This window comes from Vigna angularis, chromosome 11, assembly GCF_016808095.1.
Source record: "Vigna angularis cultivar LongXiaoDou No.4 chromosome 11, ASM1680809v1, whole genome shotgun sequence".
NCBI lineage: Eukaryota > Viridiplantae > Streptophyta > Magnoliopsida > Fabales > Fabaceae > Vigna > Vigna angularis.
In genome coordinates this window covers 17,423,245-17,495,333 of record NC_068980.1, presented here as the reverse complement: position 1 = coordinate 17,495,333, position 72,089 = coordinate 17,423,245, and the positions used below count along the sequence as shown (strand labels likewise).

Sequence of the window (72,089 nt, the reverse complement as noted above, 5' to 3'; positions counted from 1 at the left end):
AAAGATAAAGTTACCTATACAATGAGAAGAAAACCTACAAAAATGAAATACCCCACCCCTCAATGACTCATCAAACATATAAATAAAGTAAAAAGAAAAGGACAACATTGTATGTACAAAATAATGGCAAATAATATTGTATGTACAAAATAAAGCCAAAAATGAACATTGTGTACAAAATGAAACCACAAAATGCACAGCGACAATAATTGAGGAAACAAAATGTGGATCAACTGTTTCTTTCTCTCTCACACAAATGATGTCACAAATGTATCAAGAACAAATAAAAGAAACAGATAAGAACAGACGTAATCGTATCTTAATAAAATAGTAGTAATAAGATGTTTTCTTAAATATAAGTGTCAAATTCCAAACAGAGTTGTGGAGTCTGATACACCTTCAAGTGGAGCACCAAAATACATAAATGACCATCTAATCATCTTCAATCATTATTCATCATATGGTCCCAACCAAAAAAAAGTCCAACCCTACATACACAGTCATTGTCATGTGAAGAGAAATTACTTATTAATTATATTAAATTTCTTTTCACAAGAACAGATAAGAACCAGATCAAAACATCATACTGCCATCTCACAATTTTCCGCAACCCACTTTGTCATATATATATATATATATATATATATATATATATATATATATATATATATATATATATATATATATATATATATATATATATATATATATATATATATATATATATATATATATATATATAGACACACACACACTAATTCTGTTCACAGTATTATAATTGCAATTACAATTGGGGTAATGAGTTTTTGTACATGGTAAGTTTTATAAATAATTATGGAAAAATTTAAGACAGTGAACACAGTATAATACCTCTTGCATGGCTTGCTAAACACTGTGAATTAGGGAAATAGTGTTTATATACATGCAACAACTAATAAAAATTCTTAATAGCATTTTTGTTCCTCTATTTATAATAATAAATATGATTAAGTATTTTTAATTCAATATAGTTTCATATTTTTAAAAAGACTGGTTTCTTTTTTTTTTAGATAATGTTATTTCTCCTATTTCTCTCTAAGGTTTAGATAATAAATGTGTAAAAAAATGGATGATTGTATTAAAAATATGTTATTTTGTCGATCATTATATTAATAAATATCAGCTCATAATTTTCTAAATGACGCTATCGCTGATTAATAAAATAACTAAATTTTGAATCATTACTTCAAAGAGATTAAAAAAATGAATTTTGAACCTAATGAAAAACATATAGAAGATTTAGAGATTTGATTTACATATAATTAATATATTATTTTAGCATGTAATACAAGAAAAAAAATTGGAAGAGTGCTTGAAATTTTAAAGGGTCTATGCCTTTTTTTTTTTTTTTAAATGTTGATGGTTTACTTTCTCATTTTACATCCTGCAAGCTGAAGCATTAATGGTCATGGAAATTATATAACTTTGTGGAACATCTTTTATCTATTGAATTACCAGGCTTTAATTTTTATCCTTCATGTTACCAACAATAGGGTCCTATAAAAAAAGTGTATTTTGATTCTAATTATTAATTATATATAGAAAATAATAATCTGTTCTTAGTATATTTATGTACTATTAAACAAAATTGTACAAAAATAATCGATAACAAGTAAAATTATTTCATTTTCTATTTATTTTGACTTTCTTTAATCTCATATACCATTCTAATTTTCTTCTTTTCTTTCACAAACAAATATATGATTATTAGTTTAAGAACTTATTCATTTGCAATATATCATAGCATGAAGACTAACAATCCTCAATTTCTAAAAGAGTTTCTAAATTTGTCTATAACAAATGTTTTTTTTAAACTTTAAATAAACTTTTATATAATAAAACTTTTGTAGTCATTCCTTCAATTACAATAGCCAGACATAGTCATAAAAAAAGGAGAGAAAATTGATGTTGTTGGTGTGGTCGGCCACCGAAATGAATGGAAGTAGAAAAATGACCACAATTTCTGAGTATGTGTTGGAAGCCATGGTGACACCACAAAGAACAAACACAAGGTTGTGATTTACACTATTTTCTTTCTAAGTGTACATGTTCTACTTATCTTTCTAGTGTCCACAATATTATGAAAATGTATATATATATATATATATATATATATATATATATATATATATATATATATATATATATATATATATATAGCATCACTACCACTTATGTGTCAGCCTATCTAGGGACAATATATATTAATAATTGGTGCCAAGTTTTTATACTTGCATTATCAATGGTCTTTGTTTTTAATCAGATTTTTCTTTCAAAGGGGAAAAGGAAAATAAAAAATGAAATGTTTTTTTTCTTTTAAGTTAAAATTAGTTTACTTTAGTAAAGTTTTGAGTGTAGTGAAAAAAAGTATCAAATTTGAAAAAAAAAACTATCATTTTGACAAAATAGAACAAATTGATTTATATTTTGAAAAATATATATTATATCCATTTTTATTTATATGAATGAGCATTAAATGAGTTTAGATTAATATGAAACATTTTTTTTTGTATAATTTACGTGAAAGAAATGTTTAATTGAATGATTTTTAAAAAATATACAGTTTAATTAAGAATTAAACTAAAATATATTAAGTTCAATGAATAATATTTTGATCAGAATCGACCCCGACGACATTTCAATAACGAATAGTACTTAACTAAGTTGAACATTGAGAATTCGTTAAGAAAAAGAAAAGTACAAAGAGACGAAATAAAAATATGAAAAATGAGAAATTATAATTTAAAAATCAAATTATTCATAAATTTACATATTTTTAATTTTATAAAATATTTTAAATTTTTATGATAACATATATTATTATATATGTTTCATTTTATTTAATTAGGAGTTCAATAATTTCATTAAAATTTCATCTTTAAAAGAGGTTGTGTGGGTTGTTAAAAGATAATCATATATAAATTATACATTGACTCTTAAGTTATTGAATTTTTTAGATTTACTAGAAAAAAGTTTTTTAGTTGAGAGCACTCAAAAATAACATTATCAAAGTCAATTACAAAATCCAAAATATTTTTGGTTTTGAGTTTAATATTTCTTTCATAATTTTATCTGTATTTATGTTGATCCAGTGCTAAATAATGTAGTCTAATAAAATTTATTAAGTTTATAGTCTTGAAATAGTCCAAAATATGTTTATTACGACAAATATTCTCATATTAACTATAGTCATAACAAATTTTGTTAGTTTGATTATATTACTATTTATTATAAAATACAACATTATTATTATTATTACATATTTGAAATAAATTATTATTTTATTGAAATTATTTAATATTATATTATCAATTTTATAATATGAAAAATATGGTCCTAATATTCAAATATCCTATAAATACATTTCATAATTTATGGGAAATATTCAGTCTCACACTCTCATATTTATTTATTTTTTACTATTAAGATCTAAACATTTTTACTGGCTTAAACGTCAAAAAAAAGTTTTTACAAATAAATCTTTCATGTGTTCCTATCCTTAAAGAATATATTTCAAGTTCATTCACTTAAATCTTATCACTTGTCACAAAATTCACATTTAGATTTCGATAAGATTTATCTTTATAAGATATTTTACTTACTAAAGGAGAAGAATGTTTACATAAATTATTATTTTCTAAATTCTCAAATGATATAATATTTTTAGATGTATTAAAACAAGTTCATAGTTAAAAGCCAAGAAATAGAAACCACTTTAAATCTTTCACTTGGTTTACCATAAAAGATGATAATATTTCAATGTCAAATCTACGAGATAACAGTATTAAGGTCCACTAGTCTTAATTAAATCCACTCCATAAATATCATTATACTATGAGCACTTTTAGAACTTTCATAAACTGTCTCATAATGTTAAAATACTTGAGACAAATAAAGTCCTCGACAATTCATCATCTGAATAATTAACAATACCTATTAAAATAGTGTTTTTCTAGACTAAAATGGCCGGGTGACACAAGTTTGGCATATTTTTAAACACAGAACAACCAAATTTAACATTGAACTCCGCTTTAAAAGGGATATTTTTCTTCTAAAACTTCATTTAAGCGTTCCTAGATTGGATAGTGCAGAAAAATGCCTTTAACGTCACCTTTTAGACATCTGACCACTGAATATCTAACGTAAAAAATGATAGGTGACATTGTTGTAATTAAAATCACTATATAAACGTCGGCTAGGGGGTCCCCGACGTCTAAGCAAGAATACACGTTGGCCCCTGTAATTGGACGTCAAAAATAGACGAATGAATTAAAAATATTAACATTTTAATTGACTTTAGACGTCTGGTTCAGGGTGCCCAATGTCTAAGACCTATTTCAACGTTGGGGCCAACCATTGGACGCCAATGAGGTAGTCAGAATTCTAAAAGTCATCATATAGACGTCCGATCCCACCACACTAACATTTAAAGTCTTATTTAGACGTCGGTCCCCCATTCCCGGATGCCAAATTGCCTGAAAAGGTGACTGTTCCATTGCCCTTAAACGTCCGTCAGTCAACCCCGACGTCTAAATAGGTCTTAGACGTCAGCTCCTCCTAACTCGGATGCCAAATGTCTCCGCTAAAATTATATTTTAAACCCTTTAAATGTTGGCTCGTGAGGGGCACAAACGTCTATAGTCATTTAGACATCGGCTAGGAGGGGGCCCGACGTCTAAACGTCTACTATTACCAAAACCGTGAACACGAGGCAACAGTTACACATACTCACTATTCATCATCTTCCTCACGTTTTCTCTCCACGGCCAAAGCTTTTGAGGTTGGTTTTCTCTCTTTTTGCACCGTTTAAAATTAGTTTTACTCCGATTACATTACTCTTTGATGAATTATCTTCCATTTAAACTGATTATAATGTGTTATCGTTGTGTTTTGGTGCAATTTTGCGCGTGTCCTTGGGCGGCGATTTTGAGCATTTTTGGCCGGCGATTCTTGTGTTTTTGAACGGTGCACTCCTCCATTTCCCTCCACTGTGTTTTTAATCTGTTAAAAATGTTAGTTTTCTTGTTCAAAATTTTGTCTATGCATGTTATTGGCTTTTGGTTATGCATGTAATTGGCTTTTGGTTATGCATGTTATTGGCTTTTGGTTATGCATGTTATTGGCTTTTGGTTATGCATGTTATTGGCTTTTGGGTATGTATGTTATTGGCTTTTGAATATGCATGTGATTGGGTTGTTAGTTAAAACATGTGATAAAGTTTGTTGTGTTATTATGATTGGCATGTTAATTAGATTATAAGTATGAAATCATTGAGTGAAACTTAGTTCTCGTTTGAAATTTAACACAAATGATTAAAAAATTAATCGTTTGTGTTAAATTTTGAATTGTCCAATTGGACAGTTTGGGAAAATTATTTTTCATAATTTGTTATAACATGTACATTAGAGTTTATGGATAAGATTGATAAAATTTTGGTTAAGATTATTTGTGTTGTTCTCCATATGCATATTTGATTGTGGTCATCCCTGACCACTCTCTTTTCGTGTATTTCGAAAACTAATGCGAAATGCTGCCGAAATCTTATCAAATTTATCATGTTAGACTTCTTTGCACGTGTCTTAGAAAAATTATGAAAAATAATTTTTCTGAATGGGTAGGGCCTAACCTTGTGAGAATTCAAAAATTGAAACTGATGAAGTATGTTACGAACATAGTATGGATCGAAGCTGGATGAATGAATATCACATCAGTGAAAAATATGAAAAGGGTGTTTCAGAGTTCTTGCAATATGTTGAACAAAATGCAAAGTTTGTGAACGAGACGTATTTTTGTCCTTGTGTTTGTTGTCTTAATCAAATACTCCAAGACTTAGGCAGTATGCATGACCATCTATTCATGTTTGGCATAATGAGAACTTATACCGTTTGGACTTGGCATGGAGAAGTACTGGACCAACCTACCACGTCACGAGAGACGGATTATGTGAAAAAAATGGTTGAACGATCATTTAAAGGACATGATACGTGATGTTGGTGAAGATAATTTTGGAAGAGCTAATTTGTATGATTCTCTTATAAATGATTTGTTAAGACCTCCGTAAGTGTACTGAATCGTATCAAGTAATAATAATTGGTAAGACCAAGTATCGTTTCCCAAGAGACTCATGGCACTAAACAGTCATGTAATTACTTAACTAATTAAGATTTTGAAGAACAATTTTAGGGTTTTGAATGCAAAAACAAGAAAGTAAATATGAATGCACCTTTGATCAATTGAAGAAAAACACAAAGGAAGGTGAATGGATGATATTGAAAATATGAGATGACTATGTTGTTGGAGTTTAGATTTCACCTAGTTTACTCTCATGCATTATATGAATTCATCTTCTTCATTAATGTTAATATCACTTTCTAAATTACTTAAAACCCAATGTCTCGGCGAAGAAAGTTTATCCTTAATTACTAGATCACAATGTCTTGTATCCCTAATAATTAATTATGCACTACGATTAGAAGCTTAAGATAACCAAGCGTTCTATCCCTATGTCTAGGCAATAGTTCCCTTGAGAGAAATTCCCCATATCTAGATTTTCCCGTATGTGTCCATATCACGAAAACCAATAATCATGTCATGAATGAAGCAAATATCAATTAAAACCAATTCAAATACTTGAGAGTTCACAAGGTTACATCATCCCCTAACAACAAATTGAATTTATTTCCCCTTTGTCATGGAGAAACTAGATGAACAATGGAATGAGAATGAAAGATAAACCCTAAAAACCAAAGAGGAGAGCTTCCGCATCGACTTCTGCCTCTAAAAAGTTGGAAAAATCTGAATTTGTGTTAATTCTGTCAAAAGATACTCCCTCTAGGACGTCCAAGTCCTTATATACACCTGAATTGGATCATGGGCCAACGTTGACACCGCTCAGCGCCCCAACTTAGGGCGCCCAAGCGAGCTTGCGAGAGGAGTGGCGCTCAACGCCCCAGAAAGGGCGCCCAGGCATGAAACGTTACATGAAGATTGGCGCTCAGCGCCCCAAAAAGGGCGCTCAGGCGTGGGTGCGAGACCTCCAACACTGAGGGTCCAGAAAAGGGTGCCCAGGCGTGGTTGCGACCTTCTGCAACCTTCCCTTCTGGTGCTCTTTCTGTCCTTCATGAGTTCCAACTTCTTGACAATTCAACTCATCTTCCAATTCATGCCAGTTTCCTACAAAATCAAGGGAATTTAGTGATAAAATCCTCAATTATAAACTCAACTCTCTTATTCATCAAAATAAGCTAAAAACAAGAAAACAAGCAAGTTTCTAAGTCAAAAAGAGTTCATTTATTATCAAAATTTAATCCCAAATAACAGTGAAATCAACTGTTATCATGATTCTGAGCAATCGTTGTACCCAGGATACTCAAACTTTACATGTTTGTCTGTAACTTTGAAGTTGTTTAGTTTAAAAGCAAGGAATGGATGGATCGACAAAATTTCACATGGTTGTTGGAGTTGTTGAAGGAAATGCTTCCAGAAAATAATACTCTACCTATTCGTAATTATGAGACAAAGAAAATTTTATGTCCAATGGGTCTCGAATATCAAAAGATACATGCTTGTCCTAATGATTGTATTTTGTATATAAAGGAGTTTGCTTCGCTAAAGTATTGTCCAACATGTGGTTTATCACGGTTTAAAAAGAAAAATGACAGAAACACCAATGATGAAGGTAATGATGGTGCACCTGCTAAGGTGATGTGGTTTTTACCTATAATACCTAGGTTGAAACGTATGTTTTCTATTAAAGAAGATGTAAAAAACCTTAAATGGCACGTTGCCGGAGGAAAGTGCAATAATCTTCGACACTCAGCTGATTCACCACAATGGAAGAAGATCGATGAAACATTTCCATAATTTGGTGTAGATCCAAGAAACTTATGACTTGCACTTGCAACTGATGGTATGAATCCTTATGGGAACTTAAGTAGCAAACACAGTTCATGGCCAGTTATGTTGATGATATACAATCTTTCTCCTTTGTTGTGCATAAAGAGAAAATATGTCATGTTGTCCATGATGATATCGGGTCCTAGACAACCTAGAAATGACATTGATGTTTACTTGAAACCTTTAATTGATGATTTGAAAATGTTGTGGGAAGAAGGGGTCAAAGTGTTCGATTCAAATGTTCAAGAAACTTTTTGTTTGCGTGCAATGTTGTTTTGCACTATAAATGATTTCACAGCATATGGAAACTTGAGCGATTATAGTGTTAAAGGTCATTTTGCATGTCCGATTTTTGAAAAAAACACTAGTTACCTTCAATTGAAGCATGGTCAAAAGATGGTATATACAAGACATCGAAAATTCCTTCCTCGTAATCACCCTTACCGTAAATTGAAAAAAGCATTTAATGGAACTGTTGAGGATGAGGTTGTGCCAGACCCCGCAATGGTGAAGAAGTGTACAACGAAGTCAAAAACATTGACATTGTCTTCGGAAAACATCAAAAAAAGATCTTTGCAAAAAACATTTGGAAGAAACAATCAATATTTTTTAATCTTTCATACTGGTGTAAACTTGATGTACGACATTGTATAGATATGATGCACGTTGAAAAAAATGTTTGTGACAATGTCATTGGAACTTTATTAAACGTGAAAGGGAAGAACAAAGACGGAATAAAAGCACGATAGGATTTGGCTGACATGGGAATCCGTTCTGAGTTACATCCACAATCAATTGGAAGACGCACCTATCTGGCCCCAGCCTGTCACACTCTTTCTAAAAAAGAAAAACAAAGTTTTTGTAAGTCTTTAAGAAGTGTGAAGGTTCCACAAGGTTATTCTTCAAATATTAGTAACCTTGTTTATATGCAAGAGTTAAATTTAGTTGGTTTAAAGTCTCACGATTGTCATGTATTGATGCAACAATTGTTACCAGTTGTTATTCGAGGCATATTACCTACTTCTATTAGAGGTATTCTGACACGTCCGAGTTTGTTCTTTAATGACATTTGCAAGAAAGTTGTTGACCCTGGAGTTCTAGATCAATTGGAAAATGAAGGAATAAGACTACTGTGTGAATTAGAGATGTATTTTCCACCTTCTTTTGTTGATATCATGGTTCATTTGATTGTCATCTAGTGAGAGAAATTCAAATATATGAGCCGATTTTCTTAAGGTGGATGTACCCTGTTGAGAGATACATGAAGATCTTAAAGGGATATGTCAAGAATCAGTATCGATCAAAAGCTTCAATCATAGAGCGGTACGTTGCAGAAGAAGCCTTTGAATTTTGTTCAAGTTATATGCCAAGTTGTGAATCAGTGTGACTTCCTAAGAGCAGACATGAAGGAAAATGTGAAGGTAAGGGTGGTTGAGGTGTGAAAAGGGAAAGTATTAGTAGAAAATAAGTTGATCAAGCTCATTTGTACATCTTAAACAACATTGTTGATGTGATTCCTTACATTACTGAACACGTTAATGAAATAAAGGCAGCACACCCAAGAATGAGTGAAAAATGAACTCTTAATGAACATGTCAAAACCTTCTTACAATGGTTTAATAAAAAGATTTATGTGACTCCAAATGTTTCTGAAAGTCTATTGAGGCTTTCTCATGGGCCGAACACAAATGTGATTTCATATGGTGGGTACTATATAAATAATATTTCTTCAGACAAAGCTAGAAGATGACAAAAGTAGAGTTCAAAATAGTGGGGTTATACTACAAGCTGAGGCTTTGCACTTTGCTAGTTCTAAAGACAAAAATTCAATCATAGCATCCGTGAGTTATTTTGGAACAATACAAGAAATACAAGAAGTTGATTATGTTATTTTTAGAGTTCCAGTTTTCAAGTGTAAATGGGTTGATATAAATTTCGGTGTCATGATAGATGACTTTGGTTTGACATTGATGGACCTTAACAAGATGAATTACACTGATGAACCATTCATTATGGTTAGTCAAACAAGACAAATATTCTACGTAAATGACCCAGCAAATAAAAAATGGTTAATGGTATTGGAAGGAAAAAACATGCACGAATATGATGATGAAGATTCTCTTGAAATACTTGAGACAACTTTTGCATCAAGACCCATTGAAGACACGATTGATGACGTACCCGATGACATCCACGCAATTCGGAGTGATCACAACGAAGGGATCTGGGAGAAAACAACATCTTAATAGGTTTTGTGATATTTTTTTAGTTACTTTAAATGTTGTTTTATTTATCATATTTGATGTAGTACTAACTATAAACAATATTTTTTAGGTATGTCGACCTTAGGATCAGGAAAGACCCGACGTGGTCGATCTGTCACATGATTGCCTGATTGTGACATCCCGACGCGTTGCGGAGGAGAGGATACATGTTGACATTGACTCGAGATCAGGTCTGCCTTCAGGGCCAAATGTTGATAGGTTTTACAATTATCTGGGTGTGTTAGGAAAAACCCACGTTTCTATCGTTCTTGCATCATGGGATGACGTCCCAAAGGTCGACAAGAACTTTTTATGGCAGGACATTCAGGTATGTTTACTTAAAAGAAATTTGATATACTTTTGTCTTTGTTCTTATTATGGCATTAACATGTTTTTTGTTTTAAACAGCAACATTATGATATTCCAAACACTGGTCAAATTAGAAGGAAAGTCTTATCCCATGTAGCGATCAAATGGATGGATTTCAAGACAAGATTGACACGTCTATATGTGTGTTTGGAGACAGACAACATGAGTCTCCATGTTACAAGTATAGAATAACAAAGGAGAAGTGGATGTAGTTTCATGCATCTAGAGAGTCTGAGAACTGACAAGTTTGTTTCTTAACATATTTCTTTAGTTAATTAATGCATTTTATTATGATTTTACACTTAAGAATATACATGGTTTCATAAGGTAAAAGGCTAGCCGCCCAAGAAAGAAAAATGCTAAATAATGCACCACACATGTTATCACGAGGTGATTATGCATTACTTGAGAAGAAGATGAGAAAGAGTCGAGCAGAGGCCTTAGGACTTGAGTCCCCCGACCTAGCACCTGCACTTGCTAGGTACGATATGTGGAAGGCTGCTCGGACTAAGTTTGATAGGAACATGACATCTTCCTCAGCTGCCTTGATCACACAAAGAATTGTAAGTTCAAATTCTAAACATTTGATTGTATATTTATTGTCGCATGTATTTTATGTAACAAAGTTTTTTTTTTATATGCAGGATGAGTTGGATGAGCAGCAGACTCAGGGAACATTTTGTTAGCAAAATGATGAAGATGAAGTTTTGATTATGCCCAAATCAAGTAAAGAGAAATCAAGATTCAAGAAGATTTTTTGTAGACTTCTATTGTTATAAAAAGCTTTTGTAATAATTGTAATTTAATGTCTAGAACTTAGGTTCTTAGTTATTTTGATTCCATGTAATTTCGTATTTCAAAATTGTTGCTTAGAGTAAAAAACGCACTGTATTAATCGATTAAACCTAGGGTTAATCGATTAATCCTTATAAGAGCTGAAAACTCAAACTGCCTTTGTAATAATCGATTAAAATATCTTTTAATCGATTAACTAATCGATTAACAAGTGGATTAATCGATTAAAGGTGACCATTGGAGTTTTGTAGCCATTAAACTAGTCGTTGTACTCATTTTAATCGATTAACAAGTACATTAATCGATTAAAAGCGTTAAATGGCTGGAAACGAAGAACGAAATAGTCTTTGCTTGAGTCTATAAATAGGCTCTCATTTTCCTTCAACAATAACTCTTCCCTTGTGCTCTAGTACTCATAAACCTTTGAGAGTTGTGTGTTTTTGTTCGGCTTGAGAAACTTGCGTCTATGGAGCTGGTGAAGTGCTGCTACGGTGACAGAGGAATAATCGGTTCATCCTTGGTGCATCTAAGGAGGTGTTTGGAAGAGGAAGTCATCCTTCGTGAAGTATTCTAAGGAAGTGTTCATCCTTCGTGAAGTATACGGAGGAGGTGTTCATGCTTCGTGAAGTATTCGGAGGAGGTGTTCATCCCTTGGTGTGTTTAAGGGAACTGTGTCTCATCTCTTGTGGCTTCAAGATAGGTTTTTCTAAACTATTACAAATTGTATCTGTGTGATTGTAGTTTGTAATTGTTTTGTGATTAGTTAACTGTTTATCTTGTTTGGAGATAGGCGACTAAACATAGGATTTCTAAGATCCGAACTAGGATAAAATCATCTATGCAAATTTCTCTCAACCTTACTCTCTTTAAAAGGCACACGCTTTTATTAAGCACCAATTCACCCCGTTCTTGGTTTGTTATCCGATGCTAACTGTAACATCCCAATTTAGTAATATAAAACTACTAAAATGAACCTTACATTAATAATGATAAAATAGAACTAGAGATTTTTGCGAAGAATAAAATTCTTCACCTGAAGAATAAAAGTGCAACCTATACTGCAAGCTTCACTCTCAACCTCTCGTTGAGTCAACTAAAAGATTGTATCCCCTAAGCTCACACCATTAAGGTGATCATTGCAATAGAGAAACCACAAACAAAGACAGACCACAGAAAATACAAGGGTAAACTAGTTTACAATTGAGAAACGATATATATATATATATATATATATATATATATATATATATATATATATATATATATATATATATATATATATATATATATATATATAAACTCATTTAAAACATGTGATATACAACCAACATATCACTACACAATCATCAAACCCTTTATGCAGAACACTTATTATGAATGCACTGTCCGGACTTAGAATGATTGTCGAACTATGGCGGGTTGTGCACTCGTGGTGGCTTCTATTGCTTAGCAAAGTCATTGCCAATGCGTTTCACCCTACCACACTCATGAGGTTAGTCTGTACCACGCCTTGAAGCATACTGGTAGCCTCCAAGACTAAGACCTCCTACTACTCCTCACGACATGGTTCAATCCTCTTTATTTGAGAATGAAAGGCCATTGGAGTTTCATGATAACCCCCAAGACTAAGCTCCTGCATTCATTCTAAACATACTTAAATCTCAACAAGAGATTTCACTTTGGATCACAATATAGGGCACCACCATGTAACCTCTCCGTGAGGATCATAGAATTACGTCCATCAACCATACTTTGAAATCACATACTTTCACTTTATATAACATAACTCGTGACAATAACCAATTCTGTAATGTAAGACAAACTTAAACATACTTCATATTGCACTCAACAATTCATTTAAATCAACTTAAGACTAAAAGAAAAGATTGAACTAAACCTGGACCATTCGCACAGCGCACGTATTCACAAAGCGAATCCAGAGATTTCTCGCACAGCGACCCAACTCGCTATGCGAATCCTCAAACAGAGACCCACACCTCATAACTATTCACACAACGATTAAAATCGCTATGCGAATAAACTCCTAATTGTATTAGACTTTTAATCCCTCGCATAGCGCCCCAAATCGCTATGCGAGAGCCCCAAGCAGTGGCTCAAACTTCCCAAACATTCGCAGAGCGCACCTATTCGTCATTCAAATAAAAATGGCAGTAGTCTCAAACCCCAACCAGGCGCATAACGCCTTGATTCGCCATGCGGATCATCAAACTGAGAGTAACCCTTTCAAACCATTCACACAGTGCGCCAACTCGTTGTGCGAACATCCAGGCAGAGAGCCAACAAGTTCGCTATGTGAATGCCCTGACAAAGAGAAAATCTGCAGAGTTATGCAACTCAAACCCCAAATAACAATTCTATCTATTTTTCCCAACTTCTAACACTCCTAGATTATGTTTTATATACCTAATTAGACTTCACTAAGTGATTCTAAACCTTCATAACACCAATCTAAATTGTTTATGGATTAATTCCTATGCTAGAACATCAAATTCATCAACTTAAGGACTCAAATCACAATCTACCACTTTGAACATGTTTTAGACCATTTTGATGACTCAAACAAGTCACATTTGACTTACCCAAACTGTCCCAACAGACAAATTGAGCATCTAACCTCTACTTCTTATTTTCACTACCCCACTTCCTCACCAATGACCCACAACAATTATAGATCGCTTCAATTTCAACTAAACACCTTCCTAACATATTTTAAACCTTTCATATCCTCACTTAAAGATCATACAACATCCAAACATGCTTAATTACACAGATCATAAATTTGCAAATTATCACATTCAAGTTACACTTCACATATATCTTAAAATCAATTTCAGTTCAACCAACTCAATATTCACAAATTCATCATGCATATACTATCAATTTCTAATTTAAAACAAATCTAGCTTCCCTTACCTCAAAGATATACAACCCAGCTCTAGAAAACTCTAATCGATGCTTGCACTGCAAGGTAACTCTAGGAAACCCTACAAATCACCAATTGGTGATAGAAAATCCATCTTAGTACCTAATTGAGCTAGAAATTGAAGAGGAGAATAACCAAATACATGCAACATAAATCGTTGCATGATCATAGTCCAAGAACGTACGGAAGAAAAAAGGGAGACGACTTACTGGCTCAAATAAGAAATTGATCGATAGAGATTGTTGCCCTTGACGCAAGGATCGTCTAGGCACTTCCTAATCGTCGAACAGATGATCCAAGAGTGAGAAAGGTTAGAGAGATGGTAGAGAACTCTAGAAAAGTAGTTTCTAGAGAAATGGTACATTTTAAAATAATGAAACTCGTTTATAACAAAATTATTTATAATAAAACTGTTTAATATTAAAATAATCGAGTCTCACTATTTTTAGACTACCACCACTTCTAAAATAGGGACGACATTCTAACAACGGTCATTAGAAAACCCGAGCACCCAGGATGTGTACGTGGAGTTGGTGGGGCGATTGGTCTTCGTGACTACTTTGGCCCTACACAAAAAAGCACTTAATCCATGAGTCAGGAGGCACTGAGGAAGATGGATCTTCAGTGGGAGGAAAAGCTCAACCAAAGCATAAGATCTATGGAGCAATGATTCATGGAGGAGTTACAAGAACAAAAAGAAATCTAAAGAGCCCTTGAAGAGAAGTTGCATTCCATGATACGAGGCACCATGGGGTTGCCCACTGAAGCTCCCACAGCACCTCGGGCCAACACTAGAGGATCATGCTCTGTTGTAGACCTTACTGGGTATAGTGGTCAGTATGAGTAATTGGTTGATGGGGATCCTCCACGCATTGTGGCTGTCGGACGAGTACTTGAGGGAGGTCAGACTATTCATGGTGTTCCCTTATTACCCCACCATGTGCGTGTGACCATTGACGAGGTTCGGGATCCCTAAGCTCAGGTGCCTATACTCACTTCATAAATTCAGTTTGTGGGGGAGGCCATAGGAACATTTATAGTCTGACCTAGAGCATTCATCATGTCACATATTGCTACACCACATGTATAATATTTTTATTATTAGTATTTCTATGTTAAATTTATAAACATTGGTTGATAACTTTGAAAATTTTATCTTCAGTTCATACGTCCTCAGAAGCAGCTGATGCATGAGCCAATCATAAATGAAGATGATGAGATAGCTGAAGCGGGGGATGGACACAGTCATTATGGACCAAGGTCGGTCTTCCATGTACGGATTTGTTGAACCTCAAACCATTCAACCTTTTGGTAACATAATTGAAACCAAGCAAAATTATTTGCAAACATGGATGATTGAGTCAAATAGAGACGTATACCTTGTGCCATACATTGATGGGTATTGGTTGTTTTATGTAAAAGTTTATTAAGGTTTACTTAATTAGTTTATTAACTATTTATGATTCATGATAGGTCTCACTAGCAGCTGATGGTCATCATTTCCAAACAATGCAAAATTATATGGTTTTGTTCGCTACACAGGAAGATGAAAACTGACTTGAAAAACATGCTTCAAGGGTAAGTGTTTCTCTTTTTATGTTTCAAATTCATGTTGACCTTCAATTTTTGTGATAAATATAGTTATATTAATATTACCTTGTGTTTTTAATGTAAATAGAGTTGTGGGTAAAGCCCGGGGTCAACTAGTTCAAACTGTATCCAAAGGTTGTAAGTCATTTATAGTTCTAATTCATTTTCTACATTATTGAATGATCTAAATGCTTGACTATTTAGTTTGTCATTTAAGTGTAACAAGCAGCTAAATTCATGGGAATGTGGCTATTATGTCATGTCTTGGATTAAGACCATCATTCGAGCTGTCATTACAAATGACTGGATTGAGGTAATGATGCTTACCTTCAATTCATTACAAATCAAATCCATCTTTCAACATATGCAAACATAACCTTTCTTCATTTTGCAGGGCTTCAAGAGTACATCTCCTATACCAGAGGACACAATTAAGAAGATAAGACAAGAGTGGGCAGCTTATCTTCTCAAGATGGACCTAGGAAGATTTGTTATTGTTGTTGAACATTTACATTTAGTTTAACTTTAACTTTTGATAGTTTAGGTTTTGGATTGTTTTTTAGTACTTTGTTAATTTGAAACGCATAACATATATTATATTATGCTGTTCTGGAACAATTTTCTGTTTTTCATGTGTGATTTTATTGTAAAAATAAAATAATTTAAAAAAAACACTGATGTTATGGCACTATCCGACTTCTATTGACGTCTGTCAGTGCACATGCAGATGTCTAATGAATTACAGAGGCAAGATTCGTTCCAGGACATTAAACGTTGGTCGCCCCACAATCATACGTCTATATAGACATCTGACCTGTATTGTCCGACGTTTATATAGACGTTTGACCTGTACTGTCTGATGTCTATATAGACGTCTGACCTGTATTATCCCACGTCTACATTGACGTCTCCTAATAAGACGTCGGTGCGGGATCAGACGTTAAAAGCCCTAAATAACATACGTTAAAAGTCTTTTCTGCACTAGTAGATATGTAAATTGGTAGTGAAATTTTGTGTATTAGAGATAAATTTCTGAAAGTGTAATCAATCAATCAATCACGTTATCTAATCTTTAAAAATGTGTAATTTTTATGATAAAAATAACTTATAAGTAGGAAGTAAAATATATAATAATAAATAATTAAGGGTATATATATATATATATATATATATATATATATATATATATATATATATATATATATATATATATATATATATATATATATATATATATATATATATATATATATATATATATATATATATATATATATATATATATATATATATATATATATATATATATATATATATATAGCAATACAAAAAATGTCTTAGTTTTCTTATTTTTCAAATAATGCACAATTTATATTTTCAGGAACTAACTCTGATTTATCTTTAGTATAATTACAGATTATGCTCAACCAACATTTTGTTGCCACGTAGAATCTTTACTAATATGATAGTTATTGTACTAAGTTGATAAGAAGAGAAAATAAAAAGCAACATGAATAATGAAAACATATGAATGATGATAATAATAATATACATTTTTATCTCTTTATCTTTTCCAAATTTGACTAAGCATATTTTTTAGTAGAAAGAAAGCAATAAGTTTTGAAATAGAGATGCATGTATAAATTATTCCTAACTCCAAAGGAAATAAAGTTCCTTTATGATCCACGTTTCGAAAATTTGTGCATGTTGTGATGGTGATTCAAGTAGTAGTTTCAGAAGAAAATGCCAATTTCAAAAAATTCAAAAGTTATATGGTCAAAGATTCTTGTCTAAAGGGGTCAATTATAAAAACAAAATTTTAGCCTATTTTATGGGTCATATTCATTTATTGTTAAAATGGAATATTATCACTTTTAGTGAAGAAACTGATGAATAAAACATTATATTCTCTCTCTTTTTTGTTCCCCCTTCTTTGGAAGTGTACCATTACTTTCATAATGTCTACCTTCATCTCGTCCAAAGTTTCTTTAATAAATGAACTTTTACTATCTTCACAATTCCACACAATTCTTCTCGCTTCCAATTCTAATCAGCATGTGAAAATGCCTAGAAGTAAAAAAAATATATAAAATAAATAAATTAATTAATCAAAATATTATAAGGAAGATTCAAATTCAAGACCTTGTTGTTAACCAAAAAACTATCTCAACCTTTTAACATGATAATAATAATAATAATTTAAAAATACATTACTATCTATTATCTATTTTATATTTTTGTTTTAGGTCTTACATTAACCTAAATGGACTATTTAGATTTGACCTAAATGTCCGACATAAATATAAACAATCTTTTTTATATTTGACCTTTTGTGTTCAGATATAGAAAATCTCATTATATTACATTGAGAAGCCTAGAGTTCCAACATAAATAAGTCTTGTTACATGTGACTACAAAAAGTTCCACGTAAATGAGTTCTTAAAATGTTATGTACAATTTTTCTTGTTACCTAAAAACTTATGCGTACAACTTCTCTTTTATTTGACAATGATCTTGGGTATAGTGGAAGTTTCATTGGTGATAAAAAATACTCATTTATTCATCTTTTATGGTGGTTTTTTTTGGAGAGCGGTTATGTCTACTTGCATTTATGTTTTGTACGAAGATTAATTGTATAAACTACTCTCTTTTTTTCACATTTAAAATGTAATTGTTTTGAGAGAACTCAATAATGTATTTCTTTGTTGTTGATGAATTTTTTGTGGTGGTTGTGGATGTTTGGTGGTGATTGTTTCAATTGCATTGAGATGAAATACATCAGTGAAGTATGGGTTGTATATCTTCTTGATTGGTTTTAAAGATCTTAATCATGGAATAAATGAATATTTTTATTGTAATTCTCTCTCATTTTACATATTATTGTCATTGTGTTTCATATATATAAAATAAAGTCACTACAATATTGATATTATTTTATATTTTAATTTATGCTTTTAAGTAAAAATCAATTATTATTTAAAAAAACCAAAAACTTACATTGAATATTTTAAAATTAAACGTAAATTGACATCAAATATTATAATGTTCTTGACATAAATTTACATCAAGAATTTTGTTGGGCGTAAATTCATGTGACTTGCATAAATGTTAGATTATTAACAGACATAAAAAAACAAAAATATCAAATATAAAATGCCACTTTTATGGTAGTGAATGTTGTTTAAGGTAAAGTTTTATAAGTTTAGTTAGTAACTCCTTCTCACAGACATTTCGTCTTCATCTAAGTTTTCATCCAATTTATACTTGTATGTCTCAATCTTGTTTGAGATGTTCCGAAAGACTCCTTGTTCAAGTTTTTAGATATTTTTTATAAGTTTTAGCTTCTCTTTGATCATCGTCCCTTAATTGTTTCCCTGAAATATACATCTACGCATCTATCACCCTAAATTGATTTGGACCCTAATCAATATAAGTACATTTTTTTGTTTTGTACGCTATATGCACCTATTCCACGCATCTGTATGTGTCTGTCTGTGTGATAAACATAAATTTATGTATGTGATAGATCAAACCTAATTAGGAAAAGACATAAATTTATGTCTATCAACAAATTTAAACTTTTTAATCTTTTCTTTTCTCTAATCTATACCAAATTTATTCTTCTTCTTGTTTTCTTATCTTTTTTTTTTTCTTCTTCTCCTTATTCACTAGTACAGCAGAAGCAAATGGTCTCAGTTGTTTTTTGTCATAGGCCTTGGTTTAGAAACCGAGGCATATATGAACGAGGTAAAAATTCTTCTTCTTATGCCTCGGTTTACAACCGAGTTAGTATCTTGTCTTATACTGTCTCAGTTGAAACCTGAACCAAGGCAGTAAAGTGTTTTTTTTTTGCCACATTGTGGAGCACAGGGAAGCATTTTTTTTTATGCCACATTGTGGAGCACAGGAAAGCAGAAGTGGGAAGCAGCGATGGGATGCAGAAGTGGAGCACAGGGAAGCAGAAGTGGGAAGCTGGAGACGGTTCCGTCCGAAACCGACGAGATCACGGTGCTCTCCACCGGCGGGGACTACGGCAACGATGGGAGGATGGTGTTCAAGGCCTCGCTGTGCTGCGAGGACCGCTCCGACCTCATTCCTGACCTCATAGAAATCCTGAACTCGCTTCACCTGAAAACCCTCAAAGCAGAAATGGCCACGCTCGGAGGAAGAACGCGCAACATGTGTTCAATCCCTTCATCCCTTCATCACCTGAAACCACCAGAAAACAGCCCAAGCTTTACCGTGTGTTCAATCCCTTCATCACCGAAAATCACCCAAGACCAACCAAGAGTTGCAGCAAAAAACAAAAGTTCAAGATCAAACAAAAAAACCTAACACCAAAAATACTTCCCCTCTCCAAAGCTTCAAACTTTTATCGATTCAGAGTCCAGCCAAACTCCACCACATGCATCAATCAGAAACAAAGGAGGGGGGGCGATGGAGGAGGAGTGGAGGAGGGGATGGCGGTGGTCGATGAGAAGAACAGGCGGCGGTGGTTGATGAGAAGAACAGGCGGCAGTGGCGGACAATGAAGACAAGGACCAGTGGTGACGGCGGCAGTGGTGGACTTGGTAGTGGCGACGGCGGGGAGGCAAGGACCAGTGGCGACGATGAAGAACAGGCGAAACCACGACGCCCAGAGGTTGAGCCAGCGACGGTAGTGGGGCACCTAGCAGGGGGAACTGAGACGACGGGGGCGGTGGTGCGGTGGCGTGGCGACCGAAGCAAAAAGCAGTGGTGAACAGCGAGGGACAGAGAGGTTTTGCGGGAAGAGAGGTTTTGCGGGAAGAAGAATAGTGAAAGTGAAAAAAGTTTTGAACTTTAACCCTCAAACCCAGCTATCGAGGCAAATATAAGCCTCGGTTAAAATAAAACCGCAGCATAAATGTGTTACAACTTCGTTTAATTTCCAACCGGTACAGTATACATTTTTCAAAAGCGGATTTAAAAGAACCGAGGCATATAGTGTCTCCAAAATTACATTTTTGCCACCGCGTTTTTATATGTCTCGGGTCTTCAAAAACCGAGGCATAATACGCGATTTAAAAACCCTATTTTTTACTAGTGATTCTACTAGTTTCTTCTTCTTCTCCTTCTTTTTTCTCTCCTCATATTCATTCTTCTTTATATGATAAATCTAAAATTATATAAACATAAAGCATAAATTAAAATTAATCAAACATCTAATATAAACAAAAACTCATACAACTCAAGACAAACAAAAAGAATATATATATATATATATACATATATATATATATATATATATATATATATATATATATATATATATATATATATATATATATATATATATATATATATATATATATATATATATATATATATATATATATATATATATATATATATATATATATATATATATATAGCAATGACCGAGTTTCCCTAAAATTAGTCATAACGAGAAAAGTGAGAAACTAACCTCAATGCACTAAAATATTCAGAAGGATAAATGTTTTCCAATAAACCACACATGAGAATTTGTAAGTTTTGATCATCAATGAATACCTAACTCTACACCAAATGGTCACTGTTGTTGAGAGGAACTTTGCACATGGGAATGAGCATTGTAGGTTTTTTTAAACTTATTTACGTCTCACCTAAAAGTACTAGAGTTAAAAAATGATTTTTAGTTTGATGCTTATAAGTCGGATATAAATTTACTTTTGACCTATAAGCTCTAAACATAAAATTTTCTTAAGTTATACTTAGTTAGACATAAATATTAACCATTTAATTACAAAAATATAACGGTTCATTTTGTTAAATATGTTATCTACAAGTTATTTTTATGTTAGTGCCTGAATTAAGAAAAAGATAATAGAAAGTAAATAAAATTTAAAGTTTCTGAGTGATTTAATAAATATGATATATAAATAAATATTTTAATTAATAAAATTGTAAGATTACAATTTTACTAGTGATTAAAATTAACTTAAAATAAAATATACTTAATTCAAATTAATTTAAAATAAAATAATGGAGAATTGATTCTATATATAAAAGAAACGAGGATCGATTCTCTTTATTTTTAACTCTGATTGTTCTTCAATCATGGTTACTTTGTAAATTAAACGATGATTTCATATTTTTTTATGATTGTTCAGCTAACTTTTCCTCCTCTTTTTCAAACAATAGTGAGGATATTAGAGGTTACTGTCTTTATATTTCTCTTTCTCTGCTACTAGGGAATTTGAACTTAGCTTTTTGGACTAATTATGTAGGTACAATATAATAACACACGATCACATAGTCTATTCATAATGGGTTAAGACACTCTAAATATCAAGTTATATTTATTTAAGTTTTTGTTGTAGATAAAAAAAAAAGCATGTTAAATATTGTGGTTAACTAGAAATTACTTTTGTTAATATTAAAAATAAAGTTAAATCATATAAAAGAAGTACAAACCTCTCATTTTATAAGTTGATATATTTGTAAAATTGGGTTAAATATATAAAAAAAAATATTAATTTATTGAATTATACACCAATATGTGAAACACAAGTGTTAGAAATGTTAGACCTATATGGAAATTTCCAAAATATGGAAAGTAATTATTGCCCTAGGTTTCCTAAAGAGGTATTATGAGTCATCCATCACTATAACCCTATTTGAAAGGCAAGGCTTATCATCACGGAATTTTCTTTCTTAAATTTTATTGTCAAATAAACTTTATGGGATTCCAATGAGAAATAAAAAAGGTTGGATTGAATTAATCTAATTTAGAGTATATGTCAACTTGTTTATGTAATTAATGAAATTAGTGGTTGTAGTGGCATTATAGCTAATTTTGTTCCAAGTGTGTCTTTGTTATTGCTTCTTAATCAACTGTGTAGTTCTTCCCTTATCCACATACACACACTGCTTTATTAAAATATATGGAATTAACTTTCATTAAAATAATAAACATGGATAGTCACCTTATTCGAAACAAAAGTTCAGGTTCAAATATAATAAGTAACTACTTTTTTTTCTTTTTAAAGTTATATTGCACAATGGCGTCACATGATTAATTTACTCATTTTTTAAACAAATAATATATGTGTTTCGGGATGGATACGAGTCTTCACGTGAATTGATTGATTTTCAACTAAGTCCTTTTTAAATTTAAATGCTGTTTCGTTCTAAATTTTTTTCATCTGTATAAATTATTTAGATGATGATTATAGAAGATATTTAATATCAATAGAAGACTAAATGAAAAAAGTATTAAGTGATTAAGAAAAAAGTATTAGATACGATGATATATGTGTGTGTGTGTAAAAATTATACTTATAAATTTTTATTTATAGTAGTTTTTGTTAGTTTTTATCTTTATATAAACTTAATTATAGCTTAAACATATCTTAATCAATATTGTTAGGTTGATTTGTGATAATATTTTTTTTTTCTAAAAAAAATCGACACGGAGCATCAAACGTTATTAAGAAAAGTACTAAAAGTTAAATCAGAAACAGAAAATATTTCAGAATTCAGTGAATTCGTACATATCCAAATATATAGTCAGTAATGGTTGTAATATAGTTTGCAGGAAAGTTGTTCGGGAGCATATTTTTAGAGTTAAAAATTAAGATAAAAATAAAATAAGTTTTCTTTTTCATAAGTTAAAATTAATTTGTACATAAACTAAAATTAACAAAATTTGAAACTTTCATAATTAACTTATTTATAAACTATAATGCTCTTGCAGTTTAAAGAATAAATTTATCAAACATACTCTCTCTATCACTAGTCAAAAAAAGTCTTTTTTAACGCGCTATATATACCTCGGTTTTACTGAAACCGAAGCATATAAAAACACGGTGGTATTTTTGTAAATATTGAGTAGTTATATACCTCGATTATATATTAACCGATGCCTATAAATGTTACCGTTTCGAGTAGAAGACGAACCGAAGCATATAATATAAAGTTTAAATGATTTAGGCACCGGTTCTGTGACTGAAAGGGTTTAGGCACCGGTTTAAATTTGACTGAGGTAATACCTTAGGTTAAAATCAAGACCGAATTTCTCTCTCGCACTCTCGCACTCTCATTTGCCTCCCTCGCCTCAAATTTCTCTTCTCCACCAAACCCCAACATCAGGGCACGCCGCAAGCCGCCGTTCAACCCTTGCCGCAAGCCGTCGTTCATCCCTTGCCGCAAGCCGCCGTTCCACGGTGCTCGAGAGAGGGATCTCCTCATCACAAGCCTTTCATCGTCACGGTAAGCCTTCTTCACTCACAGAATCATCTCCATTTCTTCTATCCTTCATTTTCCACCGAAACATTCATAGATCTAAACCCTCCGTTAGGGTTTCTTCTCCTTTTCACCATTTCCCTTCGATTCCACCGATTAAAACCTTGTTTTCACCGTTAGAAACTTTTCCCACCGATTAAACTTTGATTTACACCGATCAATCGGTCCAGAATAAGTTTCCTTTTTCTTCTAGGGTTTCTAGGGCGGAAGAGGGCTTTAAGGGCGACGACGGCGGCAGTGGATGGAGGTTTGCGAGCAGTGGTGAGGCTGTTGTTGTTGTTGGGGTCGAGGAGGACGAGGCGTTTGCAGAGGCATGCGGGACAGAAGCCGGTGAAGGCTTCGTCGGGGTGGCGGGGCAGGAGGTGGAGGGACGGCGGGCCTGCGGCGGTTGGGGTTTGGAGGAGCAAAAGCTCACACGGTAAATCTCAGGCTTTTGTATTTTACAAACCTTTGGACCTCTGACCACGCCGTTGGGGGAAGAATAGAGAAACTTGGCTTTCTGTTTCACCATGTGCGAAGAGGAAGAAATTTGGGTATGCCCTTTGCTGTGTGACACGTATTTTGCTTCTTTGGCTTTCTGTTTCATCTCTGAGTTTCTTCTGTTGTTGTAATATTGCTTCTGAGTATGTAATTTTGCTGCTTCTGTAGAGAGAATTTTGACATTGGATGTTGTAATATTGTGTCTTGTTTGATTCCTGTTATGAAATCCTTGTTTGTATTAGATTTTTGAGCTGAAATTGGGAGAAATCTTGGGTTTGTTTGGCGTGACAGAATGAATGAACCGAGTTTTGTTATCTGAGTTCTTGTTCATTTTTAACGTTTTTCAGTTTGGGGTTTGAAATTAGAATAATTTCAGAACTGAAGCACGCTAAAGAAAAAAAAAAGATCCTACTACCTCAGTTTAGGTTCTAACCGAGGCCGTAGAGACAGACAAAATAACTCGGTTTGGAACCGAGGCAAAAAGGCTACCACTTTTTGCCTCGCCTAAATATGCCTTGGTTCAAAAACCGATGCCTATGAGTGAAATTAACCGGTGTCGTATCCTCTTCCTGCACTAGTGTATGTGTATGGGATATAAAATTATAATTATTATATGTATTTATTATTTTGAAATTAAATTTCTAATTGAATAAAACGTTGATGATAGAATATTATTTTATAGATTTTTTAATATTTTAAACCTAAGCTTTATATTTTCATTAACGTAGAAAGTACATATGGAATTAAAAAAATAAAAATAATATAAAATTAAAAGAAGTAAGATAAAAAAAAGACTATAAATTAACATAAACTACCATTACATGTTACATAAAAAAAAATGAATAATGATTTGTAAAATATGGGTGGATTGAATGGAATGCATTATGAAAATAATAAATAATAAGAAATTTTGAATTATATAGTGATGAGAGCATAATTTTGTTAGAGTGTTGGAGACAGAGACATATGAATGTGTGAGGATAACCCACTTTTGTAAAGTGCAATTGAACAACAGAAGCAGCATTTGGATAAATTGAGACAAACCTTAGGCAATATCTTTCTCAATTTCTTAGCCCAACAAAATTGTCACTGTCATATCTTTAAATCTGTGTTTTGTCATCAATCACGTAATTAACCAAAAAATAATGTTGTGGTTTTGGGTAGTGGAATGCTCACAATTACCACCTCTTGCAGTAAATTAACATGGAATTACTTTCACAAAATGACAATGTTTCCATAGTGCTTGAATGATTAACCCCTTTTTAATACCATATATACATGCACCAATAACAAAGTAAATATAACATCTAGTGTTAGTGACTTCCGACACATTCGAATTCACTTAGCCTAATCATGCATTTGATGTGATGCCAATATTCTTTATGATTATGTTGAGAAAATCCAGAAATTAATAAGATTTATCAATCACATTTTTTCTTACCAAATTGATTGAAATCTTTAGTGGTAGTTTAGGGTAATATTTGTATCTATCTTCGATTTAGGAAGGTTTGGATTATCAAGTGCAAATGTCAAGGTTCACTAAAATAAAAATATAAAGTGATGACATTCTGTTACATGTAACATTCTATTTAATAGTATAAACTATTAAATATTTTGATGATTCATAGAAATTATATAGAGATATATATATAGTTATCCAAAATAATAATTATAATAATATAATATTAATCATTCAAGCGGATCATATATTAAATTTTATTTTTCTTAAAATATATTAGACTCAATTTATTTAGATACATGCATTGATAAAGATTTTCAATGAAGGTGTGCACCTGTAGTAATATTTATATTCTACAGTGTTATAAGAATGGGTTTATCACCTTACTACTTAAAAGAAGAAGAATGAAAGACTCAACAACAGCTCAATCAAACCAACAAATTGAATAGAAATACATAAGTCCATATTGTACAAATTTTGTCTTTTCTTCTCATATAGTTGTATATTCTGTTAGGTAGTACATATAGAGGTGTTGCACACACCTCACCTGCAGTTGTACCCTCTGCTATAATTTTCTATTATTCTTTTGTGTCCTTTCATAGACAATAAGTTGTATATAAATATATTGTTTTGCTTTCATCAAAGACAGTAGAAATTATTATTTCAATAATTGGTTCTCAATCTTTGTCTGTCATTTAATATGTTCTCTTATATGGTATCAAGATCCAACTCTTGGAGCATTGCTAATACCTTCCTTTCTTCATCATGTCTGAAGATCACTCTGAATCTGAAACCACCTCCAATGGTGGTAATGTAGATCCTAATCTTAACCCTTCCTGCCCATTTCATATTCATCCTAGTGAAGGGCCCCGTTCTGTTACCATTACCCGTGTTCTCACCGGCTCAAACTACCATTCTTGATTTTGTACCATTTATATGGCCTTAATATCTAAAAACAAGATGGTGTTATTACTAAACCTGCTACTACTGACCCCTTGCGGACTCCATGTGAATGTTGTAGTACTTTAATCATGTTGTGGCTCCTTAACTCTTTGTCCCCATCTATTGGTCAAAGTGACATCTATTTTGAAAGTGTTGTTGCTATATGGAATTATCTTAGAGATCGCTTTTCTCATAGTGATCTTCTCTGTATTGTAGAGCTCTAAGAAGAAATATATGGCATAAAGCAACGCTCTTGTCCTACATCTGAATACTACACATCCCTTAAATCACTTTGGGAAGAACTTGATAATTACCGCCCATTTCTAGAATGTCAGTGTTCTGCCAAGACATATCAATAGCAAGACTTTATAATCCATTTTCTCAAAGGATTGGATGACCAATTTTCTGTTGTTCGTTCCCAAATCCTTCTTATGGACCCTTTGCCGCCAATATCTCGTGTTTTCTCTATGGTTGTGCAACAGGAGTGTCAATACTTGCTTTCCATGGAGAAGAAGAACCAAATGCATTCATTAACTTCAAATTCACCTCTTTTGGCAAGGACGCAACGGTCAAGTTCCTCCAAGAGGTCCTATAGATAACAACACACGCAATGCTTCCAACAAGAAGTATGTGTACTACCACCGGACCGACCATATTGTTGAAACTTGCTATGGCAAGCATGAGTACGCACTGGGTCATTCATGATATCCGGGTTGTCCTCGCTTTAATCCATATGACGACACTACCTTTACCAATAGTGCGACTCAAGAAACCAATAACAATGGCCACAACAACCCTTCTGTTGAGGGATCCTCCTCTAATGGATTTGGATTTCACTTGACCTAAGCCCAATATCAAACCTTAATCATCCTCCTCCAGCCACAACCTTCTAACACTGATGGTACAAGTTCTTTCCAACCCTCTCGGGCCAACATTACTCAAGTGTCTTTATCAATTGGTCCTATACATGTTTCTAACTTTAAGCTTGGTATTTCATTTTTTTTTTGCACCACATCTTTTATATAGCCACATAATCATCATTGTTTGTCCAATACACACATTATCATTGTCACACATTCACAAAATAACATTCCTTGGATCATTGATTCTAGGGCAACTCATCATATTACCTCCTCTTTAGATTCTTTTTTTAATTATTCAAAAATCAAACCTATCCAAATCAATTTACCTAATGATACTATTGTCTTTGCATATTTTTCAAGCTCTGTTCAATTCTCCCCAAATTTTATAATTCATCATGTTATTTTTTGTTCCCAATTTTAAATTTAATTTGTTCTCTATTTCTAAACTTATTCTTTCTCAAAAATATTTTCTCACATTTTCTCATGTCCATTGTTATATACAGGAAATGGGGTCATTGACGACAACTGGTTTGGGTAAATTGAAACAAGGCCTTTATCACTTGGACATTAACCAGCATGCGAGTTTGACATCACCTAAAGCCTCCTTCCTCAGTAATTTCACCACTTGTCCTATCAATAATGCCAATCTTTGGCCTTTTAGGCTAGGATACCTTTTCGGGAAACATCTCAATGTTTTACACATGAATTTTCCTTTCATTTCTAAGCATGTTGATGATAATTGTGACATTTTCCATTTAGCTAAACAAAAACTTTTTTCATATTCCCAAAGTATTAATAGATTTTGCAATTTATTTGATTTAATTCATATGGATATTTGAAGACCTTTTTTCTAAACCCTATTTTCACGGTCATAAATATTTTCTAACTATTGTTGATCATTTTAGTCGTTTTACATGGGTTGTCTTATTAAAATTCAAAGGCGAAGTCCATAAACATATTCAAAATTTTAATGCCTTAATTGAAAATTAATTTCATATCGCCATTAAGTGTATCCATTTTGAATCCAGGCCTGGATTTTTTCAAAGAGATTAATCCATTCTTAATGTGGCTAGGGCCCTCATGTTTCAATCTAACCTTTCCACACCTTTTTGATCTTATGTTATTAAACATGCAATTTTCCTAATAAATCGTGTTCCCTCACCGGTTATTAAAAATAAAACTCCTTTTGAATTATTGTATAAAGAACCTCCTAATTTTCTATGATTAAAATTTTTGGTTGTCTTTGATATGCGTCAATAAATCCTTTTCGCCAAAAATTTGATGCCCGCTCTAGACGTGGGATTTTTTTAGGCTTCTAAACAGGAACCAAAGGCTATGTCATTTTTTACATCAACAACAAAGAAATTTTTTTATCACGTAATGTCACATTCAATGAGACATTTTTTCTTTTTTCACCACCCTCTCCAGCTTCATAATCCACTACCAATACACCACCTGACCACCGCCCAATTCATATTCACACCCTTATAAAACCTGAAATAGACTATTCCAACCATCCTTCCTTTAAATTACCCACTCACCATGAGCCCATAGACTTCTCAGACCCCACTCTTTGTCCTAGTTTACCTTCTCCATCACAAATCAACGACTCTCCCTCATCGCACCATCAACGCTCTCCCTCATCACCACCACCAAATTTCCTTCCACCTTCGCAACATTCAACCTGAGTCATTATTTTCTCAAGCTATCTTGATTATTATTATTGCAACATTTCTTTTAGTGATTTGAAAATTGTTCCAAAGGCTTCTAAACAATCATCTTCAAAGATCTTGTATCCTCAATAATTCGTCATCACTTCTTCTCACTTGTCTTCTCCTTATTCTCACTTTGTAATGTCTCTCAATCAAGAGGAAGAACCAAAGACATATCAAGAGGTTATTCGCAAGAGGCAATGCAAGCCAAAATCATGGCCTTGAGGCAAAGCAAAACTTGAGACATTATTGCGACACCTTCTTCTGTCAAACCCATCGGATACAAATAGGTTTTCAAAATTACGAAAAGGCCTGATGGATTTGTGGAACGCTATAAAGCTTGCCTAGTTGCGAAAGGGTACTCACAAATTGAAGGGATCGATTATCTAGAAACTTTCTCCCCTGTTGTAAAAATGGAAATTGTAAAGGTCCTTCTAGCTTTGGCATCAATCCACAATTGGGACTTGCAACAACTTGACGTCAGCAATGCCTTTTTCCGTGGGGACCCTTTAGAAAACATGTATATGGTAAATCCTCATGGATTGTCTAAGCTTAAAATATCTCTCTACAGCTTGAAACAAGCAAGCTGCAAATGATATGAAAAATTATCTCTTATATTGTTGTCTTTTGGGTATGTTCAAGCACATGCTGATCATAGTTTTGTCAAAGTTAATGGTTCTTCTTTCACTACTTTCATTGTTTATGTTGATGATATCATGATTACTGGAAATTGTGCTTATGAAATTACTAAAATTAAGACCATCTTTCACTCTCATTTCCATATAAAGGATGTTGGTCAATTGAAATATTTTTTTGGGAATAAAAGGTGACTCATTCTAGCAAAGGAATTTCTATATGTCAACGCAAATATTGTCTGGATTTGATTAAAGATTATGGTATCATAGGTTGCAAACCCTCTTCCACTCTAATGGATGATTCTTTGCGTCTTTATCAAGACTCTAGTGATTCTTTGTCACACAGATGATTAGTAGGATGTCTTATTTATTTAACTAGCACAAGACCTTGTATAGTATTGGCCACCCAACAACTCAGTCAATTCATTGTAGCACCAACTCAAACTCATTTTCAAGATGCCTTGAGAGTGATTCGCTACCTAAAACGATGTCGTGGAAAAGGTTTATTTTTTGGTCGCAAGTCCTCAACAATGCTTCTTGGATCCGGTGATGTTGAATGAGCTACATGTGTTGATACACAACATTCCATCATTGTTTATTTTTTCTTATTGGCAACTCTTTAGTGTCTTGGAAAGCAAATAAGTAATCTACAGTTTCTTGATCTTCTATAGAAGTAGAGTACATGGCACTTGCCTTTGTCACTTGTGAGCTTCAATGGCTCTCTTTCCTCCTTGGTGATTTGAGAATTCATATTATTAAGCGTTATGTCCTCTATTGTGATAGCCAAAGTGCAATATATATTGCAGCCACCCAAGTCTTTTACGAAAGGGTGAAGAATATAGAAATTGATGGTCACATCCTCCGTGAAAAATTACTCACTAGTCTCGTGCACCTTTTACCAGTCTCATCATCACATCAGTTAGCACTCCCTCTACGGTTGTTTCATTCCAATTTATCCAAGCAGAAGCTTCTTGAAATATTCAAACCTCTAGCTTGTGAGGGGATAAAAGAAGAAGAATGAAAGGCTCTAGAACAGTTCAAACAAACCAACAAATTGAATAGAAATACATAAGCCCATATTGTACAAATTTTGTCTTTTTTCTGATATAGTTGTATATTTTGTTAGGTAGTACATATAGAGGTGTTGCACACACTTCACCTGCGGTTGTACCTTCTACTATAATTTTTTGTTATTCTTTTTTGTCCTTTCATAAGCAATAGGTTGTATATAAATATATTGCTTTGATTTCATCAAAGAAGGTAGAAGTTAGGCTTAAATGCTTACTTCGTCCCCATGTTAAGAGATGAATTTTTGTTTAGTACCCGGTTTTAAAAATGAAGATATTGGGTCTCTATGTTATGAAAAATGTATGACTTTAGTCCTATCCGTTTAACGACGTTAAAATTGATAACATTGAAGTTACTGTGGATGTAAGGTGTGCAAGAAATGTCGTTGTGGCAATGAGTTAGCCTAAAATGTGGCAATTAATAGAAATTCATAAATTACTCCCCTTTTGCACTCTACTCCTCTGCTCTGAAACCAATTCCTCCATCATGTGCATCACAGAAACACACCAACACACGAAATCATCTTCATTTTTCATACCCTTCACAAATGCATCATATTTTCTCCACACATTTCCTTTAACCGTCCATCATCTTTCACCTGCAAAATTGAACCAAAAAGAGTTCCAGAAAAGACCAACTCAATTTGAATTTCACCTTTCTCAGACCATTCATCATCACCAGTAAACTTCATTGGGTTCACCCTGGTCATCCCATTAATCATGGACCACAACTTTACCCTTCCTGCACCAATTCTTCTCTCACATCCCTACTATCCATCATCGTTCCAAAAAACAGAAACAAAGATAACTTCATCTCTTCCGATCCCTCCATCCTTTGTCAACACCGACAACCCATCACCACCATCTTCATTGTCAATATCTAATCAGAACAGAGTTAAGAGAGGAAGGGAGGTAGTCTCCCCAACACCTGCTCCATTCCCGATGGTTGCCATGGGTGGCGACTAGGGGCGCCAATGGCGGCGGCGCAATGGTGGTTGAGAGAACTCGACGGAGATCGAGCCCTGGCGGCGACGTGACGCACAACAACGCGATTTTGAGGTTGAAGTTGTGGCGAGCTATGCGGATCGAAGAAGGAGGCGCTAACGTTAACAATACCCTTGGCTGGTCCATGTGCCATAGGCGGCGAGCCTGTTTGGAATGGACCGCGACAGCGCCTCCATCGCTCCTGATGAGCGTTGCGGAGTTTGAAGAGGATGGAAGAAACCCAATGCAGGAAGAGAACAACATTGACAACGCCGATGACATCGTTGGTCTTCATCGTTGCGACGACGAGCGGCATAGGTACGAGCAACGGCGACGAGCGATGCCTCGCGTTGGCAGTGTTTCTCTCCCATGAGTGAAAGAGAGAGAGCCAAAGGAGGAGGGTCGTGAAGGACAGCGACGCTTCCAACGTTGGCGTTGTCAATGCCAACGACGTGCTAGGCCGGCCAGGAGGAGCGGTGTTGATCCTGTTCGTGGTAGAGGCAAATGGATGCCGCGATGAAGAGGGAACCCCAAGCTTTCCCTGTTCTTGGATGGGAAAAGAAACCCTGGCTGCCACGACGATATTTCTTGCACACCTCACATCCATAGTTAGTTTAACGTTATCAATTTTAACGCCGTTAAACGGATAGGACTGAAGTCATACACTTTTCATAACAAAGGGACCCAATGTCTTCATTTCTAAAACCGGGTACTAAACAGAAATCCATCTCTTAACATGGGGACGAAGTAAGCATTTAAGCTAGAAATTATTATCTCAATCATTGGTTCTGAGCCTTTGTCTATAATTTAATCTGTTATTTTATTAATCTTTCACACTGAAAACAAAAGTCCAAGTAAAGAACTCTTGTCATACCTCCCCCTTTCCATTCATCTCTATATGAGGTGAATGGTTGCAGTATATCAAGATACTTTCTTTCAGAATTTCTTTTTGTCAAGCATACACTAATCATTCACCAATACATAAAATATCTCATTGAGACCTTATCTCACAATACACATTATACATGATTCAATCACATTCACAATCCATAAACATAAACCATTCACAATTCCTCATGAAATGCATTTACCTAAATCAATTCAACCATAAAAAAAAATATCTTTGAAACCTACATTGGTTTCGCCATATAGAACGCTCAGCAGTATGGGGCTAAAATGCTCCTAAACTCCATTGTAACTCTAGCGCTCAACACCATACCAGAGTCGTTCATCTTTATACTGAAATGCAGCAACTTGACCAAATTGGTATTCTTGGTATTTTGATTGATACAAAAACATGTTTAAACCTTATATCAAATACCAATTTGCTCAATAAGCTGAGAATTCAATCCATCATATCAATCTAAAAAAAAACAACCAAAATCCCAAACAATAACTCAACATACCAAATGACCAAATATCAACAATTCAAGAAGCTAACTAATTCCTAAATGACACAAACACAAGCCCCTAACATCAAGTTTCTCCAATAAACACTCCCCACTGAATTTCACATGTCAAACCATCAATTCTAGACAAATTCTAACCATTACAACCTATTATCAAACCATAATTCAACAATTTCAACTTATACTAACATAAGTTTCATGAGTTCAAACAATCAAAACAAGTACAATATAACAAACAATCGCATTATTACTTACTCATACCAAACAATAAGATTTCATACCAAAATCAAGCAATCATACCATTACACAACAAAATTTTAGCAAGTTCATCTACCCACATTCAACAACTGAGTGAATCTAATCCAACTTAAACATACCAATTCATATTATAAAAGTACTAATACAGTAAAAACAAGGTATTTAGTTTCCCTTACCTGTCAAACGACCAAACAACTCTATAGAACTCCAAACAGCTCCTACATATCAAAGAACTCTATCTGGACGTACAAATAACGAAATCACGATCAGGATACACTATTAGAACCACTGATCAACAGATAACCTAATGAAAGACTTAGATGACACATACAATGAAAAATTACTCACATGTATGAGAAAACGAGAAAACTAGAGAAGAGTAGAAACTAGCTAACTTTTTTGCAATAACTGATCGGACAAAGAACTTTTAAGGAATAAGCTTTAGAGAGATAGTATATTTTTAGATAATGAAACTCGTTAACTAGAATTCAATTTATATTTTAAACTTTTAATATTAAAACAAACATGTCTCATTATTTAGAACACACTGTCACTTTTAATCCACTATTTTCTAATATATTTATCTTAACCATCACGCTATATAAATTCAAAGGATAAATATAATTTACTAATATAAGCATCGAGCTTCATATAATTATAATTAAGGCATTGACTCATGACAACCAGTTATATAAAAAAATCAATTTTTAAAGTTTATTAGTTCTACTGTGTTATTCATCATGCGCTGGTGTGATGAGGGTATGAGTAATATAGAAGAAAATGAAAAAAATACATTATTTATAATAAGAAGCAATTCAAAATAAAGATGTTCTTACGTAATAGAAAGAGTTTTGTTTTTTTTTCTTTATTAGGTATTCTATATGCTTTGTAATTTTTATTATTTAGTTATTATATTATCAGGTATATATTTAAAATAAACTTGGGCTTTCTTAAAACCGCAAGAATGCAAGAAGAAGAAAAAAAGTAGAGAGTTATTCCCTACACCACCCAGATTGCTCCCTACATCACCACATTTTAAAAAATTCTAAAATTATCTTTTACATTTTAAAAAATCCTACACTGTCATTTCTTTTCTTCAACGGATATGCCACATTTTTTTAAGTTTTATGTTTTTTTTTTAATTTTTAGTTTATTAAAATATTATATTATAAATTAATTTATAGATTATTTAAATTTTTTTGTTTTTTTATAATATATTACGTAAATTAATTTTATTTTATTTAATTAAATAATTATTATTAATTTAATTAATTTGATTTTTGTTTTACTTTAAATTAATTAAATTAATAATAATTATTTAATTAAATAAAATAAAATTAATTTACGTAATATATTATAAAAGAATAAAAAAATTTAAATAATCTATAAATTAATTTAAAATATAATATTTTAATAAACTAAAAATTGAAAAAAAAACTTAAACGGATGTGGAATATCCATTGCTTATAATTAATTAAAAAATAATATAATTAAATTAAACTAATATTAATTATTTCATTAAATAAAATAAAATTAATTTATATATAATTAACAAATTTAAAAGAAATTTAAATAATATTTATATATTAATTTAAAATACATATAAATTAATAAATTAAAAGCTAAAAAAAATATAAAGCTTGAATGGATGTCGCATATCTGTTGAAGAATGTTTTAAAATATAAAGGATAGTTTTAGAATTTTTTTAAAATGTGGTATAGTATACGGAGAAATCTGAAGTAATGTAGGGAGTAACTCTCAAAAACAGTATAATTGGCAAATTAAAGCCTAATTGAAAACCACCAAGTTCCATAAAAGGCATTGTTTCGGTGAAGATTTTTGTGGGACTGAGACACGTGACTTTGTCACTTCTGGATGACTTTGTCGCTCGCTCTCCTACAATATAGACCGCACGCTCGTCCTTTGATGGGTCGCTCGCGCTTCTTCGATTTGCACTGTTCGTTCTCCTTCACCAGCAGAGGGGGAGGTACCTACAAAGGCACTCTAACGCTCAAGTTAGGCGTCTGTTGAAGGAGTTGTTGCTCACAAATGAATATTATGGTAATTGAGTATTATGAACTTAGTAGAGTGCGAGTAAAATATGAATGGAACGTTTTAGAGTGTGAATTGAGCATACCTGGATGATGGCCCTCACCTTGTATTTATAAGCTGTCTCATGGATCAATTATGATATAGGCCCAATAAAATATAAATAGACTTACCTTAAAATCCGGTTGGTTGCTCATAAACCGCCTATCAATATCTTTAATCAAATATCTTTGACTATTTTATCATCCGCTGGACACTTGGCCCAATAATAAAATAAGCGCTGGCCTAATAATAAAATAAGCGCTGGCCCAATTGTGGCCCAGCTTTAATAAAACTGATTGCCCTTATTGGCTATAGTGGTGATGGAACGGTGTTGAGTGTATGATCGTTCGGTATCTATAGGTATAATACATAATTGACGAGCGTTGTCGCAGTTTGACCTGGCTGACGAGCGCTATCCCAGTTTGTTCTGGTTGACGAGCGTTGTTATCGATGAGCACTGCTACAGTAGATAGACCGATTGGTCTAAGATGCTAACCGTTCGGCCTATATATCATATTATACATAATGCCCCCCAAGTCTGAGTTAACCGTTTGGCTTTAGCCAAGGTTAAGTATAGGACTTATATGTGCTTGGGGAAGGTCGTCCTTGTTCTATTGGGGAGGTTGTTCTGATTGTAATTTGAGTCGTTGCTCGTCTTTGACCGGATGGTGGACTTTATGAGTTACCTGTTGAACTTTTGACTAGGCTGATCGGCTTATGATGAGAGTTCTTTTTAGAACTTTTTCCCACGTTGACTAGCGACTTTGATAGCATTTTGTTTATCTGTAAGGCCGAATGGCCGCGTACTTGTGAATGCGTGTGAGTGAGCGTTCATCGAGGGAATGCCTTTACCATTCGGATGGTAGTCCATGAGGGACTGTCTTTGATTTATAGTCCATGGGGGACTGTCTTTGATTTATAGTCCATGGGGGACTGTCTTTGATTTATAGTCCATGGGGGATTGTGTTTGATTTATAGTCCATGGGGGACTGTCTTTGATTTATAGTCCATGGGGGACTGTTTTTGCCGTTCGGTTTTGACCGTAGGAGTTCGGTTTGGAATGTTCCCTAGGTTTTATGAATGGTACGAACGGTTAACTTCAGATTGACCAAATGAGATGTGTGCTTGATCTTGTCTTCTGCCTTGTAAGGTCGAATGGTTAAATACTTGGGAGGCCGAATGGCCGAATACACGTAAGGCCGAACGGTAAAGTGCATGAGATAAAAGGTGATAGTAGTGTCATAAACGTTTATTCCAATAAAAGAATTTAAACAACAAAAGTCTATGCCTTAAGAAATTAAAATAAGCATGATAGTAATGTTCAAGTAAATTTTGAGATTTGTCGCACTCCACATGTTAGGAAGGAATTTTTATCATATCTTTTAGTCGATACGGCCCCAAATTGAGCGGTAAGGGCTTTGACTGTGGCTACGACTTCGCCTGTGTCTTCGTTCGGCCCTTTGATATGACCGTTCAATTTCTCTATGCTGAGACTTTTTTCTACTAGGACTTTTTGTTCGGGTTCTTTCTTCTACAAATCTCTACAGATGCCCTCCTCGGATGAGCCTTTCGATATCATCTTTTAATGCATCACATTCCTCTGTAGTATGTCCTCGATTTAGATGAAACCGGTAGCTTTTCCTTTCGTCAGCGTCTTTTGGAGAAGACTTTTTCCGAATTGTAAGAAGTTCAGTATTTAGAGCTTCCTCAAGAACTTTTACCCTGGGTGCGTTGAGGGGAGTGTAATGATTATACCTGGGTGTTCGGATGAAATCCTTGTGAAACGTACCTCCATTCTTGTCACTACTGCTGAATGACTGTCTGCCTTCTTTCTTGCTTCCACTTGTAGAGACTTCTTGTTGCTTCTTTCTTTGTAAGATTTGCATATCCTCCATACGGATGAACTCAACTACTCTTTCTTGGAGTTCTTCCATAGTTTTTGGTGGTCGCGCATATAATTTTTCAGCAGAATATCTTGGTCTCAAGCATGAAGGTAAATTGTTGATAATAAAAGAGTGACTAACCTCTTTAACTCGTCGTGCGGTTTCGTTGTACCTTTTCATGAAGGCCTTTAAAGTTTCCCCTTTCTCTTGTTTAGAATTTACCAATTCCGCCGGGGTTATCTCTTGTTTTTTATTGGAGGCGTATTGCCTTCTAAAGAGGGTTTCTACGGTGGCGAAGCAATCCACTATGTTTGGCAGAAGAGTGTTATACCACTCCCATGCCTCGTCCTTGAGTGATAAGGAGAAGGCTCTGCATATGACCGAATCACTGTCCGTGTAGAACGCCATTGCATTGGTGAAGATCCTGAGAGGATTGTCGGGATTTGTCGAGCCATCATACTTCTCTAATATAGGAGGATTATTTTCCGGCATTGGAGTTTGCATGATGGTCGTCGTAAAAGGGAGTAAACTGGTAGGCCGAACGGTTTGGAAGGGTGATGGTCCTCTCCTTCCTCGACCGTTCGGGTTGGTGTGCTGGGATGGCTGATTACGACTTCTCTCGTTTTCATTCTCTTGGTTTGAGGCAGACCGCTCGGTATGGATTCGTTCCGTCCTAAGCGCCGCAATCTCTTCTGCGTGCTTTCGCTGCAACTTCTCCTGTGCTTGCGCCTGTGTCTGTATGGTTCTTGCCTAGGCTTGTATCTGTGCTTACATTTGTGATATCAAATCTCTGGTATTATGTTGTTCGTCCGTGCTCCTCGTGGTCACCATTTGAGCTTCTTCTGCTTGCTCTCGGCCCCACGGTGGGCGCCAAAATGTTTCGGTGAATATTTCTGTGGGACCGAGACACGTGACTTTGCGCTTCTGGATGACTTTGCCGCTTGCTCTCCTACAATATAGACCGCACGCTCGTCCTTTGATGGGTTGCTCGCGCTTCTTCGATTTGCACCGTTCGTTCTCCTTCACCAATAGTTGGGGGAGAGGTACCTACAAAGGCACTCTGATGCTCAAGTTAGGCGTTTGTTGAAGGAGCTGTTGCTCACAAATGAATATTATGGTAATTGAGTACTATGAACTCAGTAGAGTGTGAGTAGAATATGAATGGAACATTTTGGAGTGTGAATTGAGCATACCTGGCTGATGGCCCTGACCTTGTATTTATAAGTTGTCTCATGGATCTAATATGATACAGGCCCAATAAAATATAAACAAACTTACCTTAAAATCCGCTTGGTTGCTCATAAACCTCCTATCAATATCTTTAATCATATCTTTAATCAGATATCTTTGACTATTTTATCATCCGCTGGACACTTGACCCAATAATAAAATAAGCGGTGACCCAATTGTGGCCCAGCTTTAATAAAACCGATTGCCCTTGTTGGCTATAGTGGTGACCGAACAATGTTGAGTGTATGACCATTCGGTATCTATAGGTATAATACATAATTGACGAGCACTGTCGCGGTTTGACCTGGCTGACGAGCGTTGTCCCGATTTGTTCTGATTAACGAGCGCTGTCCCGATTTGTTCTGGTTGACGAGCGTTGTTGTCGATGAGCGCTACTACAGTAGATAGACTGATCGGTCTTAGATGCTAACCGTTCGGCGTAGATATCATACTATACAAGCATGAAAAGCATAACAAAAAAGAATCAAAGGAAGTATGAGAACTAAGAATTTATTCGTTGTTAGCTGAAGTTGATTTTTGGAATGAAGTTGAGAAATGATGATTCTCATTTTCAAATGTTGGATTATCTAATGAAGAATTAAGAAAGTGATAACCCCTAAATAACTATGTTCCCACTAAATTTTGTAATATAATTGTGGATTATCAAAGACACAAATCAATTATATTCAAATTCAATATATTCCTTGAAATGTGAATTATCTTTTGAAATACCAAAAGAATGTTAAAAATTATTAAAACATCGATCCATAGATCCTTAGGTTTAGGCGTTATGAATTATCGTAGTAGTTTAAGATTCAATTTCGAAATTTAATAATAATTAATATAGCCCTATATTCAATTAAACTATAAAATCAAACCGATTCAGGAACCAAAAGGAAATATCATCCAAATTAATCTATAACATTCAACAAATTGAGCTATCAATTAATTACCTAAATTCAGTTTCTAACTCCCATAAATGCAAATCATGATCATCATTTAACGAGTTTGGAGTTAATGAGAAAATAAAAAAAAAATTTGATAATTGTGAAACAAAAATCAAACTCTTATAATTGTAATTGATTGAAGAGAGAAAAGGTTTTCACCTAAAACTAGAAAAGTCTAAAATGAAATCAGAAAACTTCATTCTGACTTCGTTCATACTACTAATACCTAACTTGATCCAGTGTAAGTAATTAGACCTTTACTAATACCTAACTCAATTCTTTTAGTAAATTTCAAACTTTATTATTTTAATTATTAGAAATACATTTCTTAAAATTCTTAAATTTTAATTTTCTTACTCTAACAACTGATTTTAAAGTTTTAAATTTACCATGAGTGAATTATTCTCTTAATTTTCATAGTCCAAACACAAAAGCTATCATGATATGAACAACTTGAAAAGAAGAATAGTTGAGAAGAGAAACCAAAAGCTTCAAACAAAATCTTCAAGAACCAACTTATTTGTTGTATACGATGTAAGATGAGAGAGCTGAACGTTTTCTAGATGCTAAATTTAAACAGATTCCAAATGCTACCATTTCTTCTGATATTCATCAAGACAAGTACAGAGCAGAAGGAAGCTGAAATGCTAGTTCAACCCCAGAGAACATAACTAATTCAAGAACCAAAAAATCAGTTATCAACTGTCTTCAGATGCAGCTCAGACCAATTCAATTTTTAACTCAATCCATCTTATTTCTATTACTTAGAAATCAAGACCTCCAACAGTTTAAATACAACTTGCTGTTGGAAATATAAGTTTGATTACAAATGAAAAAGTAGAACATTGTATTATATAAAGGTGAAAGACCGGTTTTTGGTAGAAAGTGGGTCAAAAGTGTGGTAGAAAAATTTTAAAGAAAAAAACCAGTCTTTGATTCTAAAGACTAGTTTCCGAAATTGAAAATAAGTTAATCTTTGTTTCCTTTCCGAAAGGAGATTCATCAAAGCTTGGCAAAAATGATCTACCAATATTCACAACTATACAGAAAGATGTAATGTAAGGACATTTAGAAGAAACTTGATACTTGTGGAGTTCCTCTTGGCTAAACCAACTCTCTGCAAGGATTTACATTTATGTGAAATTCACATCAACAATGATCTTGATGTTCAACAATTTCTGTTATATGATACAGATTTTACAGAGAACAGAATTTGGTACATACCATGAATTTGGAAGAACAGAATTTGTTCCCTCTCTCTCTCTTTCTCTTTCAATCTTGTGAACATAGATCTAAGTTCATCTACCCTTCAGTCTCATTGAAAGTGTGAGAATCAAAACTTAGCACCTTATGCTGCTGCTCGGAGCTCTGAACAACCACAACAAGAACATGGCTACTTCTATGCTGGTATTCCAAGGCATTAACAGTGAGTGTTGGTGGCGGTTCCATGGCAGGATTTGGGCAAACAATGGTGATGGTGGAACGGCACAAGGGGCAAGAGGCATGAGATTTGAGCCAAGGATCAATGCAAGGGAGATGAAACGCATGGTTGCATTTTGGCAACAATCTCAAACTCTCATTCTCTTCAAACTCACTCAAACAAACCGAACAATCATGAGCCTCCACCACCCCTTTGGTGTATTTGCAGACTGTGATGGATTTGATGAGAGCCTCATCCAAACCAGAGTTTGAGGAAGAAGAAACCTGACCCAGTTCACTGCTCCCATCTTCTTCTGGTGCAGAATCATTTGATTGCATGGTGGTGCTGCGTCTGCAGAACCTTGAGATGATGGTGTAGTATGTGACCAAGATGAAAGTGCTGGCTAATATTCCAATCACAGCAACTATGAGAGGAGAAAACTGAAATCCTGAAGGATCATCAGCATCAGCATTAGCACCAAAGAAGAGTGAAGGAGGAGGAGGAGAGTAGACTATGTAACACCACTGGGGGCAGTAGATGCTGCAGATTCCTTCAGAACAATCCTTTGGAGTCCATGGATATGGATTTGGATTGGAGTTACTTGCAGAACCCATTTCTGTTACTTGCTCTGTGAATGAACCTAATCATTCATCCATGGAAGACTCAATCATTACCCATTTTTTGGATCTTACAAGAGAAGGAATCAGAATCAGAATCAGAAGATGGGAAATTGAGAGTAAAGTAATTGAGAAGAAAAGCAAAGGTAGGTGATCACAATTTGCTTACTCATCTTATCTTCTTCACCTACTTTTTCATTCTACTTTCTTCTTTTTCTTCTTTTTCTTCTCTACCATTACATTCTCAAAATGTATACCTATAATTATGCTATATAAAATTTATCAGATTATAATTAATGTCTTGAATCTTCATAATATATGAGTAGATATAAGTACTTAAATATAAGTACAATTCATAATATGTAAATACATATAAATATTTTTCTATAAATTGATTTCAAATTTAAAATTTACTTTTTAACCATTTTCAAGATTATATTAGCATTTTTTTTTTCAAATTCGTTCCACCGTAATTTTAGTAGTGTAGGGAGTGTTTTATTTTAGGTGGTTGTACGATAATAAAACCATGTCAAGAAGCTGCAAAATTAATCGATAGTTTTGTCCATGTGACAACTTAATAATTGCTTCTAATTAATATATAAATGTTATAGTTAAATATTTTATAATTCAATCTAACCTTATCACATGGCTAGATCCCAATATTATTTATCAATTCTGCTACGTCGGTTTTTGTCGGCGGGGAAGATCGTTATTCTATGTACTCCACTCTCATAATGAATCATAAAAAAAGGTTTAAAAATCTTAATTACACTAAAATAACTTTTTAATGTAACTTTATATAAAGAGAATGGTTTATATTGCCATGATTATTCATATCAAATTTTAGTATAGTTAAATAAAAATGAATTTGAAAATATGCATTATTTGTGTTTTAATATATATAAACATGGTATTAAATAATTTTATATGAATATAAGTATATAGAGATCAATGGGGTATTTGTTAGTTAGTCGAAGTAGGCCATGTTTGTTGATCTATATATGTAGCTTTGAGTAGTCTTTAAGACATGGTTGGTATGATCACACTCAACATTTTCTATATATTTACATTAACTTGTCTTATATGTATGATATTTGTATATATTATCGACATTTTTTTTTCCTTTTTTATGATCTTGATTAGAAAAAATTGGAATGTCTTCACACCCACTGTGAGAGGGACAGGGGTCTATTTATCAAATCCATATATTTTTTCAGGATGAATTTATTGTAAATTTAAATCACTTTCAATTGAAATTTCTTTAATCTAAATAACTCTTCAATCATTTTCCTTGACTTCTTTTCCTTTCTCTTAATTTTCTTTTAGTCAGTCAACATTTTCACTTCCTTTTTCTTCTTTCAATTTCATTTCAATTCAAATCAAAACTTAATAAATGATGTTGGAAGACTATGGTGTATAAGCTTTAAGAGTTGAGATTTCATGTGCTCGGAAATTATTGAAAGAGTTAACTTGCTTCTTCTGTGGGTGGTATGATCTTCTTTCTGATTTTATTAAGTTCGATTTCCATAAAAATAAATGTAATCTAAGTGTTGATATTGGTATAATCTGTATTTAGTTTATATTCAATTTTCTTTTTTATGATTGATACAACTTGAGATTACAATTTATTGTGATAAAACTTTTTGTCAGCATATAGTAATAAAATTAGTTAACTTAGAAGGACTTGAAACAACAATAGAAGGTATCAAGATTTACACTTGTTTAAACTATGTTGGGTTTACTTACGTTAGGATATAATTAGTACAAATTCATTGCGTAATAAAATATTTAACTTACAACACCTATTTACCGAAACATAGAGAACTAGGTCAAAAACTGCTATTGCTTATATTAAACCAAACCACTTTTAAATTTATTCACTTTGTACTAAATTATAACTTAACTTGGCTCATGTTCTAAAATAAATGCTATTCATATTACAACATTCATATTATAATTTAAATGACATTCAAAGTGCACAATCAAATATATAAAATATACTATTTCATGTTTATCTTTTCCTAATTTTATACTTTTGGTTGCATTATTCGATTAGTAACCAATAATATTAATTTTGGAAAAGCAAAAATTGAAAATTGGAAAATGGTTTTGTACACTATATACATTTACATTTCTAAATCACATAATGGATGTGATTTGTATGATAATGCAATAACCTAAGAAAATATGAATAAAAGAATTTGCATTGATCATCTGAGTTGGGAACATCTCTTGAGCTCACCTTTTCGATATATATCCTTCTTAGACAAACTTAAAATTCCTGTTTGCTCCTCAACTTTGCTTATAAGAAGTTTAAGTAAAGGAACCTTTGATAGGGTTCTCCGAGACCCTACCATGATCAACTTTTTCTGTAAGAAAAAAGCAAGGCCAATACTTGTTCAGACAAAAACATGAATAATTTTATATAACCAAACCCCTACGTAGGTTGATTTACAAAGTTCTTGTTATGACAAAACGTGGTGAAAATTGTTTGAGGGAAAAGTAAGAAACTGGAAAATGTTTGAGCACAAGAGAAGTACCTTAGCACGAGTAAGAGCCACATTTATCCTGTGCCAGTCTCCAAGCAGAGAAGCAGCACAGCTTGTTGGGTTTTCAGTAGACCTTACAAAAGATAATAATATACAGTCCTTATCTCTACCCTGGAAAAAATACAAACAAGTGGCCATTTTATTGTGAGGAATGGGGATCTTTATCAGTGTAACGAGAGCAAAAAATTTAAATGAAATGATCAGAAGGAAACGCCAAAGTGATTCCTTAAATGTTAGAGAAATATTAAAGACTATTCGATTATATGACTTAATTTTTGGAGCACAGATTCACAAGTCCTACATAATACTTTGATGCTTGCTTCAGCCTAACCTGGTATTTGTCAATCGTATGTATCTCCAAGGAAGTCAGTATCGCCAAGGAAGTCGTGCAATGGCGGATGACGTTTGCCTGTGAATTATATGGAGTAATAATGCCAATGTGTTCTTTTCCGATTCCATTTTTAACTAATTCCTTTGCAATCTGCAACATGAGTAAATGGAAAAAACTGATTTTATGGATATGAAACAGACAAATGACACGAATCTTTAAACAGTTAAGGAAGAAGGACCAAGGCAATCAACCCACAAAGTTCTTCAACTTTGGGGTTGTCATGTATACCGATATAATGTTCAAGTGTATTTTAACCAAACATAGAGCATTCATAAAGCAATAAGAAAATTTAACCAAATATAAAGACAAAACCAATTGATAGCTAAAAAAAGGGACAATAAAGCTATTTTATCTGCTAGTATATCGTATAAAGAGAGTTTCGTTCTTAAAGCATAATCACTGAGTTTAATCACTATTAGTTTGGTAAACATACTCAGATGACATACGGGTTACCGTAATATAAAATAAAGGTTAATTATTTTGTTTTTGTTAATCAGAACTATCAATGAATCGATCATTTTGGAAGAAATTACTCCTTCACAGTACAATCAATTCCTATGGTCTAACAGTCCAGAGTACCAAGGCTAGGGCAGCTTGACATGAAAAACGTATGAATTTGCTCGTAAAAAAAAAAATCTATATCCTCTTTGAAAATGACCTACCTCAGCAATTATTTGAGCTTCAATAGGGTTATTCACAACCTTCTGATCTCTTGCCTCTAAAGCCGGCAACTTGTCTATGATGAAAAAGTAAATGTAAGCAATCTCATTTACAATGAACTAGAGGATAAAGGATGTAAAGGAAAATATGTTCAAACCAGTATCAATAAATATCACAGGTCTTCGAGGATTCAAAACCTGCACATGGTTATGCAAAAAGAGACTTAAAAGACATAATTTAACTTATCCAAGCATAAACATTGTTATCGTATCTTGACAGTGGCAATTTTTCCCTTAAAGATTGTTTATTTCACCCGCTCAAAATTTTATTAAAACTCAAACTTTACCCAGAATACATTAATAATACAGCTTAATATCTACATTACACTATGACTATTCAGTATCTATATTAAGACTGACAAATACAGCTCAGCATAATTTCCCAACCTAGAGACTATTTGACACTGACAACCAAAGGTTGATATCTGCGGAAATGAGTTTCTAAGACTTTTAATGAAACATTGAAGAAGAACTTCTAAATACTATTTTTCAATTTTAATTTTTCAAGGTGAATTACGTTGTATAGACAATGCTAATAACATACCTAGAATAAAAGAGACAATGCAAGAAGAAAATTACTGTTAACAAAAATAAATAAACCAACAAGCACAGAAAAAAGGAAACTGTCTTTTCTAAAGCGTACTATCCATTATAATAATTTTCAAGGAAGATCAAGCTCATATGAATAGATAGAACTAAGCAATAAAAGCAAAAATCCTCCGTCTAGTAAGAATTCAGATAAAAACTTACTATAATATAGTAATAATTCAGATAAAAAAAGCCTCACATGTTCTAGCCAAGGCAAGTCACAGCTTAAGTCTGAAAACTCCAGTTTTGCATTAGCTACCTCCACTGAACCACACCTCAATCTGTCACCATATATCAAGGCATTTGAAAGGTCCATGATGTCTTGACACATACGATACTGCATATACCAAATATGTCAAGCCACTAGACAATGGATCAAAAGGAACAAAACAGAAGATTCTAATCTAATATCCATTAGCCATAACATACCTGACTCTGTAAGGCTAAAATAGCCTGTGGATGGGCTTCTGAGAGCCTACAGAACAAACTTATCCCCATGCCATTCTCTCGGGCTTCTGTACTCTAGGAATTATCAGATAAAAAAATTCGTAAGATCATATTATAGAGTTTTGTACAAAGAAAGAACAAATAGTTTAGGCACATACATTGACAAGTGGTGGCAGTTGATAATGATCCCCAACAAGTACAAACATCGAAGCAAACGTCAGAGGACCCAAGGACACCTGCAATGGCAATATTTACAGCATATTTTTTGTGAAAGCATACAACATAATTACATACACGTGAACAATTGTTTCCTTTCTCTCAACGCTTCCTTATGTCATGGTTTGTTTCAATTAAAATTGAGTTTTAAATGCATAGGGAGGAAAAGAGACAAAAAAGAATAAGACATGAATTGATACAAATTGAGGTGTATCATATTTACCGTTATTTATACTAATCAAATCATGGTAAGAGAAAGAAATAAAGAAATCAAAGAAAAAAATGATGAAACTAATCCAAGAGGACAATATAATTTATTTTATCTTGTCGAAAAAGTACTATAAAATATACGAAAGGAAAAATAAGCTTACTGGTAAGGTTGTCTGTCCAGCTTCATCCATAATGCATACATCAAACCTTGTGTTGGCAAGCAAGGGACTAGAAATGCCAAGACAAGTAACTGCGACAACTTTGACTTGTTCCAACCTTCTTTTGATATCTTCAACACCTTGTACACTCATTGCTGAAATAGAAACCACTGTCAAAAGATTTATTACGAATCTTATTATAATTCAAATAGGGAGCGTACAAGCAATAAATTGGCAAACCTGAGAGGCAGTGTTCTCTGACCACCTCATTCACTACTTCGTGTCTTCCAATTCGTACAAAATCAATCCCCTACATCAATATAAATTATAATGACATGCAATATATGACACCTAAAAGTAGACATTGAAGAATATACAGAAATAATAATCGTAATCATTTAGAAAGAAGAGAGGCACGCATCAGTAAAAATTAGTACACCATGCAGGACATCAATCAAATCAATTTAGTACAAGTTTTCATCCTGGGATTTAGTACAGCAGAATTCCCAAGTGAAGGGACGTGGCAGAAGGTACAGGTGCAGACGTAAAGTCACAGTAGATTAATTTTAAGAGATGTCACAAATCTCAAATTAGAGGAATCAACGAATTTGATTTGTTTTATTTTTAAAAAATGATCTCCATTGTTATTTATTTATTTGTTTCAACAAGGAAGACATTTAAGGTAATCTTTCTGTTGAAGCAGTATTTTCACTGCTGAAAAATACATGAAAGTTTCTATATATCTAGGTTTACCAAAAAGTGGCACTAAGAAATTTCAAATTTAAGAGGACCAAACAGAGGCAAGCCTCAAGGTTCTTGAAAAGCCTTCGAAACTCCTCTAAAACAAACTGAACCAGTTTAAGATGGTTTTCATTCCCTTTGTTTCTTAGTAGTCAATCTGCAGGACACCAGAATAACCTTGCCCTTTCCTAGGCTAAAGAAAATAAAGCGATCCACAAATTGAAAAGTTTATCAACTACAAAAGTTTCTAAAAGGGGTTCAGGAAATGCTTCAGAGGTTAAAGTAGAAGAAGAATTGCAATCTAAAGAAAACTGAGCACACGATTGAAAAATTGCAAAACTATTGATTGACGATTCAAGAGAAGATAAAGGATGTGCCGTTTATCAGGACAAGAACTATGACAATATTTTGGAAGAGGAAAGCAAGGAGCATTAAGAGGGATAGAAATTAACCTATTCTGTCTAATTTTAGCTCTGTAGTTTTTATTGATGTTGTTAGAGTTCTTATGTAATGTTATGCTAATTTTATGGGGCCTCGCAAATTTTATTATACAGAATGCGTTTCATATTTTGTTATCATTATATATGTCATTAGTTTATTATTTATTTTCCACATTGACTAAAAATAAAGACAATTTACAGTATATAACTGAATACAAACCTCACCTTACAAGTTGCTTTTTAAAAAAATAAGTTAGACTTAAATTTGAGTTCTTAACATTTATTACATTTACTAGAATTATTCATGTATAACACACATTTGTTAATTCATCCACTATGTTTCTTCAAAGTGCCCATAACACCATCCACAATATCATATGGCGTAGTTTTGGCCTTACGTAGACCACAATCTAGATTGAAAATTGAACTTCAAAAGTAAGAGGAGGATGTTTGGTGGAAGCTACAATGGAGGACAAAGAACGGTGGTTACGATAATGTGTTTCACTCTTAGACATGTTTGCGGAGCTTCAGATAGAGTACATAGTAAAGTTACACAATGAGAAAAAAAAAAGTTGGTGATTCATGTGGCATTAAGTTCAGGTGTTTAGTTCATTTTAAGTTTTAACCAGTCCTAGAGGTTGAGTGCACTCTGACCTAAATCCAAACTGTCAAAAACCTCTAGTGATCTCCATTTTACTTTGTTATACTTTTCTAAGCAATCTATCTTCTTCAGACTTATGGACTATTGAGAATAGCTGACAGTGGACAATTTAAATAAATGGTGTGGATTCTTATCCAGCAGCATGGAGCCATATTCAATTAGATGATATAATCCAAGATATTATAATATGCGGACATGGATACCTGTGCTTTTAATTTGATGAGTAAATTATCAACAGCAGAATTTGTATAGGCAGTAAGCAAAATGGATGTTCCTCTAATCAACAAGGCTTTCACGGCATGGACCAATGTGGACGTTTTCCCTGTTCCAGGCATCCCTAATATAAGTGCATAATCTTTTGCTGTAAGTATCTGAAAATCAATAACAAAGCATAGTCACAGAAAAATCATTTTAGTGATAAACTAAATCAACTTGCACACTAAACTTAGAAAAGGAAGTCAAGAAATTATTGCTTCATGCGGACCTTGAGAATTGCTCTACGTTGGTCATAATTCAAACTCTTCTCTGAGCAAACATAGGATATCGCAGGATCCTGGCTAAGTATAGATCCACTGTCAAATCTAGGAGTCTAGAGCCAGAAGACATCAACACAGGAAAAGATGAAGTTGTTAGTCATACAGAAATATAGTACCTAATTCAAACAGCATATAGCAAGTAATCCACCTCAAGGTCAACAATCATCCGCCGCAAATGAGCACTTCGATCATTTTGTAGAAAGAGTTGTACAAGATTAAACCTACAAGAAAAATGCATAAATAATCATATACTGAAATAACTTTCAATAACATAACACAATTTGCAAATTAAATTTGTGAATGAAGCGGCAGTCAGAGAAGATACCGCATAGTTGCAAAGGAAGTCACAGCTTCATCCTTGTCAATTCTCCAAACCTGCTGAATGAGATCATTTACACTGGAAGAACTCCTGGGGATTCGTAATCGCTTTGAAAAGGAAACCTAAAGGAATTTGACAAAGTAAATAATTTGACAAGACATAGCTTTCCAACCAAGGATTGTGATGATAAGGCAATACACGAAAGAAACAATTAATAAAATACTCACAGATACATGATTTCGACTAATATCGGATATCACCCCTTTAGCAATAATTTGATGGCTAGATTGATTACGCAGTATCTAAGAAGTAAACAAAAGATAGTTATAATTAAAAGATAATAGTACATATCAATAACAAAATAAGATGCATAACACAACCCTTTTACAAAAGGCAGTTCTTAAAATATCCATTTGCTGGTAGGAAACAACATTCTCTCCTGAGTAGTACTACTTGCATGACTGACTTAAGGACTAAGTCAAATAAAATGTCTAGTCGTCTAGAATGCAAAGCCAATTTCTAATTTTTATAAAAATATAACAATGAAAATAAACAGGCAATCACAATTAAGTTTTGTATGATATAAAGTTGCTATAAGGATTGCCAAGAACCCAGTTATTTAAGATAGAAACTAAGCATGTGGAAATTGAACAATTTAATAAGAGAAGATTGACCATGGTGATAAAGAACTAAGAAAGAAGGAAGCTTGAGACTACATTCGGAATTAAATAGTAGATTAGGAATTGTATAGTATATTGAATTGGGCCTTTGCTGGGAGTATTTTAATTGTTTCTATGTTTTATGTAATTAGAACCTCTTATTGGGCATTATTTGTTTGTAGGCTTCTTAGGTAGTTTGTTGGACCATTAGGTCTATTCAGTTAGATGGAGTTAGTAGTCTTAGGTCCCCAATATAAGTAGTCATTTTAATTTTGTGATTGTGATTCTATCATTTCTAAAGAAACTTTGTTTATTTTCTTGCAAACTACTCTTGATTTGTATTTTTGAATGTTCGAATTCAATGTAGCATATCTTTGTTTCAACTTGTCAATCATTTTAGGATTGCAGTGTTGTTCCTCACATTGGTTACCCAAATCCATTTGTTGTTGGTTTTCCTCATTTTTATTCCTTGTACTATAGTGATAGGTTCCTGATCTGGGAACCTAATCAAGAACTCACTTCTCACCGCAAAACACAAAGAAAAGAATGAAACTGAGTATTATTCACAGAAAGAATGTTTTGTACAATCTGGATACAGAGGCTTAACCCTCTTCAAAGGTCAATACCTGTCAACAATGATCTCTCCAAAAGTCCCCTCCCTAGACAACCCTTTCCCTATTTAAAGACTCCTCCTAAACTGAACATAACACCCCACCAGGACAGTTATCCTACCCCCTGCTTCTTAATTGTCCTAACAGACCCCTAAACCCCTCTAACAACTATATTTTATTATTGTCTTCCTTTCCTTCTAAGGCCCACATTCATATCCTATCATATAGTGACTGATGTAATAGATACAAGATGAAACTCAAGATTGGATCTATTATTAGCATCAATCACAATTCAACAAGGAATCAAAAACACAAAAAAAGGAAAGAATAGAATTAAGAAATGTGAAGAACAATGTCAAGACTCTAAAAAAATGGATAAGTTGAAAGAAAGATTTGACACTTGGACTTAGGAAATACAAATATAAGAATCAAGAGTAGTTCCTAAGTGTTAAGAAATAGACTTTAAGCTTAACTCAACCCCACAAAACCGGTTTATAAGGTCAGGATTGCACTCACTTATATACTCTAAATTGGTCTTATCTTTAGTCGATGTGGGGCTTTCAATACACCCTCCGCATGTCAAGTTATATACATCTTGTGACATTAATGGGTGATCCGATAGCGGCACGATAGCAGGTAAAACAATATGTCCAATAAACAACAAATCTTGCTACGATAGAGTTAGACATAAAGTCTACATCTTAACATGGTATTAGAGCTTGAAAGAGGAGAAAGAGACAACTTCAGCGTAGTTGACCGCTATCTAAATGATACGATCCTATCTAAGAAAGTGTACACTCTTTTTTGTATTTGATTTATCTCGAAGTATAAACAAAGTAAATCAAAGAAGAATGCAGAAATAAGACAAAGATGAAGATGTCACTATCTAGCTTATTAATGAGTCAATGAAAATTCACCATAAAAATCTCAATCTTTGATAAGAACAGTGCTCTATGACAAGAGCCAAGAAAATCCTCTCAATGAATTCAAAATCCAAATATTGACAATCAAAACCTTTAGGCGCTTTGAGTTAGGATTAATCTCTATTGTGTCTAAAACACACATAGGGTAATATATTTATAATAAAGAATGATACAAGTATATATGGCAACCAAACATAAATATGGTAAATAGAAGATTGTGTTAAAAACAATAGCTACCAATATCAAACAATAGCAAAGGTCAACAATTCCCTGAGAACCTAGAGAGTTTCTCTGAAAAACATAAAGTTTCCTTTACAAAAGAGTTAAAACTTCTTAAACAAGCCAACACATGGCTACTAATAATATGTACCTAAAACTACTAGGCTCATTTAACTAATTAGGCTTAATGGTCCAACAAGTTATCTTAAAAGTTAACTTAATAAATAAAAGCCGAGAGATGCTAATTACACAAAGATAGAAACAATTAGAAAAAGCCCAACAAAGACCAAATACAATAATTTATAAATCCTAATCTATTATTTATCTCCAAATGTACCCTAAAGCCTCCTTTTATGTACCTTCATGCATCCAAACTACAAACATTTTAAGTAAAGCTCTTCTAAGGCCAAGTTATAAGATTGTTGGAGATCTCACATGGACAAAAATAGCATGTTAAAGATCTTATGACTAGGGATATGACTAAATTATAATACATTTAAATGGGAGCAAACCTTACCTTATAAACCAATTTTGTAAGGTTGAATTATGTTTAAAATCCACTTTCTAAGGGAACATTAGATTAAATTGATAGACATTTATCACCCAACTTGAGGGGAAATGTCATTCATAGAGCCTCAATTTTGGGAAATTCATTCCAACCTTAATTTTAGGAGATTGATTCAGATTCACAACATCAATAGAATTTTCCATTTGATGATGTACCTTTATACATTATTTCGGTCTTCAGTTTGTTGCCAACTAAACGAGAATATATCTTCGGAATTTTGGGCATAAATTAACGTACAACTATTCATCTAATCCCTATTTTATATCTACAACATGTAATCAATTATTCATTATGGAATGAACTTGTTCTGCAACACTTTTATGAAAATTGTGATGTGATTGATCTAATTATGCTAAATAAAACTGATGATTAATGATTGTGACGAGTGGAAAATGGGAGAAACTGGGAACCTAAATGACAAATTTGATCAACCAACCAAAGCATTTTTGGGTTTTTCAGTGACACACTTATCCGATTTTATAGCGATGATTCATAGTACATGGCTTACCTAGATGTATTTTGTTTATATAATATTTATCCACTCTTGGGTTCTAATTATATATTGTATACATATAAACTATAACCAACTAATTATGGATATTTCTTTTCTAATTGTTTCCTAAACAGACTTGGGACTTTGGAATCCCTTGGGTGCATTCTTCACTACAAAAGCTTTTGTGGGAATTATATCTTCCATACCACATTGCAAACTTTACCTTGATTTTGTTAAACAACCAGATATCACAACTACAGCCAATTATTTCCAAATAGTAATAGGAAAGTATACATACCACATGATCTCCACTTCGAAGTGTGGAATCTAAATCATTTTTCAATGAGACACTAGAAGACACATCGGAAACTTCATAGAGGTTAGAAGAAGAATCTTGTTGTATGAAACGATAAGTGAATTGATTATCTTTAAGGGATTTCTCAAGAGGTATTCCTAGTGAGTCAAGAACAATAGAAGAAAGACCACTACTGTTTGAACTCTTTGAACTATGTGATTGCCAGACCTCTTTCCTTAAAATCTGAAACAATAAAGGAGAGAAGTAAAAAAGAAGACTTTTTAAACTTGTAAATTGATTAAAATAAATTTTAAGGAAAAAACAAAAGCACAGAATTCAAACCTCAGTCTCTTTAGCTTCTAAGTCAATCAATCGATCCCATTGGCGGAGAAACTTAGAATGCGAAGAAGTCATGTAATTAGTTAGAGAATCAAAATCTTCTCCCAACCCACTGCTCTCTGTGCTTCCACCATTTGCCTAAAGCATTTTATAGTAGTGACACAAGAAATAGACATGTTACCCAGAATAGATTGTTACAAAAATTAAGCAATAACATTATGATAAACTTCAAAAAATTATTGTTTGAGATCTTTCTAATATCCTCATTACTATAGTAGATATCATATTATATAACATTGTGCAGAAACAAATCAATGACATCTATATGAACATAACACAAGATGAAAACACTATTTCAGTAATAATGATCAGAAAGAAAAATAATGCAGCAATTAACATTAGTGTACTGGGAGAATTGGTTAAACTAACAGTAATCTTACAGGGTTCTTAAATACAGAAGTAAACATGCAATTGCAAAAAAAAAAAGCTTCTAATTTATGTGTAGAAATCAGAAGAAAAAATAATCAATCTTAGTCACCTATGGTCCTATCCATTGAGAACATATCTAAGTAAAAGATGATTTTGAACCTTAAAATCACCAGCAGAAACAACCATAATAGTGTCTATATCAGAAGAGGTAACTGTTTGCAAAGATTCTGCACTTCCCAAGGTAAAGAAGAAGTACCTTGTGATAAATGCTACAAACATTAAGATGGCGACAACCTCTGCAAATGCTAGGAATCTACAATCAGCAAATGAAGGCTTGTAATGCCAATACAATGAACTTGTTAAAAATACTTTATAAAATTATGGAAAACTAGTACCTGTAACATTGGAGGCAGTTGCTGCAGAGTCAACGCCTTAAGAATATAACTAGCTAGTTCATTTCGTTGCATTATTAGCCCAGTTAAGTCGGATCTTTGAACCACGATGCCCTTTGTAAACAAAAAATAAAACAATTGAAGTTTATTTCCACATAATTAATCAGAATATTGGCTCCGTTAATCTAGGAAACAGCTGGATATGGACCTTTCTATTATTGGCTCAATATCCAACAACAATATTACCTTCTCTTAGCAGAAATAAAAATAACTGATAACTTAAAGGAACGGATTTTACCTGTGTTTGATCAGATTGGAGATAATATAGAAGACCAGAATCAACAGTTGTCTGATACCTATTAACATAATCAGGACAAAATAAACAAAATTTCAGAAATTTTTCTACATACTGTTAGAAATTAATAGTTTGGTTTGCACCTTTCAGACATCAAGAGAGTGTACAAAATTACTTGGGCACTGTGCTCAACTGATGACTGCAGATATGAAATGGAAGAGTTGCAAGTGAAAAATACCACAAGTAGGTATCATAAAATATTTCTAGTGCTTGTAATGTGTTCATTGAAGTATCTATCTGATTCACTTTTTATTGACTGAATTTAAGTGAGGACCACAACTTGCCTGGCTATTTGGTGTTTTTCCAGTCTTGAACTCTACTGGCATGATCTTTTCCTCTTGTTCATCCCTTTGTGATTGAATTTTCACTCTGACTGAAGCATCAATCATCCCTTTTAATCCATATTTTGGAGCCCACACCATCTCTTCAATATCAATTACCTAAACATTAATTATGAATACTAAGTTTAAGAGAAACAAAAGGGCACAACAATGACCAAATCAAAAAAATAGATGCATATTTGTGGACAAATAAGCAATTCATTATTAAAAGCTAAAGTGCTCCCCCAAAACTTGTTAAGCTATTACAACTGTGCATCATCTACAAAATGTATATTCCCTGGCTAAACATTCTTTGGAGATTAGATTGGAGCTTGCCTCAGATATGCCAACATTCTTTGGTCCATTATCAAATCCAAATTTGACATTCGGGTCTTTTCTTTCCTGCCAAAACACTAAGTCATCAGTCACAATACTCAATGAATAAGAACTAGAGCAATAGGTGACAGGTTTAATATTTTCTAGTATTCCTACTAAGTCATCAGTCACAATACTCAATGAATAAGAACTAGAGCAATAGGTGACAGGTTTAATATTTTCTAGTATTCCTTATGTATTTTTGGGATATGGTACAAGAGCATTGTTCAGTTGATTCATTTGGAGATCACCTTCCCTAAAAATTAATAAAACTTCCCCTTTTGTTTGATAGGTATTAGATCCTACCGAAGCTAGGGACAAAACAACCTAAACTTCCCTTCTACCCTTTCTTTCCAACAAGAGAATATTCTTTCCCAAACATTGAACACCACAAATCTAATTAGCACGACATCTAAGATATAATGTAAATTATTTCTATAAATGCTATACCTATCGAGATTGCCACATATCATCAATCTAAAAATACATATTCTAGAAAAGCTACAAAGAGACAATATGGCCTTGAAGTATCAGTTACATTTGAAAACAGCAAAGGAAACACTTCTATGACAAAAGATAACAATAAATAAAGTTTCAGAAAAAAAGGATAAATTTTTTTTATGTACCTCCATATTTTTAAACCGTATGATCCAACTTAGTAATCTAGGAATAGCATCTCTCATAGTTTTGCGAATGTCATTCTCATTTACTGCAACGTACATATGCAAAAGAAATGATACCGAGTCAATATTCAACAAGTTATATTGGAGAAAAACTTTTGTTGGTGAAGTTCCAAACTTTAAATGTGAGATGTGTACATACAAATTTAAATGTCACACATATAAAGACACAATACCACACCTCCACATGCATACAAACTTTCAATGTTTTTCTGTAATACCACTTCTGCATAATCTTCCATGAAATTTACTGTAGGATGGTCATTTGTTAGCCCAGCCTGCACCAACATACCACACCGCAACACAAGATAAAATTTTGAAGAATAAATTTAAAAAGAAAAAAGAAACAAAATGTTACAGTATGATTCAACAAAATGAGACCATGTGTGTGTATGTATGTATTTTACACTGTCTTATGGGGTACGGATGAATTTTAGAGACCTGGAAAATTTGGTGCAGCATTGTTCCAGCTAATGCTGCAGTTGAGTAATCATTGTTTTTCAGCCTCTCGTCTAAGACAGTTCTCCTTGGGCAGCTAAAACTGGAAGCAACCTGGAATGATGTATCATGTTAGAAGTAAACATCCACAAAAACACACATAAATATAGGTCATAGAATACATTGAATTGCATATAAGGGCATTTACCACTCAAAACAGCCTGAAAAGTGTCCATTTCCTTACATTTCAAAGTCATGAATGGTGAAACATGATTAAATTTTTCAACTAAAAAATAAATTGAGCAAATTTTATGAGACTATAAGACTTGCACTCGACATATGTGGTTCAACCACCAGTTTTAAGGCATTAATGTGTGAAAAATATTAAAACAATAGTTTGCAGGAGTGCAGGTTAATGTAAACATCTTTGTCAGAACTCCCCCTTTCACTATGCACTATCTTACAATTCTATTTACTAATAACATCACTTTATTTTCTGCTTCGTTTCAATAGCATGCTTAAGTTACTAATAAAAAGCTATGAGGGACTTCAAAGTGGAAAATGTGCTAACAATACTAAATACATCCAACACTATCTTTGAATGTCTACAGAAGCACAGAAATAAGTGATGTAAACAATAGTAACCCTGCTCAGTTAGAAAAACTGAAACAAATAAACCTTTTAACATTGCCATGGCAAATCTATATCATATTTCCCACAGTAAATCAAGGTTAAAGTCTGAAGCCACAAACGGAAATGAGAGAGTGATAGAAAACTACCCGCGTTCCAGACATTAGAATATCTGGGTGTACAATCAAAAAGTTTTTATCACGATCAATATCACAATTCCCCCCTTCATCAAATTGTCCGATTACATGCACAGTATCTCCAGGTGAAATTACACAACAAGACCTGGGATCATTTATTTAGAAGAGGAATTAGAAATGCTAGAAATATTATAAATAGCAAGTGAAAAACCGACAGTAATAATTATAAGATAGGTACTCGGATATAAGCTTAAGTACACTGAAGCACACCAGCTTACCACTCATTCCATAGGTTTACAGCCCGCTCTTCCCCAGTTTGTTCATTTAGCAAACGTAGCACCTGGAAAACAATGGACCAACTCGTATTATTAGTCAGATTCACAGAAGCAGTAAGAAAATACAGCAATGATCCTCACAACACCTTGTATGATGAGCATTGAGCAGCAGATGAATCAGCAGACCTAAGTTCAGATACCTAAATTAGAAAGTAAATAGTAATAACCCTATGAGAATTTGTTTTCTTTTCTTTTTGTGAACCCAAAATCCATAACAAAAGCTTAGTTCCAAAATCATACCTCTAAAACCAAATAATTAGAATTGGAGAAGACATCAACACCCTCTTTAGGTAAATGTGATTTGGTCATTTCTACTGCAGGTCTGACTTTGACAGGGAGCTCGTAAGCTTGATTTTGAGGTACTTTAAAGGAATAAGTGTTGCTATTGCAAACTGGAGCATCATCAATAGCAATGGCATCTTCAACTTGATCTAGGAGTTCAAGCAATGCCTATAAAAGTGAACATTCAAATTAATAAGTGGCTTCCAAAGTGCTGAAGTTTAAGCATTTCACAGAATGACAAGTAAAATGCCAAAAGACTCCTCCATGAAACAAAAAACGTGACAATGATTCAGACTTCAGAGGGGTCTTTTTCATAGTAATACGGGAAACATTTTATTAAACTAGTTTTCATTGACTATTAATAAAAATATAGTAGCTCATTGTACAACTTTAGTGGCACAAGGTTGACAAGTTCAAACTTATAAATGCATGAAAATGTGCTAAAGCAATTGATTGTGGCTTTGCCATCCGTTCTTTTCAGGTTCCAGTTTCTCTCTCCAACTCTAAGCAAGGTTTTAATCATGCCTAATGGTTTCGGATACCATTCTCTAGAACTATGTTTCAGTTATGTTAAAACTTATATTATGCTCACTTTTATTCCAAAATTAAATAATTTTTTTCTTCCCAATCCAAAACTTTCTTTCATATCTGCTTTACCAAAAGGTATAAGAGACCAGACCTAACCTAACCTTTTTGTTCTGTCTTAGCACAGGCCGGTCGCTCGGTCTCTTGTGTTCAATATCCTTGCTCCGCTGCACCTGCAAGAAACAAACACAGAAGAAACTCAAACGAAGTAGTCATTTGATTCACAAGAAGAATACAACAAATATCCACGAGCATCAGTCAATCAATGAAAAGGATCATTAAGCACCCATTTCATTCAAAACAAAATTCCATGAACAACAGTAAAAAGGGATGACTTTCCAAAAATTCTGCAAGAGTGCATTGGAATAACTAGAAATATAGGCAGAGTGATGTGGGATCACCATAAATAAGATTTAGGAACTTGGCTATTTTGTTGATATGCATAAAAATTGTGTTCAGTCTCCAATCAGAAACCTGTGTTTTCTATCCCAAAGTAGAAAATCCTACAAGACCCAGAAAAAGGGTTCAGCCTTACACAGCATCATGTGTAAAAACAGTGAAGCACAGCATCTGATATGGCCAAAGTTCTCAAGGATGCCAGTAGCAATTCAAATGTCACTCAAACAATTCATAAAACGAAACCCTAACTCCACTAAATTTTTTTGTAAAAATAAACTAAAATTAGCACAACAAAAACTCTGCAGGTAGCTAACACAGCTTTTCCACATCAATACTAAAGGACAGACTAAAAGCAATCATGCCAAAACCTTAGAGAGAGTGATAGAAAGAGAGGGACGATGATGAAAAGGCTCAGAGGGATGTGACTGGAATTAAAACACCTACAACTACCGAAAGCCTCCGTGTTTCTCCTTCATATCCCTATTTTATCCCTCCTAAAATATTTAACTGTTATTTTTTCTAAAAATAATCCAAACATTCCCAACTTGAAATTCCCGAGAAACTAAAAGCTTCCTTCTTATTACACACCTCTTAAGGAAAGGACGACAACAACTTTAAACGGAATCAACAATTTCAGAATTACAGCATACCACCACCCAATCCCCATACCTGTGCAACATGGTTCTCACCTGAACGAAACCAATACTATAATTCAAACCACAAAATGGAAACTCCCGTTGTACAAAACAAAATTCCAAGACCATTACTCGATCAAGGAAAACGAACATGTAAGCACCCAGATTTGTACACAAGAAATCAACCACCTTGTCAGGCCGATAAGACAGAGACGGTGGAGTTCTGAAGGGACTCTGTCCGATCACATCAAGGGCCAAGTTTATCCTTTTGAAGCTCAACGGCACCTTGGGAGTTGGCGAAGCAACCTTATCCAGACAAGTCTGCACCACAATCAAATTCATTCACTAACATTGATAATTAGAGCATGGTAACAAGTAGCAACATACTCCTTGACACACTCTGATTAAGACACTCAATTATGGGTTGAAATATAAAACTTCAACCCACCAAAAAATTTGATTTTCAATAACTTTCGGCCAACATAAAAGTGTGTTGCAAGCATTTCTCACATCAATAAATGTCAAATTAAAAGGAACAGAGAGAAAAATTGCCTCCTTGCCACTGTCATTGCGAATTGCCGACAAGTTTAGTTTGGAAGAGGCAGCCAACGCTTTGATCACTTCAGGCGTGTGTTTGGAAACAGCCAGAAGCCTCTCATTCACGGGAGATATTTTCCAGGTGACCTCGTTGACGGCGTCGTCCTGGCTCTGCTTCACTAACTGAATTCATACAATGTAGTTAATTTCCGAAGAAATCCAGAAAAAAAAAACGGTCACTGGAATCATGCTAGAATCCGTTTGGATGCAAATTAGAAGAATTTTTGGGAACTCTATATTTCCAACAGATAAGCTCTCAAAAGTAATTTTAGCTTATATCCAAACAAACCCTTAATTGGCTAGTTAGTTAGCTGTGCTACCATTCCAGGGGAGAAGTTGAAACGCGTCTGCGAAGACACTTCGTCGGGTTGCTGTGGCGAATTGATGGTGGAGGTGGTGGTGGAGGTGGCGACAGCGGTGCTGGTGGAGGTGGCGACAGCGGTGCTGGTGGAGGTGGCGACAGCGGTGCTGGTGGAGGTGGCGGCGGCGGCAGTGCTGATAGATGTGGCGGTGGCGGCAGTGCTGGTAGAGGTGGCGGTGGCGGCGGTGGTGGTGGTGTGGGGTTGAAGGTGGTGGTATTTCTGAGAGGCGAGATCGAAGAAGTGCTGGATGCCGAACTTGGAAGGTTGCTCGGTATTGAGTTTCTTCTTCTTGGGAGGCATTTTCCGATTACTGTGATCAATGAATGGATGCGAAGGTAGGGCTTCGGCTTCTTCTTCAGCCCGAGAAAAGACACGTTTTTTTTAGTATGTTTTGCTTTGCGTTTTTTCCCGCCTCGATTACACATCTGTGTGATTACGAGATTGTCCTTTGGACTTCTTTCTTTCCCTCCCAAATGTTTGGGCTTGATGTTGGGCTTTCTCTTTTGTTAACGGCTATACTATGGGGTATTGCTTCCTGCACTCTATCAAAGTTATAAAATACCATAGTTAACCTTTTACATTGTTTACTTTAATTTTCCGGTAGTTATGACAAACGTAATTTATTTCCTTATGCTGTTTTAATCATTTCAGGAATAAATTTTCCGGTTTTACATTTTCTTCTACCGTAATCGAATTTTCAGACTGTGTTCCCATACAAAAATATGGAAATCCTTTCCAGATTCCGATTTCCAGCAACAAAATATATTTTCTTTCCTTTCTCAATGTTTAATTTGAAAAACTTCAGATTACTAAATTCATAAAGAAAAAAAAAATGTTTGTTTAAAATTATGAAAAACTCTCTAAATATCTTGTCCTGAAAATTTTATCTTGGAAATCTTATTTCGAAAAACTTCTGAGATATTTTCATAATAGTATGACAGGTAGGATGATCATTTTCAAATATTTGTGTTGCGGGCAGTAATTATGGGAGGGTAAGAAGAAAAACCGATTAAAGTTGTTGTAAAAAAAATCAAAGATAATGAATTATTAGAGTGCTTGCTTGCTTCCTATTACAAATTAGTAATAATAAGAGTAACGTATAATCAGAACAACTAACTGATATCTAAGCACGCCTTGTGTACGTAAAATACATTAAGAAATTATTTTTTTAATAAGTATTTTATATTGACGACAAAAATTTTAAGTAGTTTTCAAAACTTCTTATCTATTTGAATTATTTTATTAAAACTAGCTATAGCTAAAAATAATTTTGTAACACGGTATATTTAAAATATAGTTTACATATTTATTACAAGTTCTGATTATAATATAATGCATATATTTAAATATATTATTTGTTATAAATATTAATGACATAAAATAAATAATTATGTCTGTTGCATAGGCTAAACTGATTGTTTTTCTTGACTTAAAAATAGTAAACACGTTTAGATAAACTAATGAGTTAAGATCTAGTTACACGTGTTTATTTAGTATATAAAAATACAAGTGTTTATCAATTATATATTATAAAAAATTGCAACATAGATAGGAAATAAAAGACAACGATAATATATCTTTCTATGTTTCAAATAAGGGTTATTTTTTATTTATAAGATACACTGTTATACTTAATTATAGTAATTGAGATCATTATAGCATGTATCTTTTGATTAAACTAATCCAACGAAATTTTTTAACATTAAATATTTTATATATAACATGTTTATTTAATTTATTAAATTTTATGAGATGTTAATTATAATCATAATTAACGTGAGTCAATTTATCATAAACATTTATTGTAATGATAATTAGTATATTAGCAATGATTAAACAATGTGAACTTAGCTTGAATACCGTAGTGTCATCATTGTGAATTATTAATTCAATTATATATTTTATATTATAAAAGTATATGGGCAAATGTCACATGGTATCACCATATTCAATTTTTTTTTCATTTAAACATTTTCAAATTAGTATTTGTAGTTTTTGAAATTTTATCATAGAATTATACTAATTACAGTAATTATAAGAAATTAAGGATATTACTTGTATTTTGAATTCGCTTTCTATTTGGGAGTAAAACTACCAGAGATGGAGGGAAATTTGATCACACTATCTTTTACAAATGGTGCAATGAGAAACTCAGGAAGGGAATCCAAATCCTTGAAACGTGCATATGAAGTGTTACAAAAATAAAACAAAAAAATATACAAAAAATATATTGCAAAATATTTTAAATTAAAATTAATATATATGTATATATATAATAAGAAAAAAAAAATCATTCTTTATATATTAAAGTGTGATTCCAAGTAGGGTGTCAGACCCATTAAAAATCCACCCAAAATCCCAGTTAAGTGGAAGACAAGTGTTGAGGAAGGGGAGCTGGAAAACAGAAAGTGGAAGACAGGTGTGAGCAGTGGAGTGGCCGTTCGATTTTGACGGTAGGAGTAAAACTCTAAGTTTTCAAAAATTCACGTCACTCTCTGCATGCAACCATCTTCTAAAAAGAGTGATTCTGATAGTGTTTTGATCTTTACTTGATTTAGTTTCAGAAGTTGTCGAGCGTTGAGGGTAGAAGGATTGGTAGAGGTGAACCAGTAACCATATCTGTGAGTGTTCGGTCATGTTAAGAGGTAAGGGAAGCTTATATAATTTGATTTATTTTGTTGCTTTAAATGGATGCATGTTCGTTGATTGTTGAATGAATATGAAATATGGTTGTTATTGCATTGTTGGCTGTATGAGTATATGAATCTAAGAGATGAGAAACTGGAATGATATTGTGTTTGATGATTTGGTTGATGATGAAATATGGTATGTTGTTTAAAAGTATTGATGATTAATGAAAGCCATGAAATGGGTAGGGATGTTGTCGAAAGTCACTATTGACCATTCAATTATACAAGCGTTCGTTCTCAGTAGCGTTCGTTCTTAATAAGTGTTTGGTATTAGACCATGTTGTCGACAGTCAATATTGACCATTTAATTATACAAGCGTTCGTTCTCAGTAACGTTCGTTCTTAACAAGTGTTTGGTATTAGACCAACGCTCGTTCGATATAGTGTTTGGTTTTCTTGTGGACTCGGTTGGAACTGGATTCTTTCATTTGGAGAGAATTCTAGTTGAAGACTAGCGTCTTCATTTCATTTTGTAATATTTGTACTTAAGCATTCAACCAAGGATATTCATTCCTTGGTATTTGATTATAAACTTCAGTATATCTATATGTATTTGTATATTTCGTTCATTCTTGAACATTAGTTAAATGATATCTTATATTTATCAAACCTTTATTCTATAAATTAAGTAGTGTTCGGTCTTACACCAAGCGCTCGTACTAAGTAGTGTTCGGTCTTACACCAAGCTTTCGTACTAAGTAAGTGATCGGTCTTACACCAGGCGCTAGTTCTCATTTCCGTAATCTATCTTTATAATAAGAGCGTTCGTCCAAACTCAATAGCATTGCTCTCTACAGTGTCTGGTCTTCGACTGGCATTCGGTTTCCTTGATGTTTAACTCATTAAGAAGCTAAGTATTTATTGGTGTTCGGTTTCTTCATATGATTCCGTCAAGTGCTATTATTTGATGTTCTACAGTATCTGTCTTAATTGGTTTCAGCCTAGAGTCTTAGTACTCGGCCTAGGCTTTACGGTGTTCGGTTTGAAATCTCAAGAGTTAGTTCATTAAATTGGCTCACTTGAAAAATAACGTTTGATTCTATTGGTCTTTGAGAAGTATTATTGTATTCGGTCCCTTTCACAACAAGTGAGTAACTCTTTCAATTTGATTAGTTTTGAGTTGGAGACATCTCGATCTCACTCCAAGTTTTCAGTCTCATTCTGGGTTAAAAACTAACGTTCGGTATTTGCTATCCTACGAGATCTTTATTCAAATTGGTTAAGTTGAAGTTTTAATGGTGAAAGATGATGGAATATGATATGGATGAAATGACTTTGATTATGAAAGAGTATTCCGGGGAGGAATATCTCACGAATGGATATTGGAAATTGGTAAAATATGAATGTGGATAAAGCTAAACTGACGGTTCATCCTGATATTTCGTGATTACTCGTTTCTCACGTAGAGAAGGGTAAGTCATGTGTGGGAATGGTAAGAGGTCCTAGTCCTTATGGTTAATTTGGACAGATAGGACTAACCTCGGGTGACAGCTGTTGAGGGTATCTTAGTTACTTCATCACCCGGGTGCACGAACGTCGTAGCTACACAGAATTCATATAGTCCGGACAGTCAGAGTCTAGTATTAGGCTTTGCATGAAAGAGTTAATGATTTATCTTGTTTAGTTGATTGTGTGAAATATATGTTGATACTTGAATTAAATTACACAAGCTTACCCTATTTCCTATCTTGTCATGTATTCTCGTTCGTTCGTCCTTGTCATTGCGATGATCACCCTGTGGTTGAGAGCAGAAGGAGAAGAGTTGCTGGAAGAAGCATTGGAAAAGACAGACGTGAAGGTTGAACCTTAGGACGCTCGATCAGTTGTTGGCCTACTCTTTTGTAGGAGCGTTCGGCCATGCGTTTACTTTATCTTTTGATTTGACCGTTCAGCATAGGAAGGGTTATAAGTTGTTCGTCCTATATTTATAGCCATTTGTGCAGTTTTAACTCCCTGCTATTTTTGTAAGGTCGTTCGACCATAACCGTACGTCCTATCTTTTGTAATAACTGAACTGTAATATTATTATATGTGATCATTCTATTATATAGTTTTACACTATATTTTTGGGATGTTACATAGGCCATATACATCCATAAGAGTAAATACTATAAACAAAAAAAAATGAAGAATAATATTTAACTAAATTGGGTAAGCCTACCCATAACAAAGCACAAGAAAAAAATATAATTATAATATGATCAACTCAATGTAATAAAAATACAAAATACAAAAGAAATATAAAAACATAAATGCAAAATCACTTACACTGGTTTAACTAGTATCTTTTATGATATTTATCACGTTATACTAGTTTCTAACCTTTCTTTTTTCATATATATACTCTTTGTCTTTAAAATATTGATTAAATTTCGTAACGTTTTTTTTTTTATGTATGGTATAATTTTACCTTATCCTATTTCTTAACAGAGCTAACTCTATTCAATAAAATATGACAACATAAAAAGCTGCAGAGTCTTCAAAGTGCATGTGACCATGAAGCCTGAAATATCACAATTAATTTGTATAGGATCACAATGAGATCAAACATAAGAGATTTCTGTCAGTCCAAAAGATTTTAGCATGCAAAAACAGACAAGTAATTGAAGAAAAGAAGAAATGACTATCATTTAAACCAAATTCAATCTATGATAGTCTTATGGATCTTGAAAAATCCTCAACATGCACTATCTAGAACAAATTCAAGATGTTGAGATGCAGAACCGAGCACAAAGAGTTCTGACAAATGGTTAAAATGTAAATCTTTCGAATTGCAATTCTGCTTTTGATTACCAAAGCATGTTAGGTTTTTTCAACTCACAGTTACAGCACATGTGGAAGCTGTTTATGCTTGCCCCGATAATAGATAAAAGAAAATTAGACCCCAAGTTATGACAAATTATTATAATAGGATATGTACATCAAAATAAAGACTAGACAACAAAAATGGAATATGGTCAGAAATAATTATCTGCATTCACAGATTAAACATTTATCTTAAACAAAGACTTGAACCTAAACTATTCACGGAAATTATGTGCTTGTCTATCGTACTGTTTGATTAAATATCTAACTTCTCAAATATAATCTAATTTTTCAATACATGAACAAGACAGTTATTTTTCCATGATATGATACTTTGCAACAATGACAAGATCCCACATTAAAACATAGACTATATAGAGACGGACTCTGACAAGATTAACTTAATTTCCGTAAGTCCGGGGATAGGCCATTGAAAGTTTGTGTCCAAAAAATAAAATAAAAGACAGTTATACTATATCTATGGGACAATTATGATTTTAGATGTGGCAGTTATTTTTGGTATCAATAGGCAGTTATTTTTGGTAACAATAGGCAGTTATTTTCTCAGACAGGGGCAGACACAAAGCTTATCACCACATGATATTTCTACTAAGCATGTTTTAAATAGTAAATTATTGTAACAATCTCGATTTCACACGCACGAGCTACATACATACATATATATCTATATATATATATATCTATCTATATATATATATAGATAGATATATATATCTATATATATATATATATATATATGTATGTATACACAAATGAAAATAATAGGAAATAGTAGAAATAGAAAATAATTCTAAACTTCTATATAAAATTACTAGACAAGGTCAATCTAAAGTGAGGAGCAGGGGAAAGAAATAATGACTGTTGAAAGTACTTAAGTACATACTATCTTGCGCTGAAAACTGGTTCCGCATCAGGCGATGGTTGCGTCCTTCGAGTGTATTTGAGTAGCAAACCTTCTGAAGAAAGACCTGGTATCTTCAGATCTCTGAAACATCTCAAAATAGGTTAACTCAAAGCCAAAAGATATGACACATTTTAAGGTAAAAAAAATTATGGCATGTTCACCTGACATACGGCTGCAGATCTTTCCATTCCCATTTTGTCCTCTCTCTGAAAAGAATGGTGAAACGCTCAGCTGGAGTCGAAGGCAAAGATGCGACGCTGAAGGCACGAATCCATGTCTCAACTCCAACTCTCTCTATTAATACCTCTCCTTCCACAAGATCAATACTGGGCTGCATTCCATCTGGAACCTTCTGCCTCCATTCATCCATGAAACTCTCTAACTTCCTTTTACCCCCTTTCAGGATTTCTCTTGCAAAATGGATACATACTCGCTTCTCGTCCAATTTCCAGGCACAGCCAGGCATGCCTTCATTTACTTTGGTGCCATATGTATGGAAACAATGCCTTGCTAGCACCCCAGGAAATCCATCTGATACCAGTGTACTCACAACTTCATCTTCGTTTAAAGCATTAAGTGACCAATCATTTAACACCGAATTTTTCAAAAGCATTCCAAGAATCATGTCCATGTAACTCCCATCTACTAATCTCCAATATCCATTAATCTCCACTGCGGAAAGAGCCTGCAGTCCAGACCTTAACTCCTCATCACTAGCTTGGATATTGTGGACAAGATCATTCCAGCTATATAATCCTATTGTAGATTCCTGGTTGTCTTCTAAATTTCCCACATCATAGTCCTCAAAATTGTAAGTCTTTTCTAATAGTAAAGACTTAAGTTTATCAAGTCTGGGGGCTGCCTCGACAAGCTCCATATTACCAGATACAACTTTGATTACAGGTGCAACAACTTTCTCTTCTTCCTTATTACTATCATTCTTTTGTGGATTTTCACGAAATTCTGAATGATTCGCTGGTGGTACAAGCAGAACCGAATTGGAAGTTCCAACAAACTTCATAGCATATGTTTTGGATTGAGTACAAAGAACTGCATCTTCATCAGGCTGTCCTCTCAAGACCACCCTGAAATAGAACAAAAATCATATTAAAGCTAAACAAGTACAACTTGGGAGGGCAGGGAAAGAGGTACAAGCAACTGATTTTCGGTCAATGAATACCTTTCATGCAGAACATCTGGGAGAAGTTTCTCATCAAGCTCTAGAAGGAGGAGGTCATCATGAGGTCCAAAAAGTGGGTGATATTTAACAGAAATAGATGAACCAGGAGCTACATGTTTAAGAGCTTCTGCTCCTCTTGAACCTGGCTGTGGCGATTCCATTACTCTCTCTCACTAAGTATAAAATATTGGTTAAGGAAAAACATGAAGATTTCTTCACATACTACACTATAATGGCATAAGTTAAGGAAAGAAAGGCACAAGTTTTCATCTATAGCATAGTATAGTATGGGTCGTGCTATTCAGCAAGAAAACAAATATATATTGAAAAGAATGTCAAACACCATTTCTAGATAAACAATGTCAAAATGAATATATATTGAAAAGAAAACAAATATATAGTAGGATGTTCAATGATAAGAATTCAAAATCAAAGAAGGTATACAAATTATATACGTGAAATCCTTAGCCGCAATTGGGCAAAGGGACTAAATAAGAATTTTTCAAATTACAGGGACTAAAATATATCAATTTTAAATACAAAAAAAAAAAAAAAAAACTCTCTCAACATATTAAAATCTTAATAGTTTATATTGGCTGTAAAAATTGAAGTTTATAGGAAGAAAATCAGCAGAAACTCGATCGACAAAAAATCATTTAATACTATTAAAGGGGTAGCAAAACCATCACTCAAACTCTCCCCGCAACAACAAAAAATCAGTCTCATTTGTCCACATCATCAACAGATTCCTCTTTTATTTTTTCGGCACTAAAATTTGAAACACTCGACTTCTAAATCCAAAAGAATTAGAACTATTACAGGGTTATTCTTTCAGTTACACAATAAATTACCACATGAATATCATCATCACATGTAATGCTATCAGTCTTGAGGGATAAACAAATATTTTACGAAAACAAAATTTCAATTTGAATGAGTAAATGAACAATTGAATAAAATTTGAGGAAATATGTGTGAGTGTGTATGTAATGTAGAGTTATTGATAATCAATATATAAATACTTATTTTAGTCCAGCTCGTGCAATTCATGATTTTCGGTACTATCTCTTATATAGCTTATATGGATATGGGTGGTTTAGGGGCCTCCACAAAGAGGTGTTGGATTAAAAACTTCGTGCGGTATGGTGATGGAAACATCAAAAAATCTTGTTAATATGAACTTAAAATCAAAATATTGACATAAATAAGTCTTTAGCTTTTTAATTTGAGTTAATATTAGTTTTGGTCCTTCAGTTTTAAAGTTGTTTTGTTTCACTCCAGTAGTTTGAAAAAAGTTTTAGAGTCTCTTTCCAGACACCGCCTCCTACCCAAACAATGTCAAAATGAATACACTGAAGAAAACTAGTATATAGTACAATGCTCAATGATGAGAATAAAAAATCAGAGAAGGTTATCGTATATAAACTAACTTTAATTGTCTGCCATATAAGTAAAATCCTCAACAGTAATCAGGGCAAATGGCCTAAATGAACAATGTTAAAATTACAGACGCTGAAATAAATCAATTTCAAATATGAGAGACGAGAAACAAACTTAGTCAAACAGATTTAAATCTCAATGGTTTATCTTGGCTTTAACCATTGAAGATTATCAGAAGAAAATCACCAGAAACTCAAATGAGAAAAATGAATTAGATAAAATTAAAGTTATAGCATAACCATCCCACCAATCTCATTTGGTCACATCATCAACAAATTCCTCTTTTATTTTTTTCGGCACTAAAATTTGAAACACTGGACCTCTAAATCCAACAGAATTAGAATTATTGCAGTGTATTCCTTCAATTACTCTAATCCGTGCACGTTTATTAGTAACATTTTAAAATTACTTGGCAGCACAGCATAGCCATAATCAAGCACAGAAACATGCGATAAATTTCAGCATTCCTTCAAATATCTCAAATTGAACTAAAAGGATGCGTACACGTACGCGTGTTGGAGGAAAAAGAGATGAAAAAAATAAGAACCTGAGATGAAGAAATGAGATTAGGTTGAGGAACTTGTGTTAATGGCAACTATGAAACGCGATTGGTTCTTTCTCGGCAGCGAATTCGAACGGAGAAGAAGAAAACCCTTCTCACCTAAACGAAAGTGTGATTTTATAAACGCGCCACTTTTCCTCTGGAGATATTTTGCTTTCAAAATCATATATAATTTTGGAAATTTAAAATTATCATAAATCATATTGGTAGTTATATATGTAAAATTTTGAATGATAACTGTGTAAACTAAAAAGGGCTATTTCAGAATCAAATAACTATTGAAATATTAAAGGGACAAAGCGATACTCTTAAACTCTAAGATTACGAAAGTTTCTTCTAATAGATGAATAAAAATAATTTTAAAATTTGAAGGATTGAATAGATCACTTTCAAATTTAAGAAACTAAAACATCACTTTTAAATTTAAATAACTAAAAACAGTCTTTTAAATTTGAAAGATTATAAATTTGCTTTTAAATTTGAGATACTGAAAAAACAACTTTTAAATATGAAAAACTGAAATAAAACTTAACCTAATTTTGCTTATCGTCTTACAAATTATTTGTTATTTGTTTTGCTGGTGTGGTAAAGACATATGCAATGAGATTGTTTGAGCTATTCCACGACAAATTAGTGTTCTGAGTGTAAAATTCAATCTTTGCAAGGTTGAAAATTTTATTGGGTTGAATGATTTTATATTGTGGTGGTAGGAGGTGTGTGTTCTTTTGTTCATAATTTGGTTGTTCTTAACCTTGGTGACAAGGTGTGTAGGCAATTCTCGAAGGAGAAGACTACAATGTGATTGTGGACAAAGGTTGAAAGCTTGTACATGACAAAGTCTTTGACTAACCATTTGCATCTAAAGTAAACATTTTATAATGAAACAGCAAGTGCCGAACATATAAATGAATTCAACAAGTTATTCTTATCCTGGAGAATATCCACTTTATATTGATAATGAAGATGAAATATAGTTGTTGTGTTATTATCCTATGATGCATGATAATGTAAGGAAATTCCGCTATATGGAAGAAAGACTCTCTCACAAGGAGGTTAAGGCTAAGTTGAATAGCGAATTTGATGCAAAGGATCTTGGTACGGGTAGAAATATTATGGGTATTAAGAATGACATGATGATGTGAAGTATTTGTATGTCTAAAGGGATACCTCAAAAAATATTCTTAACTGGTAAGGGATGACAAACTTGAATATTGTGTCCAATCCTCTTGTTTTTTATTATATAAGTTGATTAATGAACAAATTTCTAAGATGGTGAATGAACATGACTATATGGA

General features: G+C 33.4%; 4 protein-coding genes across 9 annotated transcripts; all 4 read right to left on the bottom strand.

Moving 5' to 3' along the window:
* Nucleotides 1–37,603: 37,603 nt before the first annotated feature.
* Nucleotides 37,604–38,437, bottom strand: LOC108332697 (uncharacterized). Its single transcript, XM_017568010.2, has one exon. It carries the CDS (start codon nt 38,435–38,437, stop codon nt 37,604–37,606), a length of 834 nt encoding a protein of 277 aa, XP_017423499.2.
* Nucleotides 38,438–40,763: 2,326 nt separating this feature from the next.
* LOC108333349 (RING-H2 finger protein ATL52) lies at nt 40,764–42,401 on the bottom strand. Of its 2 annotated transcripts, none has more exons than XR_008246246.1 (2): nt 41,347–42,321; nt 40,764–41,239 (listed from the first exon to the last, which is right to left on the bottom strand). XR_008246246.1 is itself a non-coding variant. In XM_052871188.1 (2 exons), exon 2 carries the CDS (start codon nt 42,154–42,156, stop codon nt 41,425–41,427), a length of 732 nt encoding a protein of 243 aa, XP_052727148.1. In that variant the 5' UTR covers nt 42,157–42,229; nt 42,329–42,401; the 3' UTR covers nt 41,223–41,424. The 2 variants fall into 2 exon arrangements, 1 of the variants encoding a protein (XP_052727148.1); XM_052871188.1 differs by adding an exon at nt 42,329–42,401 and having other exon boundaries at nt 41,223–42,229.
* Nucleotides 42,402–44,206: 1,805 nt separating this feature from the next.
* LOC108332459 (DNA replication ATP-dependent helicase/nuclease JHS1) lies at nt 44,207–61,598 on the bottom strand. Of its 2 annotated transcripts, XM_052871142.1 has the most exons (34): nt 61,151–61,598; nt 60,786–60,953; nt 60,423–60,554; nt 59,304–59,372; nt 58,573–58,782; nt 58,419–58,472; nt 58,276–58,337; nt 58,010–58,142; nt 57,234–57,344; nt 56,974–57,070; nt 56,739–56,821; nt 56,074–56,139; nt 55,702–55,857; nt 55,501–55,556; nt 55,361–55,418; nt 55,066–55,176; nt 54,927–54,983; nt 54,245–54,379; nt 53,906–54,145; nt 50,362–50,436; nt 50,141–50,256; nt 49,964–50,036; nt 49,764–49,868; nt 49,483–49,650; nt 47,678–47,747; nt 47,441–47,592; nt 47,012–47,089; nt 46,836–46,928; nt 46,606–46,743; nt 45,917–45,956; nt 45,762–45,835; nt 45,040–45,189; nt 44,700–44,819; nt 44,207–44,528 (listed from the first exon to the last, which is right to left on the bottom strand). In XM_052871142.1, the coding sequence occupies exons 1-34, from the start codon at nt 61,490–61,492 to the stop codon at nt 44,370–44,372; spliced, it is 3,951 nt and encodes a 1,316-aa protein (XP_052727102.1). In that variant the 5' UTR covers nt 61,493–61,598; the 3' UTR covers nt 44,207–44,369. The 2 variants fall into 2 exon arrangements, 1 of the variants encoding a protein (XP_052727102.1); XR_008246225.1 differs by lacking the exons at nt 44,207–44,528; nt 44,700–44,819; nt 45,040–45,189; nt 45,762–45,835; nt 45,917–45,956 and having other exon boundaries at nt 46,608–46,743; nt 46,836–46,921.
* Nucleotides 61,599–66,051: 4,453 nt separating this feature from the next.
* On the bottom strand, nt 66,052–70,973 carry LOC108333273 (uncharacterized). Of its 4 annotated transcripts, XM_017568672.2 has the most exons (5): nt 70,780–70,973; nt 68,793–68,965; nt 67,774–68,697; nt 67,592–67,693; nt 66,052–66,385 (listed from the first exon to the last, which is right to left on the bottom strand). In XM_017568672.2, coding segments are annotated over exons 2-5 (1,188 nt in total). In that variant the 5' UTR covers nt 68,954–68,965; nt 70,780–70,973; the 3' UTR covers nt 66,052–66,384. The 4 variants fall into 4 exon arrangements, with proteins under 4 accessions (XP_017424161.1, XP_017424160.1, XP_052727129.1 ...); XM_017568671.2 differs by lacking the exon at nt 66,052–66,385 and having other exon boundaries at nt 67,480–67,693; nt 70,780–70,972; XM_052871169.1 differs by lacking the exon at nt 66,052–66,385 and having other exon boundaries at nt 67,480–67,693; nt 68,793–68,938; nt 70,780–70,972.
* Between the last annotated feature and the right edge of the window lie 1,116 nt (nt 70,974–72,089).

Bases quoted from the DNA above. Each gene is read 5' to 3' on its own strand.
- LOC108332697 (XM_017568010.2), bottom strand. From the start codon at position 38,437: ATGCCGGAAAATAATCCTCCTATATTAGAGAAGTATGATGGCTCGACA.
- LOC108333349 (XM_052871188.1), bottom strand. From the start codon at position 42,156: ATGGGTTCTGCAAGTAACTCCAATCCAAATCCATATCCATGGACTCCA.
- LOC108332459 (XM_052871142.1), bottom strand. From the start codon at position 61,492: ATGCCTCCCAAGAAGAAGAAACTCAATACCGAGCAACCTTCCAAGTTC. The intron at 60,954-61,150 runs GTAGCACAGCTA...GTATGAATTCAG, and splicing joins TCAACTTCTCCCCTGGAATG to TTAGTGAAGCAGAGCCAGGA. The intron at 55,177-55,360 runs GTAAAATCCGTT...TTGTTTACAAAG, and splicing joins TCCAATCTGATCAAACACAG to GGCATCGTGGTTCAAAGATC.
- LOC108333273 (XM_017568672.2), bottom strand. From the start codon at position 68,953: ATGGAATCGCCACAGCCAGGTTCAAGAGGAGCAGAAGCTCTTAAACAT. The intron at 68,698-68,792 runs GTATTCATTGAC...GTTCTATTTCAG, and splicing joins CCAGATGTTCTGCATGAAAG to GGTGGTCTTGAGAGGACAGC. The intron at 67,694-67,773 runs GTGAACATGCCA...GAGATGTTTCAG, and splicing joins GATCTGCAGCCGTATGTCAG to AGATCTGAAGATACCAGGTC.